The 72,089-nt window shown below is 32.8% G+C and overlaps 2 protein-coding genes and 1 long non-coding RNA gene across 5 annotated transcripts; 2 read left to right on the top strand and 1 right to left on the bottom strand.

Annotated features, from left to right (window-relative positions):
* The first annotated feature begins 33,578 nt into the window (after window positions 1–33,578).
* On the top strand, window positions 33,579–35,286 carry LOC133030770 (uncharacterized). The gene is made up of 3 exons (XM_061103640.1): window positions 33,579–34,467; window positions 34,569–34,679; window positions 34,767–35,286. The coding sequence occupies exons 1-3, from the start codon at window positions 34,316–34,318 to the stop codon at window positions 35,038–35,040; spliced, it is 537 nt and encodes a 178-aa protein (XP_060959623.1). The 5' UTR covers window positions 33,579–34,315; the 3' UTR covers window positions 35,041–35,286.
* Window positions 35,287–52,012: 16,726 nt separating this feature from the next.
* On the bottom strand, window positions 52,013–60,700 carry LOC115721993 (separase). Of its 3 annotated transcripts, none has more exons than XM_061104063.1 (9): window positions 60,040–60,700; window positions 59,826–59,957; window positions 59,197–59,361; window positions 58,927–59,085; window positions 58,661–58,804; window positions 58,107–58,517; window positions 57,815–58,018; window positions 57,484–57,607; window positions 52,013–53,023 (listed from the first exon to the last, which is right to left on the bottom strand). In XM_061104063.1, the coding sequence occupies exons 1-6, from the start codon at window positions 60,139–60,141 to the stop codon at window positions 58,455–58,457; spliced, it is 765 nt and encodes a 254-aa protein (XP_060960046.1). In that variant the 5' UTR covers window positions 60,142–60,700; the 3' UTR covers window positions 52,013–53,023; window positions 57,484–57,607; window positions 57,815–58,018; window positions 58,107–58,454. The 3 variants fall into 3 exon arrangements, with proteins under 3 accessions (XP_060960046.1, XP_060960044.1, XP_060960045.1); XM_061104062.1 differs by lacking the exon at window positions 52,013–53,023 and having other exon boundaries at window positions 57,400–57,607; window positions 58,107–58,172; window positions 58,255–58,517; XM_061104061.1 differs by having other exon boundaries at window positions 57,815–58,517.
* Window positions 56,869–61,374, top strand: LOC133030956 (uncharacterized). Its single transcript, XR_009684497.1, has 2 exons — window positions 56,869–57,302; window positions 61,025–61,374. It is a non-coding gene; the product is annotated as an uncharacterized LOC133030956 (long non-coding RNA).
* The last annotated feature ends 10,715 nt before the right edge of the window (window positions 61,375–72,089 follow it).

The following is a 72,089-nucleotide window of genomic DNA, read 5'->3' as shown; positions in this document are numbered from 1 at the left end:
TCGGTCTCGGGACATCTGGGGATTGTATTTTGATAGTCGCTGTGCGACCTGTAATAAATGTATATGTTGAAAAGTTAATTTTACAAAGTTTGAAAACGGGATCCCGGCACTTGTAAATATTTTATTATATTACAAAGTTTAATATTTAATGCAAAAGTTTTAATTTGACATGTTTTTTGAGAAAATTCTTTGATTAGCAAAGATTGCACTATAATTGAAAAAGCACTGTAGCGTGCCTTAGCATTAGGGCGTTACAATTTTGGTATCAGAGCCGCCAGGTTTGTCTACCGAAGCTTGCTAAGACATGTACAATCTTCATCAGAGAAAGCTCGGTTTACGGTTCAGTAAGCCTGTACTTGTTTAGTATTTTAAATAATTGGGAATGTGAGAGCATGTTAGGAAGCATATTAGATTTTAATTGATTATTTTAAAGTGCGTTGCCTTAGAATCCATAAGTGCGGTAGAAAGTTTGTAATGGGGTCGTTGCCTGACGAGACTGACTTACTAATTGGCAGGTTTGTCCTATAGTATGGACACCTGGTGCAATCTGGGGAGTCAGGATAGTGTGGTCAGGGCTAGTAACGGTTGGAGAGAATGGAGTCTAAGTTCTCCGCGCAACCAAGGTCAAAGCTTTTGGAGGGCTTCTGATGGGAGTGATGGTCGTCCGTCACAGGCTCCGTGGGAGTTGGAGCAAAGATTCGCAGAAATGGAAGCTATGATTCAACGACACGATGAGGAGATTCAGAGGTTGAAACAACAAAGGTTTCCTGTACTACCTTTACCTCATATGCCAGTCATTCTCAATTCGGTATTACCAGCAGAGCATAGTATGGCTGATAACCAAGTGGGATCATTGCATGAGAAAATTTGGATAGATGAACCTACAGTCCTTCAGGGAGATTCAGATATGAAGAATGCTCTCTGGACTGGAAGCCCTAAAGAATGTATTTTAGGACCTCAAGAGGTTATGCCACGAAATTGGGATACCGCTTGCCATATTTCTAGTTATGGCAGAGGTGGTAGGGGCTCCATGGTTGAGCAGAAGAGTAAACCTACGTCGTCAGTGGTGGGTTTAAAACGGAACAAGAGGTTCCGAGGAAATCAAGGCAAGGGTGTACGCAAGGATTATTCTTACCCTGAGTGCCCGCGATGCAAGAAACATCATCCCGGAGAGTGCAACCGAAAAGCATGCTTCCTGTGTGGCATGGTTGGGCACTTTAAGAGAAATTGCCCTCAGGCAAAGAAAGATAAGCAGAAGCTGGAAGCAAAGCCTGTACTTGCTCAGATATTTGTTATCACCTGTGTCGATGTTGCATCCAGTCCTTCTATGGTGAAAGGTTAGCTTCTTATCAACAACTCCCATTTTAATGTACTATTTGACTTTGAGACTATATACTCGTATGTGATATCGAGAGTATTTAATCTTTTGGATAGACTTTATGATTTTCCTGTAAGAGGATTTGTAACCCTAATGCCTACTGGGGAATTGGTTATCTCTAATAGACGCATTAAGTCTATGCCGGTTAAGATCGAAGATAGGGAGTTGAGCGCTGACCTTATAGAACTGGAATTAACTGAGTTTGATATTATACTGGGAATGGATTATCTGTCCAAGTATTTGGCCAGTATAAATTGTAAGTGGAAAATGGTGATTTTTCAGCCAGAAGGTGAAGATCCATTTGTTTATGTTGGATCAGTACAGGGGTTTCGGATCCCGGTTGAGTCTGTACTAAGGACTAGGGATTTACTATGCAGTGGTTATGTAGGATTTCTAGCAGTGGTAATTGACTCCAGCAAACCTGAAACATTTGGGCCTGAGGTAGTCAGGGTGGTGAAAGATTTTCTCAACGTGTTTCCCGAGGAGTTGCCGGGATTGTCGCCACAGCGAGAGATTGATTTTGTAATTGATCTGGCACCTGGAGTCGAACCTGTTTCTAAAGCTCCATATAGGATGGCTCGAGCAGAACTCAAGGAGCTTAAGTTACAATTTCAGGGGATGTTTGACATTGGGTTTATCCGACCCAATGTATCGCCCTGGGAAGCTCCGGTTCTGTTTGTGAAAAAAAAAAGATGGTTCCCTCAGAATGTGTATTGATTATCGAGAGCTAAATAAGCTGACGATTAAGAATAAGTACTCGTTGCCCAGAATCGACGATCTGTTAAATCAACTTCAGAGAAAGACAGTGTTTTCGAAGATTGATTTACGATCTGGTTATCATTAACTCAGAATCCGAGAGGAGGATATACCGAAGACTGCTTTTAGAACCAGATATGGGCACTATGAGTTTCTGGTAATGTCATTCGGATTGACTAATGCTCCTGCGACCTTTATGGATCTTATGAATAGAGTATTCAAGGATTTCCTCGATAACTGCATTATAGTGTTTATTGATGACATTCTTGTATACTCTTAGTCAGAAGAGGAGCACGAGCATCATCTTCGAATGGTATTGCAGCGACTTAGAGATCACAAGTCGTATGCAAAATTCAAAAAGTGCAAATTCTGATTGTCTGAGGTGTCCTTTCTAGGTCATATTGTTGGGAAGAATGGAGTTATGGTTGATCCAAACAAGGTAGAACCTGTGAAGAATTGGCTGAGGCCCAAGTTTGTGACGGAAGTTTGTAGTTTTCTCGGTCTAGCAGAGTATTATCGACGTTTTGTTGAGGGATTTTCTAAAATTTCTATGCCCCTAACCGAATTGACCAAGAAAAATCAGAGATTTGTGTGGTCAGATAAGTGTGAAGTAAGTTTCCAGGAGTTAAACAAACGTTTGATAACAGCTCCGGTGTTAGCTTTGCTATCAAATCAAGAGAAATTTGCAGTTTTCTGTGATGCATCCAGACAGGGTCTGGGATGTGTTCTGATGCAAGCTGACAGAGGCATAGCCTATGCCTCTCGTCAACTGAAAGATTACGAGCAACGTTATCCAACTCATGATTTAGAGCTCGCGGCTGTGGTTTTTGCTTTAAAGATATGGCGACATTATCTTCATGATGAGAAATGCGAGATTTATATTGATTATAGGAGTCTCAAATACTTTTTTTCACCCTGAAAGATTTGAATATGAGGCAGAGAAGGTGGTTGGAATTGGTTAAGGACTACGATCGTGAAATTCTGTATCACCCCGGGAAAGCCAATGTTGTGATCGATGCTTTAAGTAGAAAGGTCCCGGGCAGGTTTGTACTACGGTTATGATAGCCCCTCAACTAGCCTCTGAAATGGTTAGTGCAGAGATTGAGTTCGTAGTTGGGAAATTCCATAATTTGACATTTCAATCTGATCTGTTGGAGAGAATCAGAAAGGCACAATTAGAAGATCCGGAGCTAGTTAAGGTTTGAGACAAACTAATGGCTGGTCGGCCTAGAGGCTTTTCAGTCTCAACAGTGGAATGTTGCTATACAAAGCTCGTGTTTGTGTTCCTAGTGTTGATGAGCTTAAGAAAGAGATACTTGGTGAAGCTCACACCACAACCTTATTCATTGCATCCGGGAACCACCAAAATGTATCAAGATTTGAAACCTTACTTCTGGTTGTACGGAATGAAAAGAGATGTGGTGGACTACGTGTCCAAATGTTTAACCTGTCAGCAAATCAAGGCTGAACATCAGAGGCAGGCAGGGTTACTGCAACCTTTAGTCCTTCCTGAATGGAAGTGGGAGGACATTGCAATGGATTTTGTAACTGGATTGCCTAGAACTACGGGAATATATGATTCAGTGTGGGTCATAGTGGACAGATTCCCAAATCAGCTCACTTTCTACCAGTGAAAGTTACATATTCCGTGGATCAGTACGTTGCACTGTGTGTGAAGGAGATAGTTCGTCTCCATGGAGTCCCTAAGTCTATTGTGTCAGATAGGGATCCAAAGTTTACATTAAAGTTTTGTGTGAGTTTTCAGAAGGCTATGGGTACCGAGTTAAAATTTAGTACAGCCTTTCACCCTCAGACTGATGGTCAGTCAGAAAGAACAATTCAGATATTGGAAGACTTACTGCGAGCCTGTGTCATGGACTTTGAAGATTCATAAAGTAAGTACATGCCTTTAATTAAATTCTTTTGCAACAATAATTACCAGAGTACAATAGGGATGGCTCCCTATGAGATGTTATATGGTAGAAAATGTCGTTCTCCTATTCATTGGGACGAGACGAGAAAAAAAAAAAAGAAGTAATTGGGTTCAGGGTTAGTGCAGAGGACCAATAAGACAGTTGATAAGATTAAGGCTCGGACGCTTGCTACTCAAAGCAGGCAGAAAAAAAAAATTATCCTGATCCAAAGAGCAGAGATGTTACATTTCAGGCAGGGGAAACATGTTTTCCTGCGGGTTTCACCAATGAATGGTATTAGGCGCTTCGGGAAGAAGGGAAAGTTAAGCCCTAGGTTCATTGGGCCATTTCAGATACTCGAGAATGTCGGGCAGGTAGCATATCAGCTAGCCTTACCACCAGCGTTATCGGTTGTTCATGACGTATTTCACATTTCTATGATAAGGAAATACGTGTCAGACCCGACTCATGTCTTGAGTTATGAAGCCCTTGAACTATAACCAGACTTATCCTATGAAGAGCAACCTGTACAGATTTTAGATAGAAAGGAAAAAGTTCTTCAGAATAAGACTATTGCACTAATTAAGGTGCTCTGGAGGAATAGTAAAGTGGAAGAAGCCACCTGGGAATTGGAGTCGGATATGAGGACTCAGCATCCAGAGCTATTCGAGTTAGATTTCGAGGACAAAATCCTATTAACGGGGGGATAATTGTAATGACCGCTTTAGTAATTTGGATTAGTAAAGGCAATTAGCACTAATTTATATTATTTTATTATTATTTATGAATTTATTTAATTGTGGACCCCAATATTTAGAAATAAATATTAGAGTTATAATTTCTCAATTTCGGAGATTTTATGAAACTCTAGGGGTATTATTTAGCTTATATGTGAGTTATTCAATTTTTGTAATTTTTGCTCGGCAACAACGGAAAATGCGATGGATGGCCAGTTTGATCACATGGGTAGGTTTAGAACCTCTTTTTTTAGTAAGAAATATTTTAGAGAGAATAAAATATCGGGATTGAGCGGGGTTATGGAATTTGACCATTTTACCCCTAGTTGTGAAAGTATCTATGTTTTAAGTCTAAGGGTAATTTAGTCTTTTTGTAAAGAGGGGGTTGAGGTGGCTGCCTAGTCTTGTGACACCTTGCAAAGCTAAGTTTCAGCCAAGGTTATTACATTAAGTCTTTATTCATTTGGTGAATTAATAGAAAAAAAATAAAAGAAAACCAAAATTTGAAAGAACCTTTTCTTCCTTCCTCTCTCTCTCTTCGAAACCATCAAGAACAAGGGGGATAGCTTCTGTTTGATTGTGATTTCAGCAAGAAAACCTTGGGAAATTCAAGCTAAGGTAAGCCCTAGAAACACCCTTCTTTAGTTTTTAAGCTTTTACTTGGTTTGAAATTGTGATTTTAGGAATTAGTGGCTGTTAGGTTTAGTTATGCATAGGGTTCGAATTCTAGGCTTAATTTGAGTTGGTATTAACCTCTTGTAGCTGGTTTTGATGATTTGATTTGGTGTTGTTCAAGTTTGAGCTTTGAGTTCAAAGCTTTGATCTCTAATGGCATATTTATTTACACTGAGTTTTTCTGTGAAATACTGGATGGGTTATATTGTTTATGCATTGTATAGGAGCTCTGGAAGGTTTCATTGCATTTGGTAGAGAATTGAGCAAGGAATGAAAAGCTTAGGGAAACCTGGTGCAAACCGGCTAGCCGGTTTGCAGGGCCACAAAAACCGGCTAGCCGGTTTTGGCAGGGTTCCCCGGGCCTTTCATTTTCTCAATTTTTGCCTTTTCGATGCCTCGGTTGGGTGTTTCCCCATTTCCAGAGTTAGAATAACCCATTAAGAGCATAGCAGAACCTAGGGTTTTGGTTTTAGGTTTCCCGGGATTAGGGTTTTAATCATGTAACTTACCCAGTTTCAAAATGTGATTAGGGCATCCATCTAGCACGAGATTTCAGTTCAGGTCGGCCAGCACACTTGAATTCGGAAATCAGGTAAGAACTGTGTATAATGTGTGATATGAATATTCGAATGTATGTATGTGTTAATGTATATACATGCTTATTTGTTGTGATTCATACACTACCAACACTTGTACGGTTGCGGTACAGAGTGCATTGGTAAGGTGTATGATGTTTGGAAGTACATCATGGTGTTACCATCACTTGTACGGAAAGGTACGAGGTGTCTGTGGTACAACACTTGACGGTACTCAAGGTGCGGTCCATACCCTACCTACACTAGTACGATGGTATACTGAGTGCATGTGGTACATGGTACATGGTCGTATCCTAGTTAGAACGTTCATACTCATCTGTTAAGCTCTGTAAATAGGTGTATGGGCGCCTATTTACAGGTCGAAAATTATATGATATATTATATGCATTTCTTACTGAGTCTGTCGACTCACAGTTCTGCTTTCATGTGTAGGTAAAGGAAAGGCGAAGGCTGAACAGGAGTGAACCTGAGCTCGGGTAAGATTGTACATGTCAAAGCAGCGCGACCTGGAGTGTTCGGTCTCGGGACATCTGGGGATTGTATTTTGATAGTCGCTGTGCGACCTGTAATAAATGTATATTTTGAAAAGTTAATTTTACAAAGTTTGAAAACGGGATCCCGGCACTTGTAAATATTTTATTATATTACAAAGTTTAATATTTAATGCAAAAGTTTTAATTTGACACGTTTTTTGAGAAAATTCTTTGATTAGCAAAGATTGCACTATAATTGAAAAAGCACTGTAGCGTGCCTTAGCATTAGGGCGTTACACCATAGGTTTAGATAAACTCAAACCTATAATACTAGGAAGAGGAAGTTTTGTTAAGTCCATTGAATGGACTTATAAACGAAAATTTCCTTTTATGTCCTTGTAATAGAAAACTTTAGGTTATTCCATGTGACTGGATTAAACCATAGTTCTTTTGGCTTTCTTCTTAGTTTCTTATCTTGACAATCCATTACTTGTTTAAACTCACAATGGATTTTAATCACTAGTGTCTACCAAGTCATAAGAAGGTGAGTTCCTAGGAACTCTCCCACTACGACAAGGTACCGTGAATTATGTCTAAGAAAACTAAATGGTATTGATCTCTTCGGTTGTGACAAGATAACAGAGGCAGTGGGATCATCATATGTCATATAAGATGATAGAACACTTTTGAAATCAAGAATTAAATATCTCCTTTATATGCTACTTTATTTTCGGGCTTAGTCATTTTCTTAGAAAAATAGTATTTGTTTGAACAAACACTTTCTTATCTATTGACTATGGGATAGTCCACCCCTAATCACTTAGAATAGCTAACAAACCATGGTTAACAGTTCTAGCTTTTCTTAAGATTTTGATTAGGTCATCCATGAATCTAGTAATGATTTGCATTAAGTATACAACCATTACATCATTCTGAAATTGTATTACCGTAGAAGGAATTAAGCAACGGCTAGTAACTAATCATCAACATGCAACTCGAAATTTCTGGGGAGGTAAGTTTGGATATAATTCAAAAATCAATTTAATGATCTTTGAATTGCATATCTACTAACTATTTCTCCACCCTATCAGTTTGCAATATTTTTAACCACTTACCTTAATGGTTTTAACCATTGCTAGAAATTAATGAAATTTTTCAAACATTTCAAATTTCTTTGCATAAGGTATAATCTAGAGTGATCGTTTTCAGAAGACAACGAAAAAACTCATATCCACCCCTGAATGTACATCCATCTGCGAATGAGATGAACTTACTTTCAGTGGATATAGGCATATTAACTCTTTGCAGAGATTGATCTTGTCAAAACCACTATGAACAAGATACAAATGCCATAGATTAATAAAAATGTGGTTGAGTCTTTTGATGACTTAGGTATAGTTACATCGAAGAGTTCTTAGAATAGTGCAAGTGGATCCTGGTCACAGAATACCAAACTCATATTCCATACAGTTTGAATCCATTGATAGAAAATGGTTATTAAACACTTGGAAAGTGTAACTGTATTGCTTCCTGGAAATAGATATATAAGAAAATTTCTGTTTGGATTCTAAAATTAAAGTCAAAGATTTAAATTCAACCCAATATAATGAGTAATTCTTTTTTGGACCACCACTACTAATTTAACTCTAAGTCAAATTTGCCCATAAAGTAGGAGATTTCTCAGATTGAGGTTTTATATCAATTGGGAATAGAATTTCGGGATTATAATCATATGCGTCATTTAATTTCTTAAGAGAAAATATAGAATGACATGATATGATATAGAGACCATTCATCCAATGATATGTTATTGAGCTAATTCGAAATGAATAAGCTAAGAGGAATTAGGATAATTTCGTTTATAAATAAGAATCCAACAATGCTTCGATTAGCGAAAGACAAAGTAATCTTATTTATGTACTCTTCTTGTTTCATATTCTAAAAATACTAGTCTAAGGTATCATCAATTGATGAACAGCTAGATGTTGCATATACAATATTTATCTTTCGAGATCTTACACTATTATGTATGTCTAATGGTGAAAATCCATTAGGGATTTATCTCATTAGAAAAACAAACATGTTAGACCAACAATGAAGATTCGAAATTAAACTACAATTTAATAACAGAAAATAACATGGTTCAATATAAATTCATACATAATTCAGAAATTATTAAACATATAGCAAGTAGGAATGACAAGTGAAAATACTAAAACATACAATCCTAAATAATTTCCAAGGTCTTCAACAAACTGATACAGTGTCCCGGTAGGCGAGAGTCAAAGTATCATTTATTGAATAGAGTTGTCAGTTCATCTAAAATGCAAACCATTCTAGCAACCTTTTATTCGATCAAAATAAGAATCCAACGTTGTCCCGGTAGGCGAGAGTCAAGGTTATTCTCATTTTATGAGCTTCCACCATTGTTTCATGTTTTATAAGTTTATCTTTAAATAGTCACCGTAGGGGAGAGTCTAATAGAGACGAAAACTTATAAAACACTTATCAAATGAGATCTTACGGTGTTAAATGCGTTCAACAAATAACCATCCATAGGGGGACGAAGTCTAGCGTCTTGAGGTTATATTGAAAACATTTAACTATTGTAAGACCAACAATGGAGATCGAATATCTTAATAATAATAAAGCTCATTATTTAAAGTGAGTTGTATTTTCTTTGATTCTCTTTATTTAATCTATTTATTTTAAATATATATATTTATTTAATTAAAATTTCTAATTTAGAATGAAAAATTCTAAATATAAATTTTAATTTAATATTTATAAATTTTACTTAGATGGATATGAAAATAATATGAATTATTTCCATCTTAGTAATAATTTCCAATAAATATTTAGAAAAATATTCAATTTAAGTTGTTACAAAATTAATTTAAATTAATTTACAACTCAAATTTAATTTTCTATAAATATATATTGCATTTCGAAAAATTAAAGTATTTAAGAATACAATTTTCGAAATTGCATATTAAAATAAAAAATAAATCCTGGAAAAATTATTCTAATTTAATTTCGCTACACCCAATGTAAGGTTTCTTAAACTTTATACGTGTTTATTTCATCGTTTTAGAAAGTTCACATTTAGGGTGTTAATAAACATACTTGTGAGTAGATCTAAGATCCTGGTAAAATAATTTCCAATAACTGGTATCAGAGTCATGGTAATTGATATACTTGCAAGAAATTTGGACTTTAAAACGATTGTTTGTTTGTTTTTGGATGGTATCATGTTGTATTGAGTGTTATTTGATGATTGATTGGTGTTTGTGAATTTTCGTGAAAAATAATTGATTATCTATTTCTGGAATTATTTTTATTTGATAGTTTGGAAAAAATTAAGCAAGTTACTTTTTTACAGAACTCAATTTCGATTTAATTTGAATTAGTTATGATTTTTTAAAGATTCGAAAAAATCGGAGTTGTGCTGAAACTTGCATGCGCGCGCGCAAATCATGCACGACATGATTCTGCCGCACAAACTCGCCCAGATCACACCCACAGCTCGCAATTTTTTCGTTTTTCTTTGTTTTTTCATGCTTTTTCATGGAATTAACTTACGATTTTTTGTGTAGTTCTGTATTTATACTATTACTATTCCTAATTCAATTCTAATTATCATTATGAATTAATTTAATATTTTTTAAATTTAATTCAAGATATTAGTGTAATTTGAATTTAAAATAGTTAGTATCTATCTTTTTTGCTTAATAATCTATCTTATTTTTAAATTTGATTATATCTTATCTTATTTTTAAATTTAAGGTCAGATTTTAAATATTTTAAATTAATTTTTTTTAAATAATTTGACCTTATTTAAATTTAAAATAAGATAACTATAATCATGTAATTTTAAAAAGATGTAAGATATTTTGCTAACTTTTAAATTTTGTTATTTTATTTATTTAAATTACATTTAAAATCTGTAAAAGATATTCATTCATCTTTTTTAATTTTTTTTTATAAAATAACATTTAAATTTTAAAAGTAGTTAGCAAATTTTGAAATGATATCTAGGTTGCTTGAAACCTAATTTTTCAAAATTGTAGGTTTACTTTTAAATTTAAATTTTTTTAAAATTTCGAATTTTTCAAAACTTTTTTAAATTTTCGAAAATATTTTTTTAATTAATTATTTTTCAAAATTATTTATTTAAAATTAAATAAATCCTACATCCAACTATCCAGCTAACCTTGTTGCAGGAATATGTGTTTTAGCTTGTTTGTAAGTTTTCAAAACCTATTAATGCTTGATTGCAAATAGTCATGGTTAACTTGTTGACAGATCCAATGATCTGATTTTAACTCATGGCTCCCTTGGTCAAGTAAATAATTTGTAACATGTATATTTACAATCTTCTTTCATCTGTGTATGACCTAGCAACATGATAGGACCCATCCAAAGTGGGCCCGTGTGAGCCTATGTGTTTAATTTCATTATAGATGCATATAGGTTGTTGTTGCTAAATAAATTATCATAGTTCTTGATAGATTTTATTTAGGCCCATTTAGTTTTTAGGCCTATTCAATTAATAACAGTTGTTCATTTTAAGGTTAAATTCCTCTCTTTTGGGCCTTGTGTGAGAGTTGGGAGCCATAGTAGTGGGTACGACATACTGAACCCAGCACCCCCTCACATGAACCACCCCAATTGTGAAGGTCCATTTGCCTGATTTGAATAACTGTACTAGGTTAATTAAACTAGTTTAACCTAATAAAATTGATTAGCAACATAATTAATTTCATTTATTTTGAAATTAATTTAAGAAAATCATAGTTTAAAGAATTTTATTCTAAGCTAAACTATATGTATTTTCTTGTATTTAATTAAATATAGAATTATAACCAACTAGATTCTTTCTGCAGCTTAATTTAAATTTTTCATTAAATATTCCTATTTAAGTTGATATTTAGTTATCTACAATTAATCAATTTAAATCTGAATATCTTTTGGATTTAAAATTTCAAAATTAAGTTAAGGAATTTTAGGCATTGGTTATTAAGATTCTTTAGATATTTTTTAAGTTAATATCTTTTCGAATATTAACTTAAAATGGAATATTTTAGATATTTTTTAAGTTAATATTTTTTCGAATATTAACTTAAAATGGAATATTTTCAAATTAAGTGGTTACAACTTAATTTTTAATATTTAATTAAATTTAAATTTGAAAATATTTAAGTTCTAGATTTTTTCTAATACAACTTAAATTAGATATTTTTGCAAATTTTGTGGAAAAGATACTTAGTCAAATAAGATATTTTCTAGATAGTTATTTCTAGACTACTTATTATTTCTAATATTAACTAGGAAAAACATTCTTAAAATAAATTGTACCAAAATTAATTATTTAAATAATTAATTTCACAATGTATAATATTTTCCTAGTATTAAACTAGAGATTAATAATTAAGCATTCTCTACACTTAATTATTTATTTCTTGAATTTAATACATTTAATTAATTTGAAAATTAAATATCTAAGTTGATTTTCATCATCATACTTAAATATTTCTTTTTCATGACACTTAATTAAATAGAAAATTATTTTTAGTTAAAATTTATTTTTTCAACTAAATTTAAATAATTTTCAAAATATATTTTTTTTTTATTTTATTAATCAAATTTCGAAATTGCATTTCTTAAATGCTGGAATTTCGAATTTTATTTGAAAAATAGATTAAAGTTGTAAATTATTTATTTTAATTTTGGACCAACTTAAATCAATGATTTTTTTCATTTATTGGTTAAATTAAAATAAATGAAGTAAAATATATTTTATTAGAAATTTAATTAATTAGTCAAAGGAAAATCTAGATAAGTGATATTTTTGCTTGAAGTATTTTTCTAGTGTATTTAATTAAATAGAAAATTAATATTTAAGTTTATTTTCATCATCTTACTTAAATATTTGAAATTTTTCTTATACATATTTAATTAAATAGGAAAATTATATTTTTTGTTGTAAATTAATTTTATTAATTAATTTTGGGCCAACAGGTCGACACCTTGAAAACAAAGTTTGCTAATACTCTCACGGCTGGAGATATCATGAACCAGTTAACTGAACTGTTTGGGATGGCGTCTAATCAAGCTCGTTTTGAGGCGACCAAAAATTTTATTAATGCACGGATGAAACCTCATTAGAACGTGCGTGATCACCTACTCTAGATGACTAGTTACTTCTTGGAGGTTGAGAATCATGGAGCTATTATAGATCAGACAACTCAAGTGAGTTTGATCTTGAATAGTTTGACTCCAGCTTTTCTGCCCTTTACATTAAATTATGTCATGAACAAGTTGGATTTTGACTTTCACGAGTTAATCAACAACCTTCAAACATTTGAAAATTTGATTGGAGGACCACAAAAAGGAGGAACTAAAGCTCCTAGTTCTGGCACTGCTAATGGTACGGTTAAGGTTGAGGCAAACACTGCCTCTGCTTCGAAACCCAGCAAAAAGAAGAAGTGGAAGAATAGCAAGAAGCCTCTTAAAGCTGTTAAGTCAGCTAATAAGAAAAATGCTGCTAATCCTAATTCAAAGCAAAAAGGAAAGTGCTTCTAGTGCTCGTTTAGAGAATTATTAACCCCTTGGGTTATTAATTTTGGATATATTAACCATGTTTATTTTCTTCTTATTTCAGCTCCAACTGCTTAAACTTATATTGCTATCCTAGCGAGTTGAGTTGAATGGTTGGACAGAAGGGTGGAGATTGTCCAAGTGAAAATGAAGCTCGAATCTTCTTAATTTTTGAATTAATTGTTTTAGTTTATGAACAATTTAGTTTCAATTATTAGTTTGGGATTTTATTCCCTATTTCATATTATTGCAGACAATTCATTATGACATTTTTGAGAATTTTAGTAAAGTTTTCTCTTTAAGAAATTTTCATTATGAATTGCATTTATGAAATTGAGCTTCATTTTTATTTAATTTGTATGCCAATACCAATTATATTTATATGTTTATCATGTTTTTGTGCGTGTATGAATTTAATTATTGATGCAAAATTTATGGTATATTATTTTCTGCAAAAGAGATGTAACACATAAACACTTAGAATTTAAATTCAGTGTTTATGAATAATTGTTAATTCTTAAGCAATTATTAAGATTTTTTTTTTCATAAAAAGATCTTTTGATATGATAGGGGTGGAAGAAGTTAAGAAGTAATAAGAATTGATTACTAATTTTATATAAATTTTATAAACGTTATTTTTGTTGGGATTTTATGCCCTAAATAAAACTCATTTCAATCTGTTGACTTCGCTTTTAGCCAACGACAATGAGTCTTTCTGATAAGCGATAAACGATATGTCGTAATGAGAATATGTAATAAAGCAATAATAAGACACGAAAATTTTATAGAGGTTCAGCCCCGAGCAGTTCGGTAATAGCCTAATCCTCGTTAGTTGTATTGACTTAAGAATAAGGAAGAAGATTCCTTTTCTTATAGCTCTTACAATAATATCTCTGAATATATAATTCTTAGATAGCCTTAGCTTATAGCGTTTCGGCGTACAATTTCTCTGTCCTTTGCCCAGTGAACATTCCTCACTATTTATAGGGTAGGAAACTTAAGGAGGAAGAGTTTCCTCTCTCATTACAATGCGCATAAACAGAAAAATTGTGTGATCAATGCTGAATGCTAGGATCGTGGGATTGAGGCTGAATACACTGATAGTGGGATCGTGTGTATGCCACATCCATGTAAGTTGATCCCTGAGTTATAGGGATTGAGCTGGTGACTCACGTGCGTTTAGTTGAATTCACTAAGTGTTGCTCATTCTGCACGGCTTATTGAGTATTCCATTATGGACATGCCAGCGAGGCATCCTGCTCGGCATGTTGATCCGACCAGATGCTCTAAGTAGAGTCCACGTGTCACCATTCTCGTGATGCCACGTCAGAGTGCCAATTTTGGGATAACATTTACCCCCAAGTCTGTATGGGACCTCCAAGGTTGCGTATAAAGTTATTCCGAGTTGGCTCTACCTTCGTAAGGGGACACGTGTCGAGCATGACCGTTCGAGACTCAATGGAAGTTGACTGGGCATCCCTTCAGTTTTCGGCTAATTAATGCTCTGACAATTAATATTTTGAAAATCTGAATTTCTCTCCCCACGGCTGACGGTTGCACTCGATTATTTTGATTTCCCATATTCGCTTTCAAGGCGGGAAGTTGAGGCGTCTAAGGTTCCTTCACGTACAGTTACCCTTTTGCCTATAAATACTTGGAGTACTGGCACATTACCTCATTTCATCACCCTTCGTTGTTAAGCAAACTTCAGAGTGAAAAGAGAGAGCTTTTTGGCTTCAAAGTTGCTGAAGAGCTTACAGACGATTTCTAGCTTGCTTGAACCCAGACACTTGAATCTTTGAGTAAGTTTCTGATTCCCTTTATGCTTTTCCCTTGCATGCTTATGCTTTGAATGTAACTTCGTTGTAGAAAGAACACTGTAGGAAACCCTAGGGTTTGAAACTTCTGCGAATCTTCTTTTCCATGTCCTTGTGTTAGCTTTCAACTGTAAGGCTTATTTTAGAACTGCATTGCGTCTGTTTTCCATTCTGCTTTTTCCGAACTTCATGAACTTTTTTCCCTAACTCAAGAAAAACTTTCTGGCTTCTTGAGTTTAAACTTTTCTTTGAACATGGTTGTTCTTTAATCCGTTGGGTACTCCTGGTCGACATATTTGCTTGTTTTTTCGTTTGATACTCCTTCCAACACTCATCTTGCGTGTTGTCTTTTGTAGATGAACCCAGGTAAGTCTTGGGAGCCCGAGCATCAAATTGACCAGGAGCTGCTTCAACTTCTGCACGAAGTCCACCCTCGTCTTCGTGCTAATTCTCCTTCAAGAGAAGGATATTCTTCTGATTCCGTACCCAGCCATAGGATGATGGCTCGTACAAAGAAAACTACGCGTCTGGCTGACACTTCTGACCCCCAGGTGGCCCGGCTTGCCACTCTGCCCGATGCCGAATAGGATTTGGCGGTCCCAATGGAGGAGGACCGTGAGGGGGACGCCAAAGTCCAGGAGGTTGAGGAGCTGGATGAGGCGCGTTCGGGTAGCCCTCCCGCTGCTAAGGGAGAGGAAGAGATTGAACCCCCTAATTATGGGGAGTACAATGAGGCTGGGCAACCAGTTGATGCTGACGGGGATGTCCTGGTTGAGGGCGTGGATTACGTCAGTGAGGAGCTTGCTGAGGCGGTTCCTCACAGGAGGCAGGGTGCCTTGGGCGCCAGGTGGGTGAGTCCTCCGTCAAGGATTTCGGAGGCACGCCTCTGCACTCTCGACCAGGACAAATACCTGGGCGAGCTGCACTGCTACATTCCCGCCCACGACAATCGTGCCACAAACCCTGATAAGGGGATGTGTAAAGCCCGCTTAGTTTAATTTGGAAATTAGCAGTTAATCTTGATTAATTATGAAAATTATTTATAGCTATTTAAATAATTTATTATACTGTTATTTATGGAATTCAGAAATGCATTGCTATGTCATTCAGTAGTTTTCATGTTTGCATTTCCGGTGCCCGGTATTTTAGAACTCGGTGTTTGGCTCAGTAGAAATCACAACTTAGTATGTTAGTAGTTTGGGACGGGTTATTAGACATTGGGAATGTCGGGAATGGCCGGGAATTTAGAATTTCCCAAAAATACCCCTTTAGTGATTTTTATGTGGTTTTAGTGTGGAGGGGCATTTTGGTCTTTTTGCCCCATTAGTATTTTGTCTTTTAGTGATTTTATTATTTGAAAATAAATGTTATTTTGATTGTTTAATGGGCTGAAATAAGGGTTATATGTAATGTGAATTTCATTTCATTTTATCAAAAAAATTACTAAGTTTAAAAAATAGAAAATTGGGAAAAAGCTCTCTCTCTCTCTCTCTCTCTCTTTATCTCCTTCGGCCCTCCTTGAGCAGCAAGGAAGTCAAGTTTTCCTTGGTGATTCAAGCTTATTTTGAGCAGATTTTGTGATCCCTATTTGCTAGTAAGCCTTCTTCATCCTTCTTTAATGTTTCTTGAAGTTTTTGAAGCAAAATGATAGGTTGCATGTTAGTTTTGGATGGCTGTTGTTGCTGTGTTTAATTGTTGTTTGCAGAGGCTTAATTAGGTCTAAAATGATTGGATTATCTAGGTTTTAATGCATGCTTACTATCATGTTTAAAGTTATGATTTTTCTAAGCTAAAACTATGATTTTTGAAAGAAATTGTATAATCTGTTGCTGGGTTGTTGCTTGATGTTTTTAGTTGTTTTCTGAGTTTGTATTATGCTAGTTTAAGAGGATTTAAGTTGGTTTGAATGCATCTTAGGTGGTTTTGCTCAAGTTTGAGTTTAGAACTCAAAGCTTGAGCTTTAATGGCACTTTTTGTTTTGGTGCATTCTGGGTGGTTTTGGTGCCTTAGAAATGTTCTAGGGGTTATATGGAATAGGTCTGGAAGGTTTGAGTTGATTTGGAATTGATTTGAGCAAGTTATGGATTTTTGATTGTTGCTGCCTGGGAGGAACCGGAATTCCGGTTGTGCATCCGGAATTCCGGATGAGGGTTCTGAATTTTCCAGAACCGGAATTTCGGTTGGGCAACCGGTCTACCGGTTGGGGAAAATTCAGGGACCCTAGTTTTCCTCGTTTTTATGTTTTAGGGGGTATTGCCATGCTTTTTATCGATAGGGAAACTTTTAGTTCCTAGTTTAAGTCCCCGGGAAGTGATTTAGCGTGTCACTTATAGTGTTGTGATTTTTATGGTTTAGGAGCCTGTAATCCGCCGTCACTAAAGTTCCGGTCGAGTTGACCAAGCACACCCGAATTCGAATCCGTAAGATTAGTATAACAGTATGCATATGTAGATTACATGTTTAGCGTGCATGTAGGAAGCCTGTTAGATTACATTAGTTATGTATGTTGGCTTCGAACCATCCAACCCTGTCACGTCGGTACAGCCGGAGTATGACCAATGGCCGGAGTATGACCGGCTCGACCGATCAGCCGACACTTGGTTGGTGGTTCCGTACTATTGACGTATCCCGTCGGTACAGCCGGAGTATGACCAAGAAATGAGTATGACCGGTTCGACCGATCGGGAGGATATAGTAACACGTCGGTACAGCCGGAGTATGACCAAGAATGGAGTATGACCGGTTCGACCGATCAGGCTGTTACGTGTCAATAGTACCGTCCCTATGAACGTTCAGAACTCAGTACCATGTTGGACATGGCAGTAGTGGCTCAATACCGTGTTGGACACGGCAGTAGCGGGACTCAGTATCGTGTTGGACACGGCAGTTAGGGTTATGATCAGGGGTATGGGCGTCTGATCATAACCGGGATTATGTATGAGTATTATTATGCTTTTCTTACTGAGTCTGTCGACTCACAGTTCTACGTTTATGTGTAGGTAAAGGCAAGGCTAAAGCTGATGGACCGTGAGCGAGCTTGTGAAGATTGTACATGTCGGGGCGGTTAGGCCTGGAGCGTACGATCATCGGGACAGCGAGGCTGATTTTGTAACTGGTCGCTAGGCGACATTATTTTGTATAAACAGTTAAATCTTTTTGTAAATGATTTTGTATTCGGGATCCCGAGTCTTTTGTAATATTATTTTATAAGTTCAATTAAAAAGCAAAAATTTTAATTAATCACGTTTTTCCATAAACCTCGTTGATTAGCAACGAGCTGCACAGCATGTTTAAAAATCACGTAATACGCCTATGTTAGTTAGGGTGTTACAATTTGGTATCAGAGCCGCCAGGTTGTCTTCCGAAGATCGTCACGACATGTACAATCATCATCGGCGAGCTTAGCTCGTTTCACGGTTCAGTAAGCCTTTATTGCTTTAGTAGTTTATTTTATTCAGTTATGAAAAAGAAAAGCCTGTTAGGAAGCATGTTAGTAGCCTGATAGTAGAATAGGCCCATGTTTCGTTTTTAATTTCCAAATTAAGCGGCATTAGTAAGCTCTCCTTGAATACGACCTGATATGCCAACTCTTGGTTTCGCAGGCGGTTCTAACTAGATGGACGCCAGGCGGACTACCAGGAGTCAGGGCAACTCAGTGCGGTCGAACCAAGGACAAGGAGCTCAGTTTCCCCCCGCCTGTTAGGGGCCGAGGTAGTGGTCCCCGAGGCAGGGCCCGTGGTCGGGGTGATGAGAACCCGCCACGGCCGCCTGTGCTCCCCGGCCGATCGGGGAGCCCAGACTGGGAGTTACGGTTTGCGGAAAAGCAAGCCCGGATTGAAGAGCAAGACCTTGAGATTCGGAGGTTGAGACGCGGGGTACTCTGCGGCCCGGCCCATAGTTCCAGTGGCACCTGCCCCTGCTGCCCAGGCCGAGATAGTGGTGCGGCCAATAGATTGGAACCTCTGTACGAGCGGTTCCGGAAGCAAGCTCCTCCGGTTTTCCTGGGAGGTCCGGACGTGATGAAAGCCGAGCAGTGGCTGACGGTGATTACCAAGATTCTGAACTTCATGGGTGTCACCGCTAACGACAGAGTGGTGTGTGCCACTTTCCAGTTCCAGGAGGACACTCTGGTCTAGTGGGACATGGTGTCTCAGATCCATGACCTGGGAAAGGTTCCAGGAACTCTTCAACGCGAAGTACTACAATGAGGCGGTCAGAAGCGCCAAAAGGAAAGAGTTCGCTCACCTGACCCAGCGTGAGAATATGAGCGTCATTGAGTATACTACTTAGTTTGATCGGTTGGCGAGGTTAGCCTCGGGAATTGTGCCAACCGTCTTCAGTAAGAAGGAGAAGTACCTGGACGGGTTGAATGCCAAGATCAAGCATGATCTGATGATTACCACGGACGACAGAACCACCTATGCTTAGATGGTGGAGAAGGCACTGCGAGCTGAGGGCGCAGTTGGGTGTATGTCGGAGTCAGCCAGTACTCCGGTGAGTGGCGGGGCTCCTACCCCTCCTGCATCAGGTTTTAGCAGGGGGAGTAGTGGTTCGGCCATTGATCAGAGGAAGAGAGCACCCACTGCTTCTGGTGGCTCGAGTCAAAACAAGAGGTTCCGGGGGAACCAGAACAGAGGGAGTCGTCCTGGTGGTACTGAGACCCGATTCTCCTATCCCGAGTGCCCTAGCTGCAAGAGGCATCATCGGGGTGAGTGCAAAGGTCAGGGATGCTTTCACTGTGGCATGCCCGGACACTTCAAGAGGGACTGTCCCCAGCTCCGATCAGAGGCACCAAGAGCTCCAGCGATACCCACTCCAGCCAGGGTGTTCGCTATCACTCAGGCTGATGCAGATGCCAGCCCATCAGTTGTCACAGGTCAGCTTTCTATTAATAACTCGCTATATTCAGTGATGTTTGATTCTGGGGCTACACATTCTTATGTGGCGGCCAGAGTCTTTAGTAAATTGGATAGACCGCATGATAGATATGAATCACGGTTTGGAACCCTATTACCTGGCGGAGAATTGGTTATCTCCAATAGGTGGATTATGTCTATGCCGATCAGGATAGATGGTAGAGAGTTAAGTGCTGATCTGATAGAGATGAGTTTAGTAGAGTTCGATATTATTTTAGGAATGGATTTCCTATGAAAATATTCGGCGAGCATTGATTGTAAAAGGAAGATGGTGATCTTCCAACCGGAAAGCGAAGAACCATTTGTGTTTGTTGGTTCAGTTCAGGGATCTCGAATCGCGGTGATCTCGGCTATGTCAGCTAGAGAATTGTTGCACGGCGGTTGTTTAGGGTTTCTAGCCGTGGTGGTGGACACCACTCGGCCAGATGACATCAAGGTGGTTCGAGAATTTTTGGATGTTTTCCCGAAGAACTTCCAGGGTTACCACCTCAGCGGGAGATTGACTTCGTGATAGATTTGGCACCAGGGGTGGAACCGGTTTCCAAAGCCCCATATAGAATGGCTCCAGCTGAACTTAAGGAATTAAAGATTCAGCTCCAAGGGTTGCTTGACATAGGGTTTATTCGGCCCAATGTGTCACCCTGGGGAGCCCCGATTTTATTCGTCAAGAAGAAGGATGGATCTATGAGGATGTGCATCGACTACAGGGAATTGAACAAGTTGACGGTGAAGAATAAATATCCATTACCTAGGATCGATGATTTGTTTGATCAGCTTCAGGGGAAGACGGTCTTTTCTAAGATTGATCTCCGTTCGGGTTATCATCAGTTGAGAATCCGAGAGGAGGACATTCCGAAGACGGCTTTCCGCACTAGGTATGGACATTACGAATTTCTGGTTATGTCATTCGGACTAACCAATGCTCCTGCAGCATTTATGGACCTGATGAATAGAGTATTCAAGGATTTCCTCGATATCTATGTGATTGTGTTTATCGACGACATCCTCGTGTACTCTCAATCAGAAGAGGAGCATGAGTTACATCTTCAGATGCTACTGCAACGACTTCGAGAACATAAACTTTATGCCAAGTTCAAGAAATGTGAGTTCTGGCTATCTCAGGTGTCTTTCCTAGGGCACATTGTGAGCAAAGATGGGATCAAGGTGGATCCCGGGAAGATCGAATCCGTCAGGGATTGGCCGAGACCGAAGACAAGGATGAGATCAGAAGCTTCTTGGGTTTAGCTGGGTACTACCGTAGGTTCGTCGAAGGGTTCTCTAAAATTTCAATGCCCCTAACCGAGCTTACAAAGAACAATCAGCGATTTATTTGGTCAGACAAGTGCGAAGCTAGTTTTCAGGAGTTAAAGCGGAGGTTGATTACCGCTCCAGTGCTAGCTTTGCCTTCGGACAAGGAAAAGTTCGTAGTTTATTGTGACGCATCCAAACAGGGTTTGGGGTGTGTATTGATGCAAGCCGATCGGGTTATCGCTTATGCCTCCCGTCAGTTAAAGGATTATGAACAGCGATACCCGACTCATGATCTAGAGTTGGCCGCGGTGGTTTTTGCATTGAAGATTTGGCGGCATTACCTTTACGGGGAAAAGTGTGAAATCTATACCGACCATAAAAGTCTCAAGTATTTCTTTACTCAGAAGGATTTGAATATGAGACAAAGGCGTTGGTTAGAATTAGTGAAAGATTACGATTGTGAGATCCTCTATCATCCCGGAAAGGCCAATGTAGTGGCCGATGCCCTGAGCAGAAAGGGTCCCGGGCAAGTAGCTAGTATGGTTCAGATCTCACCGCAGCTAGCAGAGGATATGGTTAGATCCAGCATTGAGTTTGTGGTAGGTCAGCTTCACAACTTAACGCTGCAATCTGACCTGTTGGAAAGAATAAAAGTCGCTCAGATGACGGATCCAGAGTTAGTGAAGATCCGAGATGAGGTGTTGGCTGGTCAAGCCAAGGACTTTTCAGTGTTAGACAGTGGGATGCTTTTGTACAAAGCCAGGGTTTGTGTTCCGAATAGTGTGGAACTTAGAAATGAGATCTTTGAGGAGGCTCATTCTACCCCGTATTCTCTGCATCCCGACACCACTAAGATGTACCAAGATCTTAAACTGTACTTCTGGTGGAGCGGTATGAAGAAGAATTTGATAGAATTCGTATCGAGATGCCTCACCTGTCAGCAGATTAAGGCTGAACATCAGAGACCAACAGGGTTGTTGTAGCCTTTAACCCTACCAGAATGGAAATGGGAAGATATCACGATGGATTTTGTGGTCGGGTTACCTAGGACCACAGGTTTGTTTGATTCCATCTGGGTAGTGGTGGATCGATTTACGAAATCTGCTCATTTTCTGCCGGTTAGAACAACATTTACAGTGGATCAGTTGGAAGAGTTGTATGTCAGAGAGATAGTAAGACTTCACGGGGTACCGAAGTCTATAGTTTCGGACAGGGATCCGAAGTTCATCTCCAAATTTTGGCAAAGTTTGCAACGGGCAATGGGTACAAAGCTGAAATTTAGTACAGCATTCCATCCTCAGACAGATGGTCAGTCCGAAAGGACAATTCAGATATTGGAGGACATGTTGAGAGCCTGTGTTATGGACTTTGAAGGCTCATGGAATAAGTATCTACCGTTGATAGAATTTTCTTACAACAACAGTTACCAGAGTACGATAGGGATGGCTCCCTATGAACTGTTATACGGTAGGAAATGTAGATCTCCTATCCACTGGGATGAGACAGGGGAGAGGAAATACCTAGGTCCAGAATCAGTGCAGCGGACCAATGAGGCAATAGAGAAGATAAAAGCTAGAATGCTTGCCTCACAGAGCAGACAGAAGAGTTACGCAGATCCGAAACGCAGAGATGTTGAGTTCCAAGTAAGGGACCATGTGTTTTTACGGGTATCTCCGATGAAGGGGATTAAACGTTTCGGGAAAAGAGGCAAGTTATGCCCTAGATTTACAGGACCTTTCGAGATTCTCGAGAAGATAGGTCAAGTGGCATACCGGTTAGCATTGCCTCCAGCTTTATCATCAGTTCACAACGTATTCCATGTCTCGATGTTGAGAAAATACGTTTCAGATCCCTCTCATATACTCAGTTATGAGAGCCTTGAGCTACAGCCAGACATGACTTATGAGGAACAGCCAGTGCAGATCCTGGATAGAAAGGATAAAGTCCTTCGGAATAAGACCATAGCATTGGTCAAGGTTCTCTGGAGAAACAGCAAGGTGGAGGAAGCCACCTGGGAGCTAGAGTCAGATATGAGAGCTCAATATCCAGAGTTATTCAGGTTAGATTTCGGGGACGAAATCCTTTTAAGGGGGTGATAGTTGTAAAGCCCGCTTAGTTTAATTTGGAAATTAGCAGTTAATCTTGATTAATTATGAAAATTATTTATAGCTATTTAAATAATTTATTATACTGTTATTTATGGAATTCAGAAATGCATTGCTATGTCATTCAGTAGTTTTCATGTTTTGCATTTCCGGTGCCCGGTATTTTAGAACTCGGTGTTTGGCTCAGTAGAAATCACAAATTAGTATGTTAGTAGTTTGGAACGGGTTATTAGACATTGGGAATGTCGGGAATGGCCGGGAATTTAGAATTTCCCAAAAATACCCCTTTAGTGATTTTTATGTGGTTTTAGTGTGGATGGGCATTTTGGTCTTTTTGCCCCATTAGTATTTTGTGTTTTAGTGATTTTATTATTTGAAAATAAATGTTATTTTGATTGTTTAATGGGCTGAAATAAGGGTTATATGTAATGTGAATTTCATTTCATTTTATCAAAAAAATTACTAAGTTTAAAAAATAGAAAATTGGGAAAAAGCTCTCTCTCTCTCTCTCTCTCTCTCTCTCTCTCTCTCTCTCTCTCTCTCTCTCTCTCTCTCTCTCTCTCTCTCTCTCTCTCTCTCTCTCTCTCTCTTTATCTCCTTCGGCCCTCCTTCAGCAGCAAGGAAGTCAAGTTTTCCTTGGTGATTCAAGCTTATTTTGAGCAGATTTTGTGATCCCTATTTGCTAGTAAGCCTTCTTCATCCTTCTTTAATGTTTCTTGAAGTTTTTGAAGCAAAATGATAGGTTGCATGTTAGTTTTGGATGGTTGTTGTTGCTGTGTTTAATTGTTGTTTGCAGAGGCTTAATTAGGTCTAAAATGATTGGATTATCTAGGTTTTAATGCATGCTTACTATCATGTTTAAAGTTATGATTTTTCTAAGCTAAAACTATGATTTTTGAAAGAAATTGTATAATCTGTTGCTGGGTTGTTGCTTGATGTTTTTAGTTGTTTTCTGAGTTTGTATTATGCTAGTTTAAGAGGATTTAAGTTGGTTTGAATGCATCTTAGGTGGTTTTGCTCAAGTTTGAGTTTAGAACTCAAAGCTTGAGCTTTAATGGCACTTTTTGTTTTGGTGCATTCTGTGTGGTTTTGGTGCCTTAGAAATGTTCTAGGGGTTATATGGAATAGGTCTGGAAGGTTTGAGTTGATTTGGAATTGATTTGAGCAAGTTATGGATTTTTGATTGTTGCTGCCTGGGAGGAACCGGAATTCCGGTTGTGCATCCAGAATTTCGGATGAGGGTTCTGAATTTTCCAGAACTGGAATTCCGGTTGGGCAACCGGTCTACCGGTTGGGGAAAATTCAGGGACCCTAGTTTTCGTCGTTTTTATGTTTTAGGGGGTATTGCCATGCTTTTTATCGATAGGGAAACTTTTAGTTCCTAGTTTAAGTCCCCGGGAAGTGATTTAGCGTGTCACTTATAGTGTTGTGATTTTTATGGTTTAGGAGTCTGTAATCCGCCGCTCAGCTAAAGTTCCAGTCAGGTTGACCGGCACACCTGAATTCGGAATCCAGGTAAGATTAGTATAACAGTATGCATATGTAGATTACATGTTTAGCGTGCATGTAGGAAGCCTGTTAGATTACATTAGTTATGTATGTTGGCTTCGAACCATCCAACCTGTCACGTCGGTACGAGTGGAGTATGACCATGGCGGAGTATGACCGGTTCGGCCGATCAGTGACACTTGGTTGGTGGTTCCGTACTATTGACGTATCCCGTCGGTACGGGATGGAGTATGACCAATGGGAGTATGACCGGTTCGGCCGATCGAGGAGGATATAGTAACACGTCGGTACAGTCGGAGTATGACCGGCGGCGGAGTATGACCGGTTCGACCGATCAGTACATTACGTGTCAATAGTACCGTCCCTATGAACGTTCAGAACTCAGTACCATGTTGGACATGGCAGTAGTGGCTCAGTACCGTGTTGGACACGGCAGTAGCGGGACTTTGTATCGTGTTGGACACGGCAGTTAGGGTTATGATCAGGGGTATGGGCGTCTGATCATAACCGGGATTATGTATGAGTATTATTATGCTTTTCTTACTGAGTCTGTCGACTCACAGTTCTACGTTTATGTGTAGGTAAAGGCAAGGCTAAAGCTGATGGACCGTGAGCGAGCTTGTGAAGATTGTACATGTCGGGGCGGTTAGGCCTGGAGCGTACGATCATCGGGACAGCGAGGCTGATTTTGTAACTGGTCGCTAGGCGACATTATTTTGTATAAACAGTTAAATCTTTTTGTAAATGATTTTGTATTCGGGATCCCGAGTCTTTTGTAATATTATTTTATAAGTTCAATTAAAAATCAAAAATTTTAATTAATCACGTTCTTCCATAAACCTCGTTGATTAGCAACGAGCTGCACAGCATGTTTAAAAATCACGTAATACGCCTATGTTAGTTAGGGTGTTACAGGATGTGTGCCTGGTCGGGGGCTCACAGCCAGCAAGGGGCGCTGATGCCCTTGCATATGTACTTCAGGGATGTGGCGGACTTCTTCGGCCTCTGCCCGGCTCAGATTACTCCCAAGGGCATTAAGTATTTGTCCGCTCTCTTCGTCCTCTACGCTTCCCAGGGATGGGATGCTCCTTCTCCCCATGAGGTCGCTTGGTTCTTCGACCTGAAGTCTACCCCCAAGCAAGGCAGGTCAGGGTATTTTTACTTCTCTCAGCCAGGCTGCAAGTGGTTGAGCGGGACGGACCACAAAGCCATCAGCAAACTAGGGTGTTTTGTTGATGAGTACTTCATGGTGAAAGAAAAAAAACAAAAGAAAGAATAGCTTAGTAACTGACCTTCATAGCATTGATTAAAAGTACTGTCAACCATTTTAATCAGTTCTCAATTCACTACGGAAAGAACACCTGGGCAAATATCCCAAAATCATCATATCAATACACCACACAAATATTTATACACAAATTTAGACAAGTTTAAGGTCAGTTCAAAGGCCCAGGCAATTATAAGGTCAATTCAAAACAGAAGAATGTAGTAGATTTACCCAAGGAATATATGAATACTAGCAAAAAAAACAGAAGTAGAAATTACCAGTTACTCATTGTCAAATATATAAAAAAGGGAAAAGATATGAAAATAACTAAAGAATCTGCAAAATTATAAGAAATTGTATTTAATTGTTGAGAAATTAAAAGTAAGCTTTTGATTTCCAATGTCTCAAACTTGAGAAACAACTTTTATAAAAGCAGATTAGCCAAAACTTATAATTTCAGATACCATATCACCCATGAAATTGTCTAATAACCATATTAAAACCATCTTAAGAAACTAAAACAATGAAGCATACATATTCCATACTTAATTATCTCTAATTCTAAGTGCTGCAAAATGTCATTTCGAAATTAGTATTAGTAAATATAATTCTTCTGTTTAGTGCTGCACGTGAGTTGGGTTGGGCAGGTTGATACTATTTTAATAGGCTAACCCAATTAGATCGGTTTATAAAATTTCAACCCATTAATATTATTATTTTTGTACAACCTAACCCAACTCATATATTATGGGTTGGATTGTAACCCTTATTTCACATTAAAAAAATCAAATCTTAACATAATCAAATTCATACTTAAAATAGGAAAAATATAAAGTTCAAATATTACAGTTATCCAAACTCCAAAGTCCAAAATATAAGTCTTGAAAGTCATTTACAAACTTAGAATAAAATTGAAGACTTTCATAAACCATCAATCAATAATGCTGAAGTCCATCTTCTATTTTGGTGAGGATCCTTTCACATTGATTTATTATCTACAAATAAAAAAGAAATATAAATTAATAACCATAATAATATTTAAAAAAAAAAAAACTACATATTTTATGTTACCTTCTTCAAGAAACTCATAAGCTTGAACTTCATCTAAATACTCTTTAATTTGAATCCTTTCAATCAATTTTGAGTGAAAATTAGTGCCTCCACTATTTTAGGACTCAAAGAACTCTTAAAAGAGCCTAAACAATAGTTAATTTTTTTTTTAATATTTACTAATATGGAACAATTCTTATACTATAAAAATTTTAAAGTTTGTAATTATTGTGGTAGAAAGTCTTAAACTTTTATTTGTTAATGTATATTGATGGTTGTATTACATAAAGTATAATAGTGAACAATAAAATAACACATGCAATAATAATAATCAAATAAAAAGTTTGTCAAATAAAAATTGAATAATAAATTTTATCAAATAAAAAAAATACATTATAAATAGATAAAAAAATTATTACTAAAATAATATCTAAACGATTTCGATTTAGCGTCGATCTCATCCAAATTTTATAGTTTATAAAAACTTTAATTATAAGGTGCTTCAAACGTACTATAAACGATCGAATTGCTACTCTTGTAAAGACATGATTTTTTTAATTATTTATTATTAATTTAACTTTTAAATTAATTTAATAATCTAAAATTTTTGTTTTAAACAATAATGTATAGAATATACTATAAAAATTTTAAGGTTGTAATTATAATAGTGAACAATAAAATAATACATGCATTAATAAATAATATTCAAATGAAAAGTTATGACTCTTTATCAAAGAAAATTATGCATAATAAATAGATAAAAAGTTTTGCATTAAAAAAAAATTAAATGATCTCGATTACCGTTGATCTCATTCAAATTAGATAGTATATGATAACTTTGAATAACTATAAAATTTTTCAGATGTATAGAATGATCGAATTGCTACTCTTATATTTTAAGATCAACAATTGCACAATATAATTGTTATCCCAAATTTTGGGTTGTATGACATGCAATCAAAATTGTAACATGTAGCAAGACAGGTCATCATAAAATTATACCTCGTCAATACATTAAGATTGTACAGAGAAATAAACTATTTTAATTTTTTTTATGATAGTATATTAATTAAACTTATTATTATGGAAACTCTTATACACTTTGTTTTTAAAAATTTTATAATTTTTGTATACAATAAAATATAACAATTGCACAATAGAATCGTTATCCCAAATTTTGGCCTTGATGATGTGCGAACTAAATTGTAATTGTTATCGCGTTTTTGGTATTGGACACGTGAACTCCAGGCCAGCACCGCAGGCCTATTAATGGAACCCTCAGCAAAGGAGAAGTGGGCCAATCCCACCTAGATATGTCCTTCTATGAACATATCTTGGTTCCGCAGTCGTAAAGCCTTCCGCCTTGAGTAATTTGTACCTGGAAGATGTTGGGTTTTATGCCCTAAATAAAACTCATTTTAATATAATCAGATTTACTTATTAATATAGATCAGAAATAACATTTAATGTTGCATGGTTCACATGATTCATTTCATGATTATATGTACATAATGTATGAATTCATCTGAAACCCTTTTCACATACTTGATCTTGTTTATTGTGTTGTTAACATATTGGAAAGTAAACATGACTATGTGAATAAAGTTTCCTAGATTTATCAGACACAGGGTTTTACTGGTATGATAATCTACAACAGAGTTTACTTGCATTTGGAGAAATGCTATGTTCTTTCCAGAGCATTAGTTAAAGTAAAGCTCAGGTTGGGTGCATGGAGTATGCATCGGAAGGGACCGATATTGAACTTTGACTTAGATTTATTAAACTTACCGTAATATCTATTCAAGTCAATATCGCCTAGTTGATCCTAGATAAAATGATCTTAATCTTGTTATGATTAGGCTCAATCTCAAGAGGCTATTCGTGTTCTTTGATTTGTTAGTTAAGCCTACTTTTGGGTCAGGGTGATACGTACATTTTGGGAACACGGTAGTGCAATTGAGTGGGAGCGCTAACATAAACATGGAATCTATAGCTTCTATCTGGCGAATAGTAAGTAAAGGATGATCTCCTTCGAGCTTGACCAAACGAAAATAATTGGTGGAGTACTCATTTTACATAAGCTGAAATATCATTTATACGGGGTTAAGTGTTTTAAGGATAAAATACATTGTAGGGTGTAACGGTAATCTAATCCCTTTACAGTGTAGATCATTCATATAGAGTATCATTGATCAAATTAGGATTATAACAATGGATAACTAATGATGTATCTATATGGTGGAACATATAGAGCATTCTATATACTGAGAGTGCAATTCTAAGTTCTATGCGTGGATTCAACGAAGAATTAATAAGTCAGTGAATTTAGGTTATAAATTCTTGATCTGCTTATTGGAAGCTCGGTTATATAGACCCATGGACCCCCCACTAGTTGAGATAAAATTGCTTGTAAGACTCATATAATTGGTTTTGATTAATCAATTATAATTCTCAAATTAGACTATGTCTATTTGTGAATTTTTCACTAAGTAAGGGCGAAATTGTAAAGAAAGAGTTTTAGGGGCATATTTGTTAATTATGATACTTTGTATGGTTCAATTAATAAATATGATAAATGATAATATTATTTAATAATTATTTATAGTTATTAAATAGTTAGAATTGGCATTTAAATGGTTGAATTTGAAAATTGGCATTTTTGAGAAAATAGAAATAAAATTTTTGAAAACTGCAAAATCCAAGTAAGGCCCATTACACACCATGGCCGGCCACTTGGGATGGTTTTTCAAACTGATATTTTCATTATTTTAATGCCAAATAATTCTAACCTAACCCTAGTGGAATGCTATAAATAGATAGTGAAGACTTTAGGAAATTTACACTTAACTTTCACACTTTCCTTTAGAGAAAAACCTGAGCCTTCACTTTCTAAACCCTAGCCGCCACTTCATACTCTTCTTCTTCCTTGAAATTTTGAAATCACTTAGTGTTAGAGTAGTGCCCACACACAGCAAGTGATACCTCAATCATAGTGAGGAAGATCGTGAAGCAAGACTTTCAGCAAGAAGGAGTTTCAGCACTAAAGAAGGAGAGAAAGAGATCCAGGTTCAGATCTTGATAATACTCTGCAACAGAAAGGATACAAGGGTTAGAGATCTGAACGGAAGGAGTCATTTAATTCTGCTGCACCCAATGTAAGGTTTCTAATACTTTATATGTGTTTATTTCATAATCATTTTAGAAGTTCATATTTAGGGTGTTAATTAACATACTTGTGAGTAGATCTAAGATCCTGGTAAAATAATTTCCAACAGAAGACATGTCCAGTACCACGAGACCAGAGAGATAAAATCGTGCGTTCCCAAAAGGCCCTTCCGATTTCCCTTTATATTCCAACACACAAATAAGGAAACTACAATTAACAGGGTATTGTATCAAGATCAAAGGAAAAACTTCTTATAACAAATATTAGCAACTAGGTGTAACCACTACTACAAATATTCATTTTCGCGACGGTTTTAAAAACGAATTTTTTTTGGGACCGTCGCTAAAAAAATTTAAGTAACTGTTCAAAACCGTCGGGAAAAATAAGCATTCCCGACGGTTTTGAACAGTAGCAACAATAATAGGCGACGGTTATTATTAAAATAATAAATATACGAAAAAAAAAATAATGGGGTATACCCGACGGTTTAAAACCGTCGGGTATATATATACCGATTTAAAAACTGTTTGGCTATACTATACCCGACGGTTTTAAACCGTCGGGTATACCCCATTATTTTTTTTTTAATTTTAATACATATTAATATTATTCCCCCCCAATTTTTCAGCCAAAATAACCTAAAATCTCTAAACCTCATTTCATTTGCCGTCGACCTCTCTCTAAAACTCACGCAAAGCAATTTCTCAACCTCTCTCTAAAACTCAAGAATCAAGATCCAGACCAGCACAGCACCAAGCAAGCCGTCGACCACCCCATCCCGTCGCACCCTCGGACCGTGTCAGTCGCACCACGAGTCGCCGCCAGCCACCGCAGACGGAGCCATTCTTCCACCGCACAACCGCACCAGTCGCTCTTGTACACGGTCAGGTAAATAAATACACATATATATTTATATAGATTCATATAATCTCTCGTTTTTGGGATCTTAAAGCCATTATTATGGTCTTTTTTCTGAACCCAACTTTTTTCTTTTTAAATAAATGTTAAAAAGTTAAATTTTGAAGTGAATGGAATTTGGTGTATTTTATAGGTTGAGGAGAGTACAAGAAGGTGTTATTCTTCGTGTCACTGTACGTGTTATCAGTGGGCGAAGGAGGACACAAGCCGTGTGTTCAGACCTTTGCGGCCGACCAGTTTGAGGAGAAAACAGCCGAAGAGAAAAAGGCTAAGAGCTCTTTCTTCAATTGGTGGTATTTGGGGATTGTTGCTGGTGCCACCGTGGCAATCATACTCGTTATATACATACAGGTTCTTTCTTCAACATACTTACATATAAAAAACAAAAGTATTTTATTGATTATGGATCCCATATCTCACTAACCAATATCCCAAATTTGTCTCCAATATCATAAACACTAATTAATGACTCACACTCATATATAATCACTAATTATCTAGTGGCTTTTTTTCTTCTTCTTCTTTAGATACGGAGTTATTAAGACATATATATTATAGGATACTTTCGTCATAGTCCAACACTCAGCTCCTACTAAGCCTGTCCTTTATTTTACCGGAGCCACTAATATACTTTACACCTTTGGTGGCCATGCCGTAACAGTGTAAGCTTTTTTGTTCTTTGTAATAATTGTTATGATCTCTTTTTTACTATTATTAATTAATTAATTAATTAAAATAAATAAACAAATAATTTAGAAAAGAGAAAAATAATTTGGTTTGTTTCTACGCGGCTTCTGTTAGCAGCTTTTGCCGGCCAATTTCAGTGTTCGAGACCCACAGACAAAATTATATATAATGCAAAACTCTTACTTTTTGTTTACTTAGAAAACAACTTCTCATCTCAATCTACATATATCTAACTATATATCTCCACTTCTACTATTGGAAAATTTATACAGTAATAAAGAACTGGTCCAATTATTTTTATTTAATTAAAACAAATATAAATAACTAACACATCAGTTGATTAAAAATTTCATTAGTTTCTTTTGTCTTTTACTTCACACCATAATCTCTCCATCATACTATAGTAGCTGGAGAAAGAAAAATGACATTTGGGCATTATTGTATTGACTATTGGGAAGAATATAACAAATTTTTGTTAATATTTTTTCAGATTCTTTTATGTCATTGTTGTAGTTTTTTCTTTTACAATTTTTTGTTGTCTTGATCTTGTGTGTTATGAGTGAAAATTTTTACTATCGAGCATAATTTTTTTGAAAGTTCTATAACCAATCTGTTTGAATTGCTTCTATATTTATGTTTAAACTTAACTAAGACAGAAATAGCTACCCTCTCTTAACAGAGGAGGTTAGCTGTTACAAAATTCCTAGTAAGTTATGTAGTTAAAAGATACCTTCGAAACTATCATAATTTCATGTATTATAGAATTATTTAGTCTGGTCATTGGATTTTTGGATTTTTCTTTCGTGAATTATATATATATATATATATATATATATATCAAAATTAGTTAGTAAGGTGTAGTGTTAATTAGACGTTAGTTGAAATATAGAGTTACTATGTACAAAAACAAAAGCTAAAAATTTACAACAGATGATGTAGATGATTATGTTCCCTAGTCTCTCGAATCCACTTTCGTTTCATGTAACTCTTCCCATGAAATATAGGCAAAACATCAAAGTTTAATCTGGCCAAAAATAAGCTAGCAGCCTATTTCTCATAACCACCAAACTTTGTTGATCCTGACAAGAACTAAAAAAAAAGATTAAGAGAAAGTTTCAAACAAGTTCATTGAAATTTGAAAGATGCCAGTTCAAAAGTAGAAACGATTTCAAAGAAGTTCTTACTTGCATGCTTTTTCATTCGCAATACATATTTATATTAATATATTGCATATGTGAGTACAATTAATAATACAATACAATTTCCTCTTAGTACAATACAATACATATTTATATTAATATATTGCATTTGAGAGTTGATACTTGTTAACAGATTACGTATTTATTTGTAGGTTTTGGGTTCTTTGTGTTGACTAAAGGTTGCGCAATTGTAACTCTATCTATTGGAGAAAGGTATAATCTCTAAAAACTTTATAATTCTTTGTTTAGTGGAGTTTGAATATGTTAGATATTCATCCGTAGTGAAGTAGGTTCTGCGATTAATTGTACTGCGGTCGGATGGGTGGAGTATATATGCATGTTAGAAGAGTTTGAATATCTTAAATATTCATCCGTAGTGAAGTAGGTTCTGCGAATACATGTACTGCGGTCGGATGGGTGGAGAATTTTATATTGTTAATGTTATTTTCTTATTATTATATTGTTTTATGTGTTTATTAGTTATTTTTTTTTCATGTTTTTAATTTTTGGGAATGTCCGATTACGTCGTTATGAATTTTACTAGAATTAGGATAAATTCCACTAAAATGCATAAAATTCAATAAAATATATACACATATTTAAACAAATAACTGAATAATTTTTTTTTTTTTTAGAAGTTTCAAAATGGATAGAAATTGGATGAGTGCGAATAGATTATCAACGGAGTATAGTGAAGGAGTTGACCATTTCTTGGACTTTTGTCAGAAGAATGCTAAAAATACTAAATTGGTTCTTTGTCCTTGTCTTAAATGTGGTAACATGGAGCGTGTGGACATTGCTAGTATAAAGGAGCATTTATTTAGGAACGGAATAGACAAGAGTTATAAGGTTTGGGTTTACCACAGGGAAAAGAATAGAGTTCCGGGCGAGGGAACGTCTAAGTCTCTAAAACAGCCTCTAAAGATTTACTCGGTCCTCCAACACAGCCTCTAAAACACCCTGGGAGGCCGAGTAAGGCAAAAGTTAATACAAAGTATGCCCAACCACGCCAAACTTCTTCCATTATTGCATTTTGGAACTTCGTCAAAAGATGGCCCAAGTCATCCATGCTCCAATTCCAAGTCCAGAATGAGCTATTTGGGGTCGCAGATGACTCTATTTGGCTTGCTAAGAGTGACATTCAAGAATTGTGCACCATGCAATACTTGGGAGCCCAACAAATAGGAGTTTGGTGCAATTATGATTTATAACTCTTAATAATAAACTCGCCAATGTTCATTTGACAGCAACAGTTATTAATTATGACATTTTATCAGGTACCTTAAAGAAAGACTGTTGGACATGGGTGGGTTGAATCGAGTCTATGAATTTTTAAATCCGGGTGCGATTGCCACTGATGCAGGGGATAAGAGTAATCGTTGCCAAGCACTAGTCGCTCGAATGACTAGGATGACTAATTCAGAGAAATGGCTTATTGCCCCATATAATAATAGGTATATGTAGATGTAAACTAAATAATTTCGGTATTTTTAACTCTTCATAAAATTTATTATTATGTATATGTTAACAATTTTACACTTATTTGTTCGAGCAGGAAGATGTTTCACTGGATGCTTGTAGTCATCCAGCCAAGTACGCAGACGGTGGCGTACTTGGATTCAGGCAACGACGACATCCCGGATGATTTGAACTTTATTATATCCACGTAAGTTCTATATCAAACATCTCAATATGTTAGCGTGTTCTTTATTTATAAATTTATATATGCTAATTAAATTTACTTTTTGTGTAGATCGTTCACAATGTATAACCGAATGGTACGACGACCTGATCGACCTACCCAGTGGATGAATCCTATTTGTCCTCAACAACCTGATGACAAACAGTGTGGATACTACGTCATGAAATTCATTGAAAGTTTCATGGTCGTAGAAGATCCAATACAATTGTTGACCCGACAAGATAGGTTCTCCACTCCGTACACGAATGATGAGATAAATATTATGCGTGATGGGTGGATTCATTATGTGAAAGCGGAAGCGGAGCGACAACAATTACCGTGTTAGACAGTGTGTATACATATACATATATAGATGATATTAATTAGCGTTAGTTCAATTATTGTGACTATACAAAATTTTAAATATATTTAGACGTTAGTTTAATTGTTGTCACTATGCAGATTTTTACAAAATTTAAAAATTAATGCAGGGAAAAAAATTGCAGAAAATTTGTTTTTTTTTCCTATTTTTCAAATGTACCGACCGAAAAAAACCGTCGCTAAAAAAATTCAAAAACGAAACCAGCATATAAGGCACGTTTTAAAACCGTCGCCTATACCCAGTTATAGGCGACGGTTAAGAACCGTGCCTAATACTATAGGCGACGGTTTAAAACCGTCGCCTATAGTATTAGGCACGGTTTAAAACCGACGCCTATACCCAGTTATAGGCGACGGTTTTAAACCGTCGGGAATCCCAGATTAGCGACGGTTTTGAACCGTCGCCTATTGTGCCCAACTTACGACGGCCGAATAGGCGACGGTTATAGAAACCGACGACAATACTTTAAACGACTGTTTAAAAGCGTCGGGAAAACCCATTTTTGTAGTAGTGAACCAAACTTGTGATAACTAGTTGTGGTACTTGGTTTGATCAACATGGGACAACCATGAAAAATAATAACTATAAACTAGAACCGTTATTATGTTCCCTACTTGCCTTGAACATTTACCTTGAACTAAGTTGAAGAAGAAGGATACTATGAATGTATATTATTTACTAGTTCATGCATGATTTTATAAATAATGTAATTTATGTAAATAATTAATTTTATATCTAAAAATTTTAAATACACTAAATATTATAATCTTGAAAAATAAAATTAATTAATATAATATGATAGAATTTAAAAACTATTAAATTAATTAAAATCTTAAATTAAATATAAGTAAAGAAAAGAAAAAGAAATATTACTTCTAAAATATTGAACTCATGACATTTTAATTATTTTAAGAGTGATTATTATAAAATTATTATAAGTTGAATTTGTAGTTTTTTATAAGTATAATTATTGTTTTAAAAATAAATTTAATTAAAATACATTTTTTTATGTAAATTTGAAATAAAAAAAATATATAATTAAAACTAAATTTTAAATAGAAATAAAATAAAAAGATAAAAAAAAATTAAGTTTGGAGTTTTTTAGTTGAACCTACAATTAATAATATTCAAGATTAATTATAAATAAATATATATATATATTAATTATGGTGTAGTTTTCAAGAGGTAATTTGATTCATTAGATTAAATCAAGGGCTATAAATTACTATTCCTATTTATAGGTAAAATACCCAATCCCTACTATAATAGCCCCCTTATTATTATTATTATTATTATTATTATTATTATTATTATTATTATTATTATTATTATTATTATTAGTATACATACGGGTTGGGTTGGGTGGGGTTGCACGGCCTACAAATGGCTGATGTCGCCCAATTAGTCACACTGCGGTCGTGGTAGTAAACGGGCTATATGTCGTATCCACAGGGATGTAAATTACCACTAAAGATTAGTTTAGTAAGTAGAAAATGATATAAATTGGAATGAATTAAAAATAAAATGATGAGAGAAATGGTGTGATCAGATAAAGAGTTTGGTAAGGTAAAAATATAGTTTTGCAAATCCTATTCTAATATCAATATTAATTCAAAAAACAGTGGTAATTCTACACCATTAATTACAACCGAAAGATGTATATATTAAAAGCACAAATTAATTAATCTTGCATAAATTGAATCTCACCTCTAACTTAACAGCATATCATATTATATATCATAAATCAAAAAAATACTATTGTTGGCAAAATGCAGTAAACGACATATAATATAATAAATACACCAAAATAATTAATAGCCTAACTTACATAAGAAAAACATGACTGAACTTATATAAAAGATACTATTAAATTTGGAAGAAAAATTAGAAAATGAAGAATAATTTAATAAATGAGATATGGAGATGAAGCACAAAAGAATCAATATCAATAATTAAAATAAGAAGTACAAAAGCTACATTCTAACCTCACCAATATTACTACTCTAGTTTACTCATTTTTGTCACTAAAATAATAAAAGAAAAGTAACAAAATGACAAAGTGTATTTTTCACTCTAAAAATATGATGCCCTTTTCATTATATTTAGCTCCTATTTATAGTGCACATTTGCTCTCCAAACAAGTAAAAATTCATATACTATGTAGTAGGGGAAGTGGCTTGAAAAGCTGAAAATATGAGAACATGATGGCCATGTTGCATCAAATTGTGGGAAGTGAAGACCAGCTCAAAAACGTGGAGCTCCTGGAGGAAGTGGCTTCGTGAGCCACGCACTGGAAAGATGGAGATAACATTGACATATTTCTTATGTGTAGCAATTCAGTTGTTGTTGTTGTGATTTGTACTGAGGCATGGGCCTTTTGCATTGAGTGAAGCCAGGGCCGGCCCTAAAAATATATGGGCCCAAGACGGATTAAATTTTGGGGCCCTCAAAAATATATAAAAACAAAATAAAAAACAAAGAGTGTTATGAGATTTGAACCCATGACCTTAAACATTATACCATCCACCTCAACCAACTAAACTATGAATTTTTTTTGCTTATATTACACTTAAATTTTACTTAAATAAAAGCCTAATAAATTTTTTAATTTTTTTTTATTTTGGGCCCCCGGAAAGTGTGGTCTCTAGGCACGGGCCTAGCCCGCCTATGCCTAGGGCCGGCCCTGAGTGAAGCCCAATATATATTAAAGTCATAGCTAGTGAATGTTGGTTGGCCGTACATCACGAAAACATGTTCCATTAACATGATTGCATGATAAATGAAAGATGGTAGACATGTTGAGCTTTTTGGTCTTCCATGTTGAGCTTTTTCTCTTTTGTGATTCACTTTGGGCCACTAGATTTGGACCTTTTTTTTTTCTTTTCTTTTTCTTTGCAAGAATACCACTTTTCAAGAATCCCAATATTTCAATTATATCATTTTGCTCAAATCTGAAAAATAACACAAAAATTAAAATAAATTAAATATTTCAAACTAAAATAAATTTATTATTAAAACCATGGAATACTTAATTTATATTAATTGTATATGCATAAATAAAGGCTTAAAATGTACAAATTTGAGCCTTAATCAATGGACCAACCCAATTCTGACCCAATAATTTCAGCCCAATGATTTTTCAACCCAAAACACTTCGGCCCATTATTTTTACACCCTTTTTGGCCCAATTTCGAGTTGGGTTGGGTGGGTTGGTCGGCCCAACAATACCCTGTGCACCCCTAGTTCTGTTGTCATGTCAATGTTGGAATTATTTTACCAGGATCTAGATTTACTACCATGTATGTTATTTAACATCCTAAATATGAATATCTAAAACAATATAAATAAATACATATAAAGTTTAGGAAACCTTACATTGGGTGCAGCAGAATATTAATGGCTCCTTCCACTCAGATCTCTAACCGTTGAATCCTGTCTGTAGCAGAGTATCCCCAAGATCTGAGCCCGAATGTCCTTCTCTTGATTCTGGATTCTTCACAGCCTTACACACTATGATTGAGATACCACTTGATGTGTGTGGACACTCACTCTATCACTCAAGGTATGAAATTATGAAGAAGGAAAGAGAAGTGGTTGGTTCGAAATTAAAAGAATAGAAGGCTTGGGAAAATTTGTTAAAAGGTGAATTTTCATCAACTTTAAGCGTGAGCCATCACTATCTATTTATAGGCAACTACCTAGATTTAGGTTAGGAGTTATTAGGCATTAAAATAATAGAAATATTAAGCGTAAATTCTCATCCAAGTGGCCGGCCATAGTAATGGGCCCCACTTTGGAATTTTTCCACTTTTGACAAATTTTTCCTTATTTTCTCAAAAATGTCATTTTTCCAATTCTAACCATTTAAATGCCAAAACTAATTATTTAATAATTAAAATGAATTATCAAATAAAATTGCCATTTAATATATTTATTAACTAGACATAATAAAGTCTCTTAATTAATAAATAAGCCCTAGAATCTCTTTTCTTCACAATTAAGCCCTTGCTTAGTGAAAATTCATAAACTAGACATAGTCTAATTTTAGAATTATAATTGATCAATTAAAATCAATTATTTGAGTCTTACAAGCAGTATGGTCTCAACTAGTATGGGGACCATGGGCCTATACAACCGAGCTTCCAATAAGCAGAACTAGAATCTACCAAGTAAATTCCCTGACTTATTAATTCCTTATTGCATCCACTCATAGAACTTAGAATTGCACTCTCAGTCATATACAACGCTCTATATGTTCCACAATATAGATACGCTATAAACATTTAACCATCGTTCTATTCTCAATAATCAAAGATTTTCTATAGATGATTTACACCGAGTAGGGATAAATTTACCGTTTCACCGCTCAATGTATTTTATCTTTAACACACTTAGCTTCCTGTAAATGATATTTCAGTGAACTAAAATATAACCACTGAAACAAGAGCTCTTCCATTTACCTCTATTAAGCCAAGCTCAAAGGAAATCATCGTTTCACTTCTATGTCCTGATGGAAGCTATAGATTCCATATCTATGTTTAGTGCTCCCACTCAATTATACTATCACGTTCCCAAAATGTATGTATAACCCTGACCAAAAAGTAGGCTTAACTAACAAATCAAAGAACATGAATAGCACTCCTGAGATTGAACCTAAGCATGTCGGCATTAAGATCTTTTGATCTAATATCAACCAGTGATATTGACTCAAAAAGATACAACGGTAAGTATTATAATTCCTTTACCAAGATCAATATCGGTCCCTTCCAATGTATACTCCATACATCCGATACTGGTAAACTTTGCAAATGCCCTGGAAAGGACATAACACTTATCCAAGGTGTAAGCATACCTATCGCTAATTATCATGCAAGTCTAAATTCAGTGAACTGACAAATCAGGGAATTAAACTTTTGAACATATAATCATGATTATATTCCACTGTGCTGACAACACTATAATCATGAACAAATACATATGTTCTGGACCTAATAGAATTTATAATCATGAAATAAATCATGTGAACCATGCAACATAAAATGATTTCTGATATTTATTAATTAGTAAATCTGATTATATTGAAATGTGTTTTATTTAGGGCACAAAACCCAACAAACTTCCACTTGCACTAATATAAAACAAAAAGTGCATTTCAAATAATCTCGACATCTTGATATCCAAATCAAGTGTAGTATGTAGTATACTCTCCGTAATACGATGTGACAAGTTGTATTTAATACAACCTTTTCTCCACCATTACACTTCCTTAATCACAAAATCCTTGATATTGTGAAATTCCTCTCTTTATGTCTACTCCTCTAGGGATACTGGATTCTTTACTTTTTGGCAACTACTTTTGCATTAGTCAAGAAGTAACACTAGTAGTTAATAAATGTTGGAACAATGCCAAAAAATATATAGAACTTTCCATAGACTGAATAAGTATCTTTTCTACAACTTTAACATTCAGTCTCTCTGGTAGACTTAGAGAATTCAGATAGGTTTTTACAGTTCTCCAAAATCACTACTCCACCCCCAGAGTAATCACCATCTCATCAGCAGACTTTCTAGCACTAAGGCAAGTCTAGAAATCTGATTTGGGGTAGTCTAAGAGTATTAAATACACCCTTATCGACTAACATATAGTTCCTCTTCTTGATCTTAAGATTCACTTGATTGTCTTCCAATGTTCCTTTCCTGGATTAATCTGATACCTACTCATTACTCCCACTCAATAGCAGGTGTCTGGTCTAATGCATAAGAAAGCATATTGAGACCTCTCACTGTTGATTCAAGTAATTCTTTTCTTGGCCTTTATTTTTTCTAGAATAGTTGAAACTTTTCCTTAGATAAATAAAATCTATATCTAGAAGTCGAGAAGCTTCTATAGATTGCCATTAGAAAAATGCTCCAGCATCTTACTAAAGTAAGTTGCTTGCACTAGAGTAAGTAAATTATCAAGTATACCACAAGCCATATGTTTAGATAAGCTCAAACATTTAATACTAGGAATAGGAAGTTTTGTTAAGTCCATTGAATAGACTTACTAACGAAATTTCATTTCTTGTCCTTGTAATAGAAAACTTTTGGTTGTTCCATATGAATGGTTTTAACTATAGTTCTCTTGACTTTGCTTCTTAGTTTCTTATTCTGACAATCCATTACTTGTTTAAACTAACAATGGATTTTAATCACCGGTGACTTCCAAGTCATAACAGAGTAAGTTCCTTGAAACTCTCCGACTATGACAAGGTACCGTGACTTTTTGTCTAAGAACATAAGTGGAATTATCCTCTTCGGTTGTGTTAAGGCAACAGAGGCAGTGAGACCACCTTATACAGAATAAGTTGATAGAACACTTTTGGAATCAAGAAAAATATCTCCTTTATTTGCTACTTTGTTTTCAGACTTAGTCATTTCCTTTGGAAAAGTAGTATTTGTTAAAACACACTTTCTTATCTAATAACTATGGGATGGTCCACCCCTAATCACTTAGAATAGCTATCAAACATGCAAACCTTGGTTAACAGTTCTAGCTTTTTCTTAAGATTATGATTAGGTCATCCATGAATCTAGTAATGGTTTACACTAAGTACACAACCATTCCATCATTCTTAAATTCACCTTAGAAGGACTTAGGCAACGACTAGTAACTAATCATACACCTTATACTATCATCAAATTACAAATCGATATTCTGGGGAGGTAAGTTTGGATATAATTCAAAAAATCAACTTAATGATCTTTGAACTGCATATCTACCAAATATTTCTTCACCCCTATCAGTTCGCAAGATCTTTAACCACTTACCTTAATGGTTTTCCACCATTGCTAGAAATTCATGAAAAAATTTCAAACATTTCAAATTTCTTTTGCATAAGGTAAAATCTAGAGTGATCGTCTTAAGAATATAACGAAAACTCATATCCACCCCTAAAATTACATCCATATGCGATATAAGATGATTTTACTTTCAAGTGGATATAGGCATATTGACTCTTTACAGAGAATGATCTTATCAAAACCACTATGAACAAGATGCAAATGCCATAGATTTATAAAAGAATGTGGTTGTGGTCTTTTGATAACTTAGGTCTAGTTACATTAAAGTTCTTAGAATAGTCCAAGTGGATCCTGGTCACAGAATACTAAACTCACATTCCATACATTAACATACAGTTTGAATCCATTGACAAAAAATGGATATTAATAACTTGTGAAAGTTGAACTGTATTGTATGCTGGAAACAGAAATATAAAATTTCTACTTGGAATCTAAAATTTAAAGTCAAAGACTTAAATTTATACCAAATATACAATGAGTAATGATTCTAGGTTGGACCACCACTACTAATTTAACTCTAAGTCTAATTTGCCTAAAGTAAGCATATATAAGTAGGAGATTCTAAGATGGAGGATTATATCATTTCGGGATAGAATGTCGGGATTATAGTCATCTGTGCCATTCAATTTCATAAAAGAAATAGAATGACATTATAAGCAGATGATTTATAAACCATTCATCCAATGATATACTATGTAAGCAAATTCAAAATGAATAAGCTAAGAGGAATAAGTAAAGGATAATTTCGATTTAAAATAAGAATCCAACGATGTCCCGGTAGGCCAGAGTCAAAGTTATTCTTATTTGTATAAATTTTTCATTATTTCATATTGTAAATATTTGTCTAACGTGTCATCTGTTGATGAACAGCTAGATGTTGCATTTACAAATATTTATCTATCGAGATCTAACACTATTATGTTTGTCTAATGGATGACAATTCATTAGGATTTGTCCCATTAAAAACAACAAGCCAAGTTAGACCAAGAATGAAAATTCAAAATTAAACTACAATTAATAACAGAAAATAACATGGTTCGATATAAATTTACACACAATTCAGAAATTATTAAGCATTTAGCAAATAACAAAGACATGTGAAAATACAAAACTATCATATCTTAAAAAAATTCCAAGGTTTCCAATAAACTGATATACAGTGTGCCGGTAGGCGAGAGTCAAAGTATCATTCATTAAATAGAGTTGTCAGCTCATCTAAAATGGATACCATTCTAGCAACCTTTTATTCGATCAAAATGAGAGTCTAATAGAGACGAAAACTTACAAAATACTTATCATAAGAGATCGTTACGGTGTTAAATGCTTCAACGAATAACCATCCATTAGGGGAACGAAGTCTAGCGTCTCGAAGTTATATTGAAAACATATTAACCATGTAGGACCAACAATGGAGATCAAATATCCTTATAACGAAAGCTCATTATTTTAAAGAGTTGTATTTTCTAAGATACTTATTTTAATCTATTAATTTTAATATAAATATATTTATTTAATTAAAATTACCAATTTAGAATAAAATTCTAAATATAAATATAAATTTAATATTTATAAAATTATACTTAAGGAAGATCTGAAAAAATAAAAATAAATTATTTTCCATCCTTAGTATTAATTTTCTAAAAAATATTACGAAAATTATTCAATTTAAGTTGATCCAAAATTAATTAAAAAAAAATAATTTTGAACTCAAATTTAATTTTCTATAAATATATAATGCAAAATTCGAAAAATAATGTATTTAACATAAATACAATTTTCGAAATGCTATAAAATAAAATAAAATAAATCTTGAAAAATTATTCTAATTTATGTTGATCCAAAATTAATTAAAATTAATTTTCAACACAAATATAATTTTCATATTTTAATTAAATATTAAGAAAATTATCAAATATTTAAGTATCATGATAAAAATCAACTTAAATATTAATCTTCTATTTAATTAAATATCACTAGAAAAATACTTCAAGAAAACAGACAATAACTATCTAGACTTTCATTGACTAATTAATTTATTTTCTAATAATAATATATTTTAATTAATCGTTTAATGAAAAAATTATTGATTTAAGTTGGTCCAAAATTAATTAAAAAATAATTAATTTTCAACTTTAATCTATTTTTCAAAATTCAAAATTTCTGCATTTAAATAAAAAATGTAATTTCGAATTTTATAAAAAAAATGATTTATAAAATAAAATAAAATATATTTTGAAAATTATTCAAATTTAAGTTGTTCTGAAATTAAAATTTCCAACTTAAAATAATTTTCTATTTAATTAAATATTATGAAAATAATAATATTTAAGTATCAAGAATGAAATCAACTTAAATATTTAATTTTCAATTTAATTAAATGTATTAAATACAAGAATTAAATAATTAAGTATAAAAGAAACTTAATTTTAAATTCTAATTTAATACTAGGAAAAATATTCTTTATTTAAGTTGATCCAAAATTAATTAATAAATAATTAATTTTTAACTTAAAATATTTTCCTAACTAAATATTAAAAAATATAACTAGTACTAGAAATAACTATCTAGAATATATCTCAATTAACTAAGTGTTTTTCTAAAATTTACTTTAAAATATTCAATGAAAAAATAAATTTCATATATTTTAAAGCTAATTATGTTGCTAATTCAATTTTAATTAGGTTAAACTAATATAATTAACCTAATACAATTATTTAAATAATGCAAATGGGCCTTCACAATTTGGGTGGTTCATGTGAGGGAGGGCTGGGTTCAGTATGTCGTACCCACTACTATTGGCCCCTTATCTCTGACACAAGGCTCAAAGGAGAGGAATTTAATTATTAAATAAATAATTGTTATTCATTGAATAAGCCTAATTCTAATTGGGCCTAAATAAAATTACATAAGTGAAATTTTATTTTAGCAACCTAGTTCATTTAATTACTTAAAACTTAAATGGGCTTCTTACATGCATCTAAGCCCAAAAGCAAACATATAGGCTCACACAGGTCAAATTATTTGGATGGGCCTTATCATGTTACTAAGTTTACACTGATGAAAGAAGTACAAAATTTACCTGTTACAAATTATTTATAGGATCTATTGAAAATTTGACTATGATAAAAATCAGATTATTGGATCTGTCAACAAGTTAATCATAGCAATTTAGATCAAATAAATAATAGGTTTATTAAAAAAAATTGAATAAATAATATAAATAAACAAACAATGTCCATGTAACAGATTGTGAAATAAAATATTAATATAATTAAATTATTATTTTAAACTAACCAACTAAATTTTAAAAATTTAGGGTTGTTAAAACCAACCTTAAATTTCTCATGAAAATTTAAAATTCAAAATTGAAACTAATTTAAAATATCTAGGTTTATTTGAATTATTTTATCAAATTAAATTAAATATCAAATAAGATAAATGATTTGAAAAATAATATTTCAATATCGTTTTCTAATCTTACAATTTAATAAAATTAAAAATAATAAAATAAACCAATTTTAAAATAGATGTGGTTAGACAATTATTATTTTAAGAATAAAATAATAAACAAATAATAATTATCCTAATTATATATCAAAATATCTCAAATTTAGCATTATTCAAATTTCTACAAAAATATATAAGTTATTTAAATATTTAAAATATAATTTATAAATTTATAATAAGTAAAATGATATATAAAAAAAATACTATTTTTCTAACTTATAATTTATAAACAATTAAATATTTAAAAAAATAAAAAAAATATTGAATTTGAAAATATTATGGTTAGAATATCTATAAAAATATCTAGGTTAATTTCAAATTTATTAATTGTTTAATTTATCATATAAGGTAATTTTAATATATTATTTCAAATTAAAAAGATAATGTTATCTTTAATTTAAAATATACCCAATATTAAAATATTTAACCTTATAATTAAATAATATATAAACAATAAAGAAATTAAAAAATTTTAAATCTGACCATAATTTAAAAAAAAAAAATAATCAATTTTTAAATTTAAACCTCAAAATATCAAAAAATAATAATAATCTATTAAAAAATAAATATTATTAATTTAAAAATGATATTTAAGTTTAAATATATTAAAAATAATATTTTATTTTAATTTTAGGGTTTGAAAATCGAGAAAATTTGAAATTGGGAAAAAATCCCATGAAATTCGGATTTTTGGGTGAAATCACCCATGCTGCCCCAGGAGGCTGCACGCAGGGAGCTACGCGCGCGGAGATAGGCTATCGCAGCGTGTCATGTGGGGCAAACACGAGCCCTTGCAGGGTGCTGGGCGGCCGGATGCAGGGTGATGCGTGTCTGAAGACTGGGCGAGACACAGCTTCAAACAAAAAATGTCTGGGTCACGCGCGCGCATCATGCCTCCTTGTCCAAGATGCTGGTGCGATCGAGCACCCATCTCGACACCCATATGCATCCGATTTTCAAACCTTCATAATTTTTTCAATTTTTATCGGAATCAAGTTCCATAAAAATAAAAATTGCTTAATTTTTCACAAGGAATCCAAATAAAATATTTTCATGGAAAATTTCGAAAATCACATACATTCATCAAATAATCACATAAACCAACATGAAACCATCCAAATCAACACAAATATTGTTTTAATTCATATTTCATGATCTAGATTTACTACCATGTATGAGTTGGAATTATTTTACCAGGATCTAGATTTACTAACAAGTATGTTTCATTAACATCCTAATATGAATTTCTAAAACAATAAAATAAACACATATAAAGTTTAAGAAACCTTACATTGGGTGCAGCGGAATATAATGACTCCTTCCGTTCAGATCTCTAGCCCTTGATTCCTTTCTGTAGCAGAACATTATCAAGATCTGAGCCTGGGTCTCTTTCTCTCCTTCCTTGAGCCCGATTCTCCTTCTTGTTAATTGGATTCTTCACAGTCTTACACACTATGATTGAGATACCACTTAATGTGTGTGGGCACTCACTCTATCACTCAAGGCTGAATAATAGGGAGAAGAAAAGAGAGGAAGTGTGAGCCATCACTATCTATTTATAGGCAACCACCTAGATTTATGTTAGATTTAATTAGCATTAAAATAATAGAAAAATAAATGGTAAAACCAAGCATAGTGGCCGGCCATGGGTTGGATAATGGGCCCCACTTTACAATTTTGCCATTTTGTCATTTTCCCATCTTATTTTTTAAAAAATGCCAATTTTCTAATTTAACCACTTAAATGCCAATTCTAATTTTTGAATAACTAAAAATTAATTATTAAATAATATTGTCATTTAATATATTTATTCATTAGACATAATAAAGTCTCTTAATTAACAAATAAGACCTAGAATCTCTTTTCTTCACAATTAAGCCCTTGCTTAGTGAAAATTCATAAACTAGACATAGTCTAACCGAGCTTCCAATAAGCAGACCCAGAACTTACTAGGTAAATTCATTGACTTATTAAATCCTTGTTGCATCCACGCATAGAACTTAGAATTGCACTCTCAGTCATATACAACGCTCAATACGTTCCACGATATAGATACACTATTAATTATCCATTGTTATAATCCCAATAATCAATGATCCTCTATAGATGATCTACATTGCATAGGGATAAAATTACTGTTACACCATTTCAATGTATTTTATCCTTTAAACACTTGCCACCTATAAATGATATTTTAGTGAAATAATATAATCACAAAAATGAGGTCTCAATCATTTATCTCTATTCAGCCAAGCTCGAAGGAAAACATCGTTTCACTTCTAAATACTTATAGAAGCTATAGATTCTATATCTATGATTAGCGCTCCCACTCAATTGTACTACCATGTTCCCAAAATGTACGTATCACCCTGACCAAAAAGTAGGCTTAACTAACAAATCAAAGAATACGAATAACACTCTTGAGATCGAACCTAAGCATGTCAGGATTAAGATCATTTGATCTAGGATCAACTAGGTGATATTGAATTGAATAGATATTACAGTAAATTTATCATATCTAATTAAAGTTCAATATCGGTCCCTTCCAATGTATACTCCATACATTCGATACTGGTAAACTTTGCCAATGCCCTGGAAAGGACATAACACTTATCCAAGGTGTAAGTATACCTATCGCTGATTATCATGCCAGTCTAAATCTAGTGAACTGACAAATCAGGGAATTAAATTTTTGAACATATAATCATGATTATATTCCACTGTACTGACAACACCATAATCATGAACAAATACATATGTTCTGGACCTAATAGAATTTACACATTAAACAATCATGAAATGAATCATGTGAACCATGCAACATAAAATTTTATTTCTGATCTTTATTAATTAGTAAATCTGATTATATTGAAATGAATTTTATTTAGGGCACAAAACCCAACAAACTCCCACTTACACTAATATAAAACAAAAAGTGCATTTCAAATAATCTCAACACCTTGATATACAAATCAAGTGTAGTATGTAGTATACTCTCCGTAATAGGATCTGACAGATTGTATTCAATACAACCTTTCCTCCACCATTACATTTCCTTAATCACAAAATCCATCATATTGTGAAATTCTTCTCTAATATGTCTACTCCTCTAGGAATACTAGTTCTTTACTATTTGGCAACTAATTTTGCGTTAGTCAGGAAATAACACTAGTAGTTAATAAATGTTGGAACAATGCCAAAAATGTATAGAACTTTCCTTAGACTGAATAAGTATCTTTCCTGCAACTTTAACATTCAGTCTCTCTGGTAGAGTTAGAGATTTCATATAGGTTTTTTACACTTCTCCAAAATCACTACTCCACCCCCAGAGTAATCACCATCTTATCAGCAGACTTTCTAGCACTAAGGCAAGTCTAGAAATTTGATTTGGTGTAGTCTAAGAGTATTAAATACACCCTTATCGACTAACATATAGTTCCTCTTCTTAATCTTAAGATTTACTTGATTGTCTTCCAATGTTCCTTTTCTGGATTAATCTGATACCTACTCATTACTCCCACTCAATAGCAGGTGTCTGGTCTAAGGCATACTAAAGCATATCTGAGACCTCTCATTGTTGATTCAAGGAATTCTTTCATGGCTTTATCTTTTCTGGAATAGTTGAGATTTTTTCTTAGATAAATAAAATCTATGTCTAGAAGTCGAGAAGCTTCTATAGATTGCCATTAGTAAAATGCTCCAGCATCTTACTAAAGTAAGTTGCTAGCACTAGAGTAAGTAATTAACTAGGTATACCAAAATCCATAGGTTTAGATAAACTCAAACCTATAATACTAGGAGCAGAAAGTTTTGTTTAGTCCATTTAATAGACTTACTCACAAAATTTCATTTCTTGTCCTTGTAATAGAAAACTTTTGGTTCTTCCACATGAATGGTTTTAACCATAGTTCTCTTGGCTTTGCTTCTTAGTTTGTTATTCTTAAAATTCATTACTTGTTTAAACTCACAATGAATTTTTATCACAAGTGTTTTCCAAGTCATAACAGGGTGAGTTCCTTGAAACCCTCCCACTAGGACAAGGTACCGTGACTTTTGTCTAAGAATACTAAATGGTATTGTCCTCTTCGGTTGTGTCAAAAACAACAGAGGTAGTGGGATCATCTTATTTCGAATAAGATGATGATACACTTTTTGATTCAAGAAAAAAAAATATCTCCTCTATTTTGCTACTTTGTTTTCAGACTTAGTCATTTTCTTAGAAAAGTAATATTTGTTAAAACAAACATATAAACCTTGGTTAACAGTTCTTGCTTTTCTTAAGATTACGATTAGGCCATCCATGAATCTAGTAATGGTTTATACTAAGTACACAACCATTCCATCATTCTGAAATTTTCCTATCACTAGGATATATCCCTAGAAGGACTTAGGCAACGATTAGTAACTAATCATATACCTTATATTATCATCAATATGCAAATCGAATTTCTGGGGAGGTAAGTTTGGATATAATTCAAAAAATCAACTTAATGATCTTTGAACTGCATATCGACAAAATATTTCTCCACCCCTATCAGTTCGCAAGATCTTTAACCACTTACCTTAATAGTTTTTTCACCATTGCTAGAAATTCATGAAAATTTTCAAACATTTCAAATTTCTTGTGCATAAGGTAAAATCTAGAGTGATTGTCTTAAGAATATAACGAAAACTCATATCCACCCCTAAAAGTACATCCATATGCGATATAAGATAATTTTACTTTCAAGTGGATATAGGCATATTGACTCTTTACAGAGAATGATCTTATCAAAACTACTATGAACAAGATGCAAATGCCATAGATTTATAAAAGAATGTGGTTGTGGTCTTTTGATAACTTAGGTCTAGTTACATTAAAGTTCTTAGAATAGTCCAAGTGGATCCTGTCACTGAATACTAAACTTATATTCCATACTTTAACATACAGTTTGAATCCATTGAGAGAAAATAGATATTAAACACTTGTGAAAGTTGAACTGTATTGTATTCTGGAAATAGAAATAAAAAATTTCTATTTGGAATCTAAAATTTAAAGTCAAAGACTTAAATTTATACCAAATATACATGAGTATTCTTCTCTCTTGGACCATTACTACTAATCTAACTTTAAGTTTAATTTGCCTAAAGTAAGCATATATAAGTAGGAGATTCTAAGATTGAGGATTTATATCATTTCGGGATAGAATGTCGGGAATATAATCATATGTGCCATTCAATTTCATAAAAAAAAAAAAAAGAATGACATTATAAGCAAATGATTTATAAACCATTCATCCAATGGTATATTATGTAAGCAAATTCGAAATGAATAAGCTAAGAGGAATAAGTAAAGGATAATTTCGATTTAAAATAAGAATCCAACGATGTCCCGGTAGACGAGAGTCAAAGTTATTCTTATTTGTATAATCTTCTTGTTTCATATTGTAAATACTTGTCTAAGGTGTCATCAATTGATGAACAGCTAGATGTTGCATTTACAAATATTTATCTATCGAGATCTAACACTGTTATGTTTGTCTAATGGATGACAATTCATTAGGATTTGTCCCATTAAAAACAACAAGCTAAGTTAGACCAACAATGAAGATTCGAAATTAAACTACAATTAATAACAGAAAACAACATGGTTCAATATAAATTCATACACAATTCAGAAATTATCAAGCATTTAGCAAATAACAAAGACATGTGAAAATACAAAACATGCACATCTTAAATAACTTCTAAGGTTTCCAACAAACTGATACAGTGTCCTGGTAGGCGAGAGTCAAAGTATCATTCATTGAATAAAGTTGTCAGCTCATCTAAAATGCAAACCATTCTAGCAGCCTTTTATTCGATCAAAATAAGAATCCAACGTTGTCTCGGTAGGCGAGAGTCAAGGTTATCTTATTTTATGAGCTTCTACCATTGTTTCATACTTCGTAAATTTATCTCTAAGTAGTTACCGTAGGGGAGAGTCTAATAGAGACGAAAATTTACAAAATACTTATCATATGAGATCTTACGGTGTTAAATGCGTTCAACGAATAACCATCCATAAGGGGGACGAAGTCTAGCGTCTCGAGGTTATATTGAAAACATTTAACTATTGTAAGACCAATAATGGAGATCGAATATTCTTATAACTAAAAGCGCATTATTTTAAAGAGTTGTATTTCTTTGATGTTTATTTTAATCAATTTATTTTAAAATATATTTATTTAATTAAAAATTCTAATTTAGAATAAAACTCTAAATATAAATTTTAATTTAATATAAAATTATACTTGAGGAAGATCTAGAAAAATAAAAATAAATTATTTTCCATCCTTAGTATTAATTTTTCAAAAAATATTACGAAAATTATTCAATTTAAGTTGATCCAAAATTAATTAAAAATTTTCAACTCAAATTTAATTTTCTATAAATATATAATACAAATATCTATACTATAGGCCACAATTTTAAACCGTCGCCTATAGTTGTATAGACACGGTTTTAAACCGTCGCTTATAATAAAGTTTTCATGTTAATTTTAAATTTTGTATTTTTCAACCACGGTTTTTAATAGTCATTGAGTTGCAAAAAAAGGAAAAAAAAATAAAAAATTTCTACTTTTTTCTCTTGCATTTATTAATTTACACATTGTCACTAATTAGTTAAGGTAAAGTATAAACATAAATTGAAAATGAACAAAATTGAAATATATACAAACTATGTACTCAAATATAAAGTATAAATATTAATTAATCTTTAACTGGTTATAGTGTAAAGTATAAACAAAAACAAAAACTAATCATCATATAAAGTTTTAGGCCAGTGTTCCCGCAAGAAATAATATCACCACTGTCGTGAACTTTCCTGCGAACCCATAACTTGCTCTCAACACTATAGCCAATGTTGCAAATCAAACTATAAAAACTCTTTATGTAGAGACAATGAAGGAAAATAAAATTAATTAGGCATGAAATGCAGGGTATTCCATTAACTAGCATATAGAGTAGGGATGCGCATTTTCCCCATGGGGATGGGTTCCCGCGGGGACCCGCCCCTGATGGGGCAGGGATTCCCAGTCTAAATGGGGAACGGGGCGGGGACGGGAATCAAATTTTGTTCCCAAATGTTAAACGGGGCGGGGACGGGGATGACACTCCCCGCCCCGACGGGAACCCGTTTAATTTATTAATTATTTTTTATTAATATTTTATATTTTATATATGCGTTTGTATTTTTTTAGTATATTAATATTATTTTTACAATTTTTGAAGTTGTGTTCTTGTATAATAATTACTATATTGAATAGTAAATAATATGTAATATTTTATCTTTTATGTAATTTAATAATTTTATACATTTAAATTTTTAAAATAAATTTTATTTTACAATAGGGGATTCCCCGCCCCGTCCCCGCCCCATTAGGGGATTCCCCGATGGGAAATAAGCGGGGATGGGGATTAAAATCCTTAACAGGGATGGAGATGGTGAGAGCACTCCCCGCTAATTCCCCGCCCCGTGTGCATCCCTAATATAGAGCAACTTACTTTAGATTAAAGAGAGCAATTTCTTCTGCACGAGTTGCATCCTTTCTCATACTCAATTACAGAATGTCACCCTATATAAGAATTAAAAAATTGTCATGTAAACCAAATAAATAGGTAAGAGAAAACAATTTCTGTCTACATTAAACTAGCATCAGAGATAATATATACCAGGACTCATTCAAAAAACATTTTTTTTCTAGATTATTTTAGATCAATTTTACACCATTAGATTAAAATATTTTAAATGATCAGGTACAATAAGTTAATTAAGGTTAGAGACTCACCAAACAATTGAATAAATAGATATTCTTCTACTAAAAACAAAAAGAAGCAAGTATATATTAGTAAGGAGGCCACAGCGAGAGTTTTACCAATATGAAATGACCAAAATAATTATTGCAGTATATATATGGGTGACTATTTAATGGTTATATTTTTATTATAACCATATGGTTACATTTTTCTTTGACCTGTAATAGCAGGTTACTAATAAGTAGACATTCTTTTTTAGAATTAACTATTTTCTTAAAATAATTAATTAAATACTTCACAAGACATCTTTTAGCAATTAATATTTATATTTAAATCCTTACTTTTATTATTTTAATAATTAAACCATTTAATTATAATATTTACAATAAAATTTATTTTTTTTACAAAAATTAAACTTCCTTTGACACAAATTAAAATTCTCTTCTTATAATAAATTTTTAAATAATTAATTATTTTTAATGATATTTAATTATTGGCTAATTAATAATTTTCCCCCCGAACTTTGACATGTACTAAATCATGCCCCCTGAACTTTTTTGGCCGTTAAAAATTCTCCCTGAACTTTTAAGATTGTTAAATTTAAGGACTTTTATCTAATTTTAGTAAAAAAATTCTAACATGGATGAAAGTTCAGGGGGCATGATTTAATACATATAAAAGTTTGAGGGGCATGATTTGGTAGATATCAAAGTCTAGAGAGCATGATTTAGTACCTGAAACAGTAAAATTGAATGAAATTAGACAAAAGTCCTTAAATTTAACAGTCTCAATAGTTCAAGGGGAATTTTTAACAGCCAAAAAAGTTCAGGAGACATGATTTGGTATATGTCAAAGTTCGGGGGAAAAAATTACTAATTAGCCTTAATTATTTTGTTACAATTAGATGAACTAAGTATGAGGCCTCAAGCTAATCAATCGATAACAAGTGCAGCCATTTTTTTTCTAAAAAGTCCTTCAACTTATTTCACTTTTTACTTTTTAAATATTTAAATAAAAAATTAAATAATTAAGTGTAATAATTTATAATTAAGATTACAAGTATAATAAAATTTAAATTATAAAATTATATGTTTATAATTTTCAATTATAAAAAGTTTTGCTATAAAATTTTAAATAATTTAAATGTAAAAAAATAAATTGCTAAAAGATCCTTATATAGTAATAAATTGTAAAAAATTAATTAATAATTATAATTAATTTAATTTTAAAATATAATTAATCTTAATTAAAGTTTTATAAGGAAATAAATAATTAGGTTACTTTCAGGTTACAAGTTATTTATTATTTGTTTTTATTTAATTTCTAAATTAATCACAACCATTTAATTGTAATCCAATAGCTTAAAAAAATGTAACCACGACGGTTACAATAAAAATGTAACTATTGAAACCTCTTTCATAAATATATATATTTATATATATATATATATAAATGTATATATATTTTGTCTAGTAATCATCTAATTAAGAGTATTAATTACATTGTAATCTAGATTATCAATGTATTGATAATTTTATAACTCTTCCCATGGGAAATTAACAATGTAAACCATAAAATTTCTAGAAGGAAACACGTAATATCTGTAATACCCAGTAAAAATATACATATATTTTAAATTTTATTTGTTATACAATTTGTGTGAGAATAAGTATTTAATTTATTTCTACTAATAGTGAATACAGATAATTGCTTAGAATAGTATTGACAGATTTCTAAACATAGTTAAAATTATAGTAAGTGTCAAGGTAAAATTATAGTGTTTTTACGAATTAGGATAATTACTCAATTAAAGCCCAATATGAAAGTCTATTAAAGTTTTATAAATTATTTAGTGGGTTTAATTTATGGGATTACTTCACAAAAACATAAAAATAACAAAAAAATTACAAAAATACGATTACAGAATTTCAAACATTTTTACGAATTTTTTGATTTTATTTACAGAAAATACGGTCCTTTTTTGTTGTAATCTTGTTAATTTTTTGTTATATGTATGTTATTTTTTGTTCTTATTTTGATATTATTTTCATGTTACTTTTATGTAGTTTTCTTTTTGATTTTATGTTATTTTTGTATTATTTTTTGGAAAACCGTAAAAATGTAGAAAAATATTTTCGGAACGTAAAAATGTAAATATTTTACAAAAAAATGTGTCTTATGTAATTATTCCTTAATTTATTGTATGAGTGCATTAAATAACATTATAATGGAATTAATATTAAAAAAAGTTCGTAGGTTTGGATAAATTCGCAGGATTAAAAAACTGTTTTAGTAAAATGATCATATCTAGAGTTTTAGAGCTTCGATTGAGGTGATTCAAGTGGCGTTGAAAAGATAATTCAAAGATCTATAAATTTTATAGAAATATTTATATCATAATTCGGAAGTTTTTTCGGTCAAAACTTAGTCTAAAGTTACGAAGATAGAGGGCTTACTTTTAAAATTTAAAAATTAGATATTTGTTGAGTTAATAATATTTTAGTATTTTATTATATATTATTATTTTTAGTTAACCTAAACCTATTAGAATACGATATCTCATAATCTTCAGTACATGTTTTTTATCAAACCCTAAACGTTTTATTTTTCTCTCCAAACCAATTAGTCAAAGCCTCATTCTTCTTCATGGTTGCTCCTCTCAAACCTTCCACACTTCTTCTTATTTTTCTACCTTCATTCTTAAAGTTTTGGATTTATAATCAAGGCTTGCGGGCTTGAGACATCAAATAGAAAGTTGTGAAGAGGTATGAAATATTTTCTTGCTCAATAATGCTAAATGTTATCTAGGGTTCGGACCTATTATATTTTTCGTTTTCAGAAAAAAAAAAAAACAAGTTTCAGTAAAGTGATGATATCTCTCTTGATATTGATCTGTTTTTAGAGATTTTTGTATCGTTGAAAAGCTTATTCGATGATCTAAAATTTTTATCAAGAAACTGTTCACCAATTCGGTGTTCTTCTATGTCGAAAATTATCATCTTTCTGCTATTGTTATAATTCGTTTTCTTAATATTTCCAGAAAAAGTATTTTCACGTAAAATACAATAACTCTCTCAATTCTCATTCATTTTTAATGATCTATGTATGGTTATAAAGCTTATTCAATTTCCCATAAGTTTTATGAAAAAACGTTTTGTTAATTCGAAGTCATACTATGTCAAAAAGTTAGTTTTCTTCAATCTCATGTGATTCGATTCTTGAATCTTGTTCTTGCAAAACTATTTTGGTAAAATTGTAATATCTCTTTGAATATAATTCCAATTTCAAAGAATTTTGTATCATTGGAAAGGGAATTTAATTTCATTATCTTCTAGTTCTGGACTATTTAATGTCAAAAGTTTGTATTTTTGCTAAGTCGTGTAATTCGTTGCTCCATATTCCTTCTCAGAAATAGTTTTAGTAAAACAATCACAACTCCCTAAGTTTTAATCAATTTTTAATGATCTTTATATCATTGGAAAGATAATGAAATTTCCTATAATTTTTATGAAGACAACTTTCACTAGATTAGTATAGTTGTTGGTCAAAAATAGTGATCTTTCTGCTGTACTGTAAGAATACAAATTTTAATATTAGGGTCTTGACTCATGTCTTATTATAGGTAGTAGTGACGAGATAACAAGTCTTAAGCAGCGAGATTTGAGATAAGGAACTTAGATAGTTTTGTATGTGTTTATCTGCATAAATTTAAATTCTTTATGTATTGAACATATTCATTCTTCCTCAAAGTATTGTCAAGAAAATTGAAAAAATTTGCAGAATGTTTTTGTGGGGTCAAAATGGCAATAGAAGTAAGATTCATATTGCCTCTTCAGACAAGGTTAGTTTGTCTAAGAAATATGGAGGCTTAGGATTCAGAAATGGATCGAAGTGGAATTGTGCTAATCTTGCCAAGTTTCTTTAGGTAATAATGCCAAAGTATGATGTCCTATGGGTCAAATGGGTAAACACAATTTATTTGAAAGGAGAAAACTTATGGAGTTATAAGCTGCCCCAAGATACCAGATGGTACCAGAGGAAGTTGTGCAATCTGACTTGATTTCAGTGATAACAACCTACAGGCAGCAAGTATATCGGGTAAGTTCAAAGCTTTTCGTCTGCTCGTTTGAGCCTTGTTTTTCTTGAGCAGGTTGTCTGCTTTGGTGTAATCAGAAAAAGTTTTCTCTAGTGATTATTGAAAATCTTTTTCTTTGATAAAAAAAAAATATATTCTACCGTAATAATTTGAACAAGAATGTTAGAAAAATTTATTTCATACCCAAAGCAGAAGAGAAGGCAATCATGAATAACAGCAACTCCTGTTTACAGGCTATACGTTCTCCCCGAAGGAAATAAAATTCAGCAACCCTTCCATTACCCATGACTTCATGAGCGATTCCAAACTAACATTGAAATAAATGATCAAACAATGAAAGCTTCTTTAGCCAAAAAAAAAAAGGATAAATATTTTTGATAAAAAAGAATTTATTGACTGGAAAGAGGTATCACAAAGAGAGGATTAAGAATCATAAAATAATAATAAAGTTTTGATAAAAAAAAAAAAAACTGACGATTGTAGATTTATGAAATTGGGGTATTTTAGGACAAACCTGAAGGAAGCCTTCAAGGTAAAACTGAAGCACAATCCACGGGCTAGAAATATAGTTGTCCAAGTCCGGTGAATTAGAACTGAAGAACCAAAGGTCTCTTTCCACTTTTTTGAGCACTACACCACCAGTTTTAAAGTCACTGGTGAAATTATCGATAAAAAGATTTTCGCTTATCCTTTAAGCTTCTTTTGCATAAAGAAAACCCTGGATAGTACAAGGTCAATGAAAATTAGAGAAATTTACGTCTCTGATTAGTCTAAGAATGACAAACAAACCAAGTTACACAATTTACCTTTGCCATATTTCCTTTTAAAATAAACTTTTGACTCAACTCATAACACAAATAAAAAGCAGGAATCTGTAATAACACAACATAAAGTAAGTTAATAAGTACTTCAACTAAAAAAAACTAACAGTGGCTACTTGAGAGAAAACATTACATTTGAGGTTGAAGCAGCATCTTGAACTTTGCGCTCTAGCTCTGTGATATCTAAAGTGTGTTGAAAACCGATTAATAACGGTGTCTCTCTCAAACGTTCTCTCCAAAATTCAATAGATTTGGCAGTTTTATCAAAAAAACTGTCTTCTAAGCTCGTAAAGAACGCCTCATTAACCGGTGAAATGCAGAGAGCGTGTCTAGTCATCCTACATTCCCATAGTACAGCCAATAACTTCTCCTGGGCTGATAGTCCATCATGCAACTCTACAATATCACATTAAAAAAGAAAGGCCATATTGATGTCATCAAACAAATTATGAATAGACAAATTGTTTTATATTCCAAAAGTTAAGAAAGAATATTAAAATTTAAAGCACACACATAACTAAAACAACCATCCCACCAACCTTAACTGATAACAAATCAGTAACACTATGGAGTAAATTTATCATATTATTCGAAGCTTGAAAGTGTTCTTCTTCAGAGGTACCATTTGGAGTAACGATCTTCACCCATAAGCCAATTGCGATTTTGATATCTTCCAAAACTTGCTGCTTGTACAAAAAAACCAAGCAAACATTTAGTATAGTAACTCTTACTCCCTCCTCAAAAAAATCATATTGCATAATGATGATAATAATAATTTTTTTTATACTGGCTTATCTTGCATCACCTTAGAACTTGGATCTTTTTGCTGAAAGCAGAAGGCCCGAAGACAATGTGCTGTAGCTAACTGATTTGTATGTCCGGTTCTATAGCTACTTTTTCCACCTGAACTCAATTTTTTCTTTCTTTTTTTCTTTCTTTGATGAGATCCACCAGAACTCACTTCCTGCAGCAATCATGTCAATAAAAAATTGAGCTCACGAAATAAAAAAAAAAAAAAAAGCTACCAAATAAGAAAATTGAATTGCAGCCTAATTGTGAAAGCAAATTATCTTACAAGTGAAGATATTGTATTTGACAAGCACTGAATACAATCCTCCAAATATTGATTTTCATTGCCCTTCAACATTCCCTTTATCGCTACAATTCTTAATTTTTGTAACCAAGTTTTAGAAGTTCCACACACATCATCATGGAACGTATCTTCATAGGCCAGAAGTTCCTAATATTTTCAGAGGAAGATGAAATTGATATCAATCACTGTTTAAGGGATCATAAAAATACAAATTTTTCTTCTAATACTGAGAAATTCCCCAAACTGTATCAAACCCCATATATTAAGCATTATAATATTTAAGGAGAACAAAATTATAGCAAATACTACGTAGGTGCCTGACATAGGAGCATACCACAAGCCTGACTATTTGAACTACCCTTCTTAAATATAAAAAGAATTCAACGTTTATAAAACACAAAAATTTATTACATCTCCAGCAGGTGTAAGATCATTACATCTTGACTTCAATTTGAATTGCATAAAAAGTAACCCATTAGCATAAAGCTTTAGAACAAACAAAACGGTGTCTTCACCTACCCCAAAATGATAACAATCTACATTGTGAAATTGCTTGTATCACCATAAACAGAAGCACGCAAAATCAGCAAAGAAAATCACATAACAACTACCTGATTGAGTTTATCTGCGATCTCATCTATACAAGCTTGAAAATCAGGGGGTTTATCAGGGCTATTTTCAAATTCGTTGGCACAAGAAGCTACAAATATTACAAATTTCATTGCATTGTTTTCCTTGTCCACCTGCATAAATGTAAATTGTCTTTGTTCATATTTCATATGGGACAAACTTGTTTGTAGAAAAGAAATTCAAAAAGAGAGCTACCAAATCTTTAATAAAATTATCTTTGGAGAGTTGAGACTTGAGACTCCGCAATTCTGTGATAAGAAAGTCAAGAAAATAATAAGTGTCTTGTTTCTCTACCATTGCATTTTAGACTAATCGCAGTGTGATTTTTAAGATGAAGCCTAAAGAGATAGTGCAGGGAATGAAAGTTCATTCCCTAATTGGATATCTCCTCAACAAAGTGCTTTTGTTGCTATAGGCTTGTAAGTGATAATATTTTAGTGGCTTTTGAATTAATTCATGCTTTGAATAACAAGAAGAAAGGAAAAATCGGTCATGCAATAATGAAATTAGATATGTCATAAGTAGGGTTGAAGTTATATTCATGCAGGTTTTCAGGGTATGGGCTTTTCGGGTCCTGGTTCGAGAAAAAGTAAAGAGATGAGGGAATATGTATATCACACTAATGAAACTCCAGCTTTAATTAGAAGTATATTTTAAACTCGAGATCACTCTGCTAAAGTACAATTGTAAAGAACTGTTCATGCCAAAAGAATTGAGATTAAACTTTTAAAACAAGTGATCATGTTTTCAATTAAGCAGTTAATTAAGATTATTAAAATGTGACCAAATGGTAGTCTCACATCAACAGAACTTCAACAAGAGAGATGTAGCTTATCTCTTCTAATGCTAGAGTCATAGCAATTGGCATGAGTGAAAGAAAAAAAAAACAAGAGAAAGAATAGCTTAGTAACTGACCTTCATAGCGTTGATGAAAAGTACTGTCAACCATTTTAATCAATTCTCAATTCACTACGGAAAGAACACCTGGACAAATTGTTGGAATTTATTTTACCAGGATCTTAGATCTACTCACAAGTATGTTTATTAACATCCTAAATATGAACTTTCTAAAACGATGAAATAAACACGTATAAAGGTTAAAAAACTTTACATTGGGTGCAGCGGAATTAAATGACTCCTTCCGTTCAGATCTCTAACCCTTGTATCCTTTCTGTTCCAGAGTATTATCAAGATCTGAACCTGGATTTCTTTCTCTGAATCCTTGATGCTGAAACTCCTTTGCTGATGATCTTTCTTCACGATCTTCCTCACTATGGTTGAGGTATCACTTGCTGTATGTGGGCACTATTCTCACACTAAGAATTTCGAAATATTGAAAAAGAAAAGAAGAGGCAAGTGGCGGCTAAAGATAGGGAGAGAGAGACTCAATTTTTTCTGAATGAGAAGTGTTAGAAGAAAAGTGTAATTTTCCTGAAGCCTTCACTATCTATTTATAGCATTCCACTAGGGTTAGGTTTGAATTATTTGGCATTAAAATAATGAAAATATCAGTTTAAATTGCCTACAAAAGTGGCCGGCCATGCTTAGTGGTATTGGGCCTCACTTTTTGCAATTTTGCAGTTTTACCTTTTCTGCATCTGATTTTCTCAAAAACGCCAATTGTCTAATTCAACCATTTAAATGTCAATTCTAACTATTTAATAACTATAAATAATTATTAAATAATATTGTCATTTATCATATTTATTAATTGAGCCATACAAAGTATCATAATTAACAAATATGCCCCTAAAACTCTTTCTTTACAATTTCGTCCTTACTTAGTGAAAATTTCACAAATAGACATAGTCTAATTTGAGAATTATAATTGATTAATCAAAACCAATTAAATGAGTCTTACAAGCAATATTATCTCAACTAGTGCGGGGACCATGGGTCTATATAACCGAGCTTCCAATAAGTAGATCAAGAATTTAGCACTAAAATTCACTAACTTATTAATTCTTCGTTGAATCCACGCATAGAACTTAGAATTACACTCTCAGTATATAGAATGCTCTATATGTTCCACCATATAGATGCATCATTATTTATCCATTGTTATAATCCTAATGTGATCAATGATCCTCTATATGAATGATCTGTTGGTTTTTATGCCCTAAATAAAACTCATTTCAATATAATCAGATTTACTTATTAATATAGATCAGAAATAACATTTAATGTTGCATGGTTCACATGATTTATTTCATGATTATATGTACATAATGTATAAATTCATCTGAAACCCTTTTCACATACTTGATCCTGTTTATTGTGCCCTCAACACATTGGAAAGTAAACATGACTATGTGAATAAAGTTTCCTAGATTTATCAGACATAGGGTTTTGCTGATATGATAATCTACAACAGAGTTTACTTGCATTTGGAGAAGTGCTATGTTCTTTCCAGAGCATTGGTTAAAGTAAAGCTCAGGTTGGATGCATGGAGTGTGCATCGGAAGGGACCGATATTGAACTTTGACTTAGATTTATTAAACTTACCGTTATATCTATTCAAGTCAATATCACCTAGTTGATCCTAGATCAAATGATCTTAATCCTGATATGATTAGGCTCAATCTTGAAAGGCTATTCGTGTTCTTTGATTTGTTAGTTAAGCCTACTTTTAGGTCAGGGTGATACGTACATTTTGGGAACACGGTAGTGCAATTGAGTGGGAGCACTATCATAAACATGGAATTTATAGCTTCTATCTGGCGAATAGTAGGCAAAGGATGATCTCCTTCGAGCTTGACCAAACGAACATAAATGGTGGAGTACTCATTTCACATAAGCTGAAATATCATTCATACGGGGTCAAGTGTTTTAAGGAATAAATACATTAAAGGGTGTAACGGTAATTTAATCCCTTTACAGTGTAGATCATTCATATAGAGGATCATTGATCACATTAGGATTATAACAATGGATAACTAATGATGTGTCTATATGGTGGAACATATAGAGCATTCTATATACTGAGAGTGCAATTCTAAGTTCTATGCATGGATTCAACGAAGAATTAATAAGTTAGTGAATTTTAGTGCTAAATTCTTGATCTACTTATTGGAAGCTCGGTTATATAGACCCATGGTCCCCCCACTAGTTGAGATAATATTGCTTGTAAGACTCATATAATTGGTTTTTATTAATCAATTATAATTCTCAAATTAGACTATGTCTATTTGTGAATTTTTCACTAAGTAAGGGCGGAATTGTAAAGAAAGAGTTTTAGGGGCATATTTGTTAGTTATGATACTTTGTATGGTTCAATTAATAAATATGATAAATGACAATATTATTTAATAATTATTTATAGTTATTAAATAGTTAGAATTGGCATTTAAATGGTTGAATTAGAAAATTGGCGTTTTTGAGAAAATCAGATGCAGAAAAGATAAAATTGCAAAATTGCAAAAAGTGAGGCCCAAATCCACTAGTATAGGGCCTGCAACTTTTGTAGGAAATTTAAACTGATATTTTCATTATTTTAATGCCAAATAATTCAAACCTAACCCTAGTGGAATGCTATAAATAGATAGTGAAGGCTTCACGAAATTTACAGTTAAATTTCTACACTTCTGATTCAGAAAAAACTAAGCCTTCTCTCTCCCTATCTTTGGTTGACCCTTCTCTTTCTCCTTCCCTCTTCAATTTCGAAAATCTTAGTGTGAGAGTAGTGCCCACACACAGCAAGTGATACCTCAATCATAGTGAGGAAGATCGTGAAGAAAGACTTTCAGCAAGAAGGAGTTTCAGCATCAAAGATTCAGAGAAAGAGATCCAGGTTCAGATATTGATAATGCTCTGCTACAGAAAGGAATCAAGGGCTAGATATCTGAACGGAAGGAGTCATTATGTTCCGCTGCACCCAATGTAAGGTTTCCTAAACTTTATATGTGTTTATTTCATCGTTTTAGAAAGTTCATATTTAGGGTGTTAATCAACATACTTGTGAGTAGATCTAAGATCCTGGTAAAATAATTTCCAACAACTGGTATCAGAGTCATGGTAATTGATTTACTTGCAAGAAATTTGGACTTTAAAACGATTGTTTGTATGTTTTTTGGATGGTATCATGTTGTATTGAGTATTATTTGATGATTGATTGATGTTTGTAAATTTTCGTGAATAATAATTGCGATTCTGTTTCTGACATTATTTTTATTGGATAGTATGGAAAAAATTAAGCAAGTTAGCCTTTTACAGAACTCAATTTCGATTTTATTTGAATTAGTTATGAATTTTTGAAGATTTGAAAAAATCAAAGCTGTGCTGAAATTTTCCTGCGATCGCGAAAACTGTCCGTACAGCTCACAATTTTTTCGTTTTTCTTCGATTTTTCATGCATTTTCATAGAATTAACTTCTGATTTTTTGTGTAGTTCTATATTTATACTATTACTATTCCTAATTCAATTCTAATTATCATTTTGAATTAATTTAATATTTTTTAAATTTAATTCAAGATATTAGTGTAATTTGAATTTGAATAGAATTAGTATCTATCTTCTTGCTTAAAAATCTATCTTATTTTAAAATTTGATTATATCTTATCTTATTTTAAATTTAAAATAAGATAATTATAATCATGTAATTTTTAAATGATATAAGATATTTTGCTAATTTTTTAAATTTTGTTATTTTATTTATTTAAATTACATTTAAAATTTGAAAAAGATATTCATTTATCTTTTCTAATTTTTTATTTAATTTTTATTTATAAAATAACATTTAAAATTTAAAAGTAGTTAGCAAATTTTGAAATGATATTTAGGTTGGTTGAAACCTAATTTTTCAAAATTGTAGGTTTAATTTTAAATTTGATTTTTTTTTTTTAAATTTCGAATTTTTTTTTAATTTTCGAAAATTATTATTTATTTAATTATTTATTTCGAAATTAAATATTTAATTTAAAATTAAATAAATCCTACATCCAACTATCCAGCTAACCTTGTTGCAGGAGTTTGTGTTTTAGCCTATGTGTAAGTTTTCAAAACCTATTATTACTTGATTGCAAATAGCCATGGTTACTTTTTGCCAGATCTAATGATCTGATGGCTCCCTTGGTCAAGCAAATAATTTGTAACAGGTAATTTTCACAATCTTCTTTCATCTGTGTATGACCTAGCAACATGATAGGACCCATCCAAAGTGTGCCTGTGTGAGCCTATGTGTTTAATTTCATTATAGATGCATATAGGTTGTTGTTGCTAAATAAATTATCATAGTTCTTGATAGAATTTATTTAGGCCCATTTAGTTTTTGGGTCTATTCAATTAATAACAGTTGTTCTTATTAAGGTTAAATTCCTCTCTTTTGGGTCTTGTGTGAGAGTTGGGAGCCATAGAAGTGGGTACGACATACTGAACCCAGCACCCCCTCACATGAACCACCCCAATTGTGAAGGCCCATTTGCCTGATTTGAACAACTGTACTAGGTTAATTACACTAGTTTAACCTAATAAAATTAATTAGCAACATAATTAATTTCATTTATTTTGAAATTAATTTAAGAAAATTATAGTTTAAAGAATTCTTTATTCTAAGCTAAACTATATGTATTTTCTTGTATTTAATTAAATATAGAATTATAACCATCTAGATTCTTTCTGGAGCTTAATTTAAATTTTTCATTAAATATTCCTATTTAAGTTGATATTTAGTTATCTACAACTAACCAACTTAAATCTGAATTTCTTTTGAATTTCAAATTTCAAAATTAAGTTGAGGAATTTTAGGCATTGGTTATTAAGATTCTTTAGATATTTTTTAAGTTAATATCTTTTCAAATATTAACTTAAAATGGAATATTTTCAAATTAAGTGGTTACAACTTAATTTTTGATATTTAATTAAATTTAAATTTGAAAATATTTAAGTTCTAGATTTTTTCTAATACAACTTAAATTAGATATTATTTCAAATTTTGTGGAAAAGATACTTAGTCAAATAAGATATTTTCTAGATAGTTATTTCTAGACTACTTATTATTTCTAATATTAAATGGGAAAATATTATACATTGTGAAATTAATTATTTAAATAATTAATTTTGGTACAATTTATTTTAAGTATATTTTTTCCTAGTATTAAACTAGAGATCAATAATTAAGCCTTCTCTACACTTAATTATTTATTTCTTGAATTTAATACATTTAATTAATTTGAAAATTAAATATCTAAGTTGATTTTCATCATGATACTTAAATATTTCTTTTTCATGACACTTAATTAAATAGAAAATTATTTTTAGTTGAAATTTATTTTTTCAACTAAATTTAAATAATTTTCAAAATATATTTTTTCTTTATTTTGTTAATCAAATTTCGAAATTGCATTTCTTAAATGCTGGAATTTCGAATTTTATCTTGAAAAATAAATTAAGTTGTAAATTAATTATTTATTTTAATTAATTCTTGGATCAACTTAAATCAATGATTTTTTCATTTATTGATTAATTTAAAATAAATTGAATTAAAGTATATTATTAGAAATTGAATTAATTAGTCAAAGGAAAATCTAGATAGATGATATTTTTGCTTGAAGTATTTTTCTAGTGTATTTAATTAATTAGAAAATTAATATTTAAGTTGATTTTCATCATCATACTTAAATATTTGAAATTTTTCTTATATATTTAATTAAATAGGAAAATTATATTTTTTGTTGTAAATTAATTTTATTAATTAATTTTGGGCCAACATTAAATTAGAATAATTTTTCCAAGATTTATTTTTTATTTTAACATGCATTTTTCGAAAATTGTATTCTTGAATACTTTAATTTTTCGAAATGCAATATATATTTATAGAAAATTAAATTTGAGCTGTAAATTAATTTAAATTAATTTTGTAACAACTTAAATTGAATATTTTTCTAAATATTTATTGGAAATTATTACTAAGATGGAAATAATTCATGTTATTTACATATCCATCAAAGTAAAATTTATAAATATTAAATTAAAATTTATATTTAGAATTTTTTATTCTAAATTCGAAATTTTAATTAAATAAATATATATTTAAAATAAATAGATTAAATAAAGAGAATCAAAGAAAATACAACTCTCTTTAAATAATGAGCTTTATTATTAAGACATTCGATCTCCATTGTGGGTTTTACACCGCGTTTGTTTTAGTGAGTAATCCTCCCTAATGGAGGAACGTTCATTAGCAATTTCGCACCATTTAACCTCGCATGATAAGTAGTTTGTAAGTGTTTTGTATGGTATGGATCACCCTAATGGTGGCGACCATACTTGACTTGCAAATTATGAAATAATGGTGGAAGCTCATAAGATAGAATTGCCTTGACTCTCGCCTAAACGGGACAACGCTGAATTCCAATCTTGATCGAATAAAAGGTTGCTAGAATGGTTATCATTTTAGATGAGCTGACAACTCTATTCAATGGATGATGCTTTGACTCTTGCCTAAACGGGACACTGTATCAGTTTGTTGAAAAACCTTAGAAATTATTTAGGATTGTATGTTTTAGTATTTTCACTTGTCATTCCTACTTGCTATATGTTTATAATTTCTGAATTGTGTATGAATTTATATTGAACCATGTTATTTTCTATTATTAAGTTGTAGTTTAATTTCGAATCTTCATTGTTGGTCTAACATGTTTGTTTTTCTAATGAGATAAATCCCTAATGGATTTTCACCATTAGACATACATAATAGTGTAAGATCTCGAAAGATAAATATTGTATATGCAACATCTAGTTGTTCATCAATTGATGACACCTTAGATTAGTATTTTTACAATATGAAACAAGAAGATTACATAAATAAGATTACTTTGTCTTTCGCTAATCGAAGCATCGTTGGATTCTTATTTATAAATGAAATTATACTAATTCCTCTTAGCTTATTCATTTCGAATTAGCTCAATAATATATCATTGGATGAATGGTCTATAAATCATTTCATGTCATTATATTTTCTCTTAAGAAATTAAATGACGCATATGATTATAATCCCGAAATTCTATTCCCAATTGATATAAATCCTCAATCTTAGAAATCTCCTACTTGTATGGGCAAATCTGACTTAGAGTTTGTATTAGTAGTGGTGGTCCAAGATAGAATTACTCATTATATTTGGTATAAATTTAAGTCTTTGACTTTAATTTTAGATTCCAAATAGAAATTTTCTTATATTTCTAATTCCAGAATACAATACAGTTACACCTTCTCAAGTGTTTAATATCCATCTTCTATTAATGGATTAAAACTGTATGGAATATGAGTTAGGTATTCTGTGACCAGGATCGACTTGCAGTATTCTAAGAACTCTTTGATGTAACTACACCTATGTCATCAATAGACACTACCACATTTTTTTTAATCTATGGCATTTGTATCTTGTTCATAGTGGATTTGACAAGATCAATCTCTGCAAAGAGTTAATATGCCTATATCCACTGAAAGTAGTTCATCTCATTCGCAGATGGATGTACATTCAGGGGTGGATATGAGTTTTTCGTTGTACTCTTAAAACGATCACTCTAGATTATACCTTATGCAAAGAAATTTGAAATGTTTGAAAAATTTCTAAATTTCTAGCAATGGTTAAAACCATTAAGGTAAGTGGTTAAAGATTTTGCGAACTGATAGGGGTGGAGAAATAGTTAGTAGATATGCAGTTCAAAGATCATTAAATTGATTTTGAATTATATCCAAACTTACCTCCCCAGAAATTTCGAGTTGCATATTGATGATTAGTTACTAGTCGTTGCCTAAATCCTTCTATGGTAATACAATTTCAGAATGATGTAATGGTTGTATACTTCATGTAAATCATTACTAGATTCATGGATGACCTAATCAAAAATCTTAAGAAAAGCTAGAACTGTTAACCATGGTTTGTTAGCTATTCTAAGTGATTAGGGGTGGACCATCCCATTGTCAATAGATAAGAAAGTGTTTGTTCAAACAAATACTACTTTTCTAAGAAAATGACTAAGTCTGAAAACAAGTAGCAAATAAAGGAGATATTTTTCTTGATTCCAAAAGTGTTCTATCATCTTATATAACATATGATGATCCCACTGCCTCTGTTGTCTTGTCACAACCGAAGAGATCAATACCATTTAGTTTTCTTAGACATAATTCACGGTACCTTGTCGTAGTGGGAGAGTTTCTAGAAACTCACTTTCTTATGACTTGGGAGACACTAGTGATTAAAATCCATTGTGAGTTTAAACAAGTAATGGATTTTCAAGATAAGTAACTAAGAACAAAAGCCAATAGAACTATGGTTTAATCCATTCACATGGAATAACCTAAAGTTTTCTACTACAAGGACATAAAAGGAAATTTTCGTTTATAAGTCTATTCAATAGACTTAACAAAACTTCCTGTTCCAAGTATTATAGGTTTGAGTTTATCTAAACCTATGGCTTGTGCTATACCTGGTAATTACTTACTCTAATGCAAGCAACTTACTTTAGTAAGATGCTGAAGCATTTTCTTTCTAATGGCAATCTATAGAAGCTTCACAACTTCTTAGGCATAGATTTTATTTATCTAAGGAAAAGTCTCAACTATTCCAGAAAAGATAAAGCCATGAAAGAATTTCTTATATCAACAGTGAGAGGTCTTAGATATGCTTTTGGATGCCTTAGACCAGACACCTGCTGTTGAGTGGGAGTAATGAGTAGGTATCAGATTAATCCAGGAGAAGAACATTGGAAGACAATCAAGTATATCTTAAGATAAAGAAGAGGAACTATATGTTAGTCTATAAGGGTGTGTTTAAAACTCTTAGACTACACCATATCAAATTTCGAAATTTGCCTTTGTGCTAGTAAATCTTTCTGATAAGATGGTGGTTACTCTGGGGGTGGAATAGTGATTTTGGAGAAGTGTAAAAACCTATCTGAAGTCTCTAGGTCTACCAGAGAGAGACTGAATGTTAAAGTTGCAGGAAAGGTACTTATTCAGTCTAAGGAAAGTTCTATACATCTTTGGCACCATTCCAAATTGCCTTAAACTACTAGTGTTAATTTCCTGATTAACCAAAAGTAGTTGCCAAAGATATAGAATCCAGTATCCCAAGAGAGTAGACATATAGAGAGGAATTTCACATTATCAATGATTTTGTGATTAAAGGAAGAGTAATGGTGGAGAAAAGGTTGTGTTTAATTCAACCTTTCAGATCCTATTACGAGGAGTTTACTACTACTACACTTGATTTATATATCAAGGTGTTAATGATTATTTGAGATGCACATTTGGTTTTATATTAGTGCAAGTGGGAGTTTGTTGGTTTTTATGCCCTAAATAAAACTCATTTCAATATAATCAGATTTACTTATTAATATAGATCAGAAATAACATTTAATGTTGCATCGTTCACATGATTTATTTCATGATTATATGTACATAATGTATAAATTCATCTGAAACCCTTTTCACATACTTGATCCTGTTTATTGTGCCGTCAACACATTGGAAAGTAAACATGACTATGTGAATAAAGTTTCCTAGTTTTATAGACATAGGGTTTTGCTGATATGTTAATCTACAATAGTGTTTACTTGCATTTGGAGAAGTGCTATGTTCTTTCCAGAGCATTGGTTAAAGTAAAGCTCAGGTTGGATGCATGGAGTATGCATCGGAAGGGACCGATATTGAACTTTGACTTAGATTTATTAAACTTACCGTTATATATATTCAAGTCAATATCGCCTAGTTGATCCTAGATCAAATGATCTTAATCCTGATATGATTAGGCTCAATCTTGAAAGGCTATTCGTGTTCTTTGATTTGTTAGTTAAGCCTACTTTTAGGTTAGGGTGATACTTACATTTTGGGAACACGGTAGTGCAATTGAGTGGGAGCGCTATCATAAACATGGAATCTATAGCTTCTATCTGGCGAATAGTAAGCAAAGGATGATCTCCTTCGAGCTTGACCAAACGAACATAAATGGTGCAGTACTCATTTCACATAAGCTGAAATATCATTCATACGGGGTCAAGTGTTTTAAGGAATAAATACATTGTAGGGTGTAACGGTAATTTAATCCCTTTACAGTGTAGATCATTCATATAGAGGATCATTGATCACATTAGGATTATAACAATGGATAACAAATGATGTGTCTATATGGTGGAACATATAGAGCATTCTATATACTGAGAGTGCAATTCTAAGTTCTATGCGTGGATTCAACGAAGAATTAATAAGCTAGTGAATTTTAGTGCTAAATTCTTGATCTACTTATTGGAAGCTCGGTTATATAGACCCATGGTCCCCCCACTAGTTGAGATAATATTGCTTGTAAGACTCATATAATTGGTTTTGATTAATCAATTATAATTCTCAAATTAGACTATGTCTATTTGTGAATTTTTCACTAAGTAAGGGCGAAATTGTAAAGAAAGAGTTTTAGGGGCATATTTGTTAATTATGATACTTTGTATGGTTCAATTAATAAATATGATAAATGACAATATTATTTAATAATTATTTATAGTTATTAAATAGTTAGAATTGGCATTTAAATGGTTGAATTAGAAAATTGGCGTTTTTGAGAAAATCAGATGCAGAAAAGATAAAACTGCAAAATTGCAAAAAGTGAGGCCCAAATCCACTAGTATAGGGCCTGCAACTTTTGTAGGAAATTTAAACTGATATTTTCATTATTTTAATGCCAAATAATTCAAACCTAACCCTAGTGGAATGCTATAAATAGATAGTGAAGGCTTCAGGAAATTTACAGTTAAATTTCTACACTTCTGATTCAGAAAAAACTGAGCCTTCTCTCTCCCTATCTTTGGCTGACCCTTCTCTTTCTCCTTCCCTCTTCAATTTCGAAAATCTTAGTGTGAGAGTAGTGCCCACACATAGCAAGTGATACCTCAATCATAGTGAGGAAGATCTTGAAGAAAGACTTTCAGCAAGAAGGAGTTTCAGCATCAAAGATTCAGAGAAAGAGATCCAGGTTCAGATATTGATAATGCTCTGCTACAGAAAGGAATCAAGGGCTAGACATCTGAACGGAAGGAGTCATTATGTTCCGCTGCACCCAATGTAAGGTTTCCTAAACTTTATATGTGTTTGTTTCATCGTTTTAGAAAGTTCATATTTAGGGTGTTAATCAACATACTTGTGAGTAGATCTAAGATCCTGGTAAAATAATTTCCAACATGATCTACACTGTAAAGGGATTAGATTACCGTTACACCCTACAATGTATTTTATCCTTAAAACACTTGAACCCGTA

The sequence above is a fragment of the Cannabis sativa genome, chromosome 9, assembly GCF_029168945.1.
Source record: "Cannabis sativa cultivar Pink pepper isolate KNU-18-1 chromosome 9, ASM2916894v1, whole genome shotgun sequence".
Classification (NCBI taxonomy): domain Eukaryota; kingdom Viridiplantae; phylum Streptophyta; class Magnoliopsida; order Rosales; family Cannabaceae; genus Cannabis; species Cannabis sativa.
This window is presented reverse-complemented; position numbering and strand designations above follow the sequence as displayed.

Excerpts from the sequence above, each read along its gene's own strand:
- LOC133030770 (XM_061103640.1), top strand. The coding sequence starts at position 34,316 with ATGGGTGGGTTGAATCGAGTCTATGAATTTTTAAATCCGGGTGCGATT. Across the intron at positions 34,468-34,568 it reads ATTGCCCCATATAATAATAG|GAAGATGTTTCACTGGATGC; the intron begins GTATATGTAGAT and ends TTGTTCGAGCAG. Across the intron at positions 34,680-34,766 it reads TTGAACTTTATTATATCCAC|ATCGTTCACAATGTATAACC; the intron begins GTAAGTTCTATA and ends CTTTTTGTGTAG.
- LOC115721993 (XM_061104061.1), bottom strand. The coding sequence starts at position 60,141 with ATGGTAGAGAAACAAGACACTTATTATTTTCTTGACTTTCTTATCACA. Across the intron at positions 59,958-60,039 it reads ATAATTTTATTAAAGATTTG|GTGGACAAGGAAAACAATGC; the intron begins GTAGCTCTCTTT and ends ACATTTATGCAG. Across the intron at positions 58,805-58,926 it reads AAAAAGATCCAAGTTCTAAG|CAAGTTTTGGAAGATATCAA; the intron begins GTGATGCAAGAT and ends TTGTACAAGCAG.